The 61628-nt window shown below is 35.7% G+C and overlaps 7 protein-coding genes across 7 annotated transcripts in view; 1 reads left to right on the top strand and 6 right to left on the bottom strand.

The window, feature by feature from the left end:
• The window catches only part of LOC128238378 (uncharacterized), a 15531-nt gene extending 545 nt beyond the window's left edge, over window positions 1–14986 (top strand). Inside the window, exons 2-4 of the mRNA XM_052954241.1 lie at window positions 2101–2269; window positions 5433–5562; window positions 13645–14986. Coding sequence (XP_052810201.1) covers window positions 2101–2269; window positions 5433–5562; window positions 13645–13810 — 465 coding nt within the window. The 3' untranslated portion in view covers window positions 13811–14986. The remainder of the gene's footprint in view (window positions 1–2100; window positions 2270–5432; window positions 5563–13644) is intronic.
• A 19405-nt stretch (window positions 14987–34391) lies between these two features.
• On the bottom strand, window positions 34392–36202 carry LOC128237066 (histone H1-like). The gene is given in 5 exon segments (XM_052952254.1): window positions 34392–34799; window positions 35459–35905; window positions 35907–35948; window positions 35950–35980; window positions 36148–36202. Coding segments are annotated over 5 exon segments (978 nt in total). The 3' UTR covers window positions 34392–34396.
• A 578-nt stretch (window positions 36203–36780) lies between these two features.
• Window positions 36781–37182, bottom strand: LOC128237477 (histone H2A-like). The gene has a single exon (XM_052953051.1). It carries the CDS (start codon window positions 37162–37164, stop codon window positions 36784–36786), a length of 381 nt encoding a protein of 126 aa, XP_052809011.1. The 5' UTR covers window positions 37165–37182; the 3' UTR covers window positions 36781–36783.
• Window positions 37183–37992: 810 nt separating this feature from the next.
• Window positions 37993–38385, bottom strand: LOC128237480 (histone H2B). The gene has a single exon (XM_052953053.1). It carries the CDS (start codon window positions 38365–38367, stop codon window positions 37993–37995), a length of 375 nt encoding a protein of 124 aa, XP_052809013.1. The 5' UTR covers window positions 38368–38385.
• A 633-nt stretch (window positions 38386–39018) lies between these two features.
• On the bottom strand, window positions 39019–39352 carry LOC128237479 (histone H4). Its single transcript, XM_052953052.1, has one exon. The coding sequence runs from the start codon at window positions 39337–39339 to the stop codon at window positions 39028–39030; it is 312 nt and encodes a 103-aa protein (XP_052809012.1). The 5' UTR covers window positions 39340–39352; the 3' UTR covers window positions 39019–39027.
• Window positions 39353–56565: 17213 nt separating this feature from the next.
• Window positions 56566–57030, bottom strand: LOC128238428 (histone H2B). Its single transcript, XM_052954343.1, has one exon. The coding sequence runs from the start codon at window positions 57010–57012 to the stop codon at window positions 56638–56640; it is 375 nt and encodes a 124-aa protein (XP_052810303.1). The 5' UTR covers window positions 57013–57030; the 3' UTR covers window positions 56566–56637.
• A 633-nt stretch (window positions 57031–57663) lies between these two features.
• On the bottom strand, window positions 57664–57997 carry LOC128238427 (histone H4). Its single transcript, XM_052954342.1, has one exon. It carries the CDS (start codon window positions 57982–57984, stop codon window positions 57673–57675), a length of 312 nt encoding a protein of 103 aa, XP_052810302.1. The 5' UTR covers window positions 57985–57997; the 3' UTR covers window positions 57664–57672.
• Window positions 57998–61628: the final 3631 nt, after the last annotated feature.

The following is a 61628-nucleotide window of genomic DNA, read 5'->3' as shown; positions in this document are numbered from 1 at the left end:
TGGAAAAAGAATAAAAGAAAAAAACAATCAAATATAATATAATATTCAGTATGAAATAAGGGCATAAACGACGTCTAAAAACCTGCATTCAGTGCCTAAATATTCGTATTTTTTTCAAAGAACAAACTAAACATTATTAAGTCAATACAAATATTTAATTGCTACTTAAATGAACATCATGTATTACCTGTATATAAATTTTATACTTCACTGAAGTATTTGTATGTGTATTTTCGGCGTATCCAAACTACTAATTTGTCCGAATTTGCATAATTTTGAAAGTGCGAATCTGCTTCTTTTTTGCTTCATTTTCATATCAAATGCTGCATAGCACAAAACAATGACATCGTCAATTTATTTACTTTTTATGTAATTGGCATTGTATTTCGTGATTGACGATAAGTCATAAACATCGTATAGTAGGTCTAGTGTTTAAAGATAACCCTGTCGAACCTCAATATAAAAGCTCGCGCTGTGTGACGTCATCCCCCACGTGACTTAATATTGACATTTAGGAAAGCGAAAGTTTAGAGTTATTTATTTATTGAAATTAATCTTTTATCGGTCAAAATTTAAGTGTCCTGATGGAATACCGGACTTCAAAGTTCAGGTGTCCCTTCCGAAAAATCGGTGTCCTCGGGATCCCCAGACCACGATAGTGTCGAACGCTGGTGATCCATGGATGTTTTGCAATCCTTATACCATACATGTGATAATTTCTTGGGTCGATTCCGGGACACTCGTCGTAATGTCAACGCACACTAGGGGGGTCCGGGGGCATGCCCACCCGGATTTTTTTTTAAATGGGGAACGTCTGTGGTGCATTCTATAGCATATCTGGGGCTATTTTAGTTGTTTTTAACGTCGGGAAAATGTACCTATTTTGACTGCCAAGACGTATTTTTTACTTGACATGGTTGTTTTTTTCTGCATTTTCTTGAAAAAATAAAACCACCAGATATTTTCCCAGACTTTAAATGAAGTGCTAACCAGGAGGATATGCAGTCTACTTTCGGTTTCATCAAAACAGGAAATAAACAACTAAACGGGCACCTGTTTACCCGCGCTTTTGAGAACATGCGTTACAAAATATTTATTTTTTCATCACATTTAAAACGTTTGCAATTTATGACACACAATATTTTCCAGACGATAAAGAAGATTTTCCAGTCGATGAGCTTTTTTCCGTTTGGAGATGCATATAATTTTGATAGAGACGTGTCAACAATCGGCTGTATAAAGCGATCACGTGACTTACCATGGTGGACTTACAAATTTGAAAGGAATATGGGATGTTTTCCGTGTTTTAATTTTGTTTTTTTACTCATTTTGTCACTTTCTTTGAACTTACTTTCATGCTCGTTTGTTGGTAAAATGTGTGAAAAATATCAATTCATCAATTAAAAGCTATCATTCATAAGACCAAACAAATCCATATGAAAACAATGAATTTGTATACAAGAACCCTCCCCCACTCGTAAAGCACAACAATAGGCCGATAGATCAATTATCGGGTGATTGACGATGACCTCGACGACACACGTACCAATTAACGGATTAGTGTCAACATGTCCTGTGTTTTACGACCAGTGTCCCGGACAGGCAAAATAGCTGACTTACATTGGTAAAATTAAGATAATCGATTACGATTCCGAGATTATTTTTTTTTGTTTTTTTTATGACTTTCCGGGACAAACATGCACCCTCCGTGACTCCGTGACAGAGATACGATTTCCGGGACAATCCCGGACGTCCGGGACGTTATCACATGACTCAAAAGGAGCAGATATTCCTGCGTGCTGTCTCTGACTGCTCTTGTTTTAGACAAATGCCATTAAATGTTCTTACTGCTAAGAGATCAAAATGTAGCAAATGGGGGAATGACATCACAGGGAGTGTGCGCATCTTTGAGGCGTCTCTGTTATGCTGACCTATATTTAAGATAAGTTATTGATAAATAGAAATCACGCTTAACATTTGGGAATCTAGTGTTTAGAAAAACAGCATATATAACTTACCAATCAAGTTCCTATCTTTATTAATCCTTTTTGATGATGAGGGTTCTGAATGTATTTGTCCATGTTTGTTTGTGTTTTTCAGTCTTCTGGTATAAGTCCAAATTCTGATTGTTCGGCGAAATGGGATGAATTGATGCAAAAAAGGCTTCACAGCTATATTGTTTACAAAATAAGCGATGACGCAAAGCAAATAGAAGTCGATAGATGTGGAGAGAAAAAATCGGTGAAAGGGAAGGGAGGTGACGATGAAGGTAAGTTATGTACTTCTTAAGCTTAAAGCTCCATTTGGAAGTATAAGCCCTGCTTCCTCCTTTGGTCATCTAACCTATTAGAGATGTTGTCCTGACCTGCAGATGATTGTAATGAAAATTGGACCTCAAATTTTCAAATCATACTGCTAATGTAAAAGGGTACACAGTCATGTACATTTAAACACTGTTAATCCGAAATCGTGGGGACCCTGATAAAATTTTCGAAATAACAATATTTCAGAATTGAAATAATATGTTGTTTATATAATATTTTGTGCAAAGTTTGATAAATTAAAGTGTAATAAAATTTAATTTTCATCAAATTTGACATGTTTTTCTGTTTGTTTATGAATATAATGTGGAAATAATTCAGATAACGAAATAAAATTTATATGACTGGATTGGAAATTTAATTCTCTAAAAGCTTTACATTGATGACTTATTGATTAAACCAAAAGAAATGCTAAGAAAATAGGTTTGTAATACATGAGGGTCAAAATTCCACTAATAACCAATAATCTCCTATGAAGTAGGGGTACTGATATGAACTGATAAGCCATACACTGGCAGCCTGATATGGCTTGGTTTAACATTAAGTAAAGGGTTAACTCACTTTTGTTCACATTTTATTCACTTATTAACTTAACAATTATATTTTAAACAGTACTAGGATAACATCCAGTGAAAGAATGATAACACGTACTAAAAGATAATTCTACACAAATATTGGTTTTGAGATCAAGCAAATGTATTTCTTAAAACTATTTAATAAATGAAAGAACTCAAAACCACAGTTTTCCAGTTTTTAAAACTTTTTGAAAAGCTTTTATCAAAATACTAAAGGCTAAGTTAAAGCCTGGACACAAGCGCCAATGGTCACAGCCACCTGCCTGCCCAATGGTATATCCAAATCTATTAACTAGGTTTTTTCCTTTTCCTTTGCAAAACTTGGGTCAGAAATTAATTCTCTATTAAAATACATTGTCATATCTCATGCCATGGAAATGACTAGACAATGTGACTTGAAAAATAACTCGCAAAATGAATATAGGCATTAGCTATCAAATATAATCTACAGCTATTACTCTTGCAATGACTACACGATTGACCTTTGTTGCCATCTAAGTCCTGGAAGAGAATTTACAAAAACCTACTTCGTATTGTAAACCATTTCAGCACCAAAAATGTCACAGAAAATTCCTGCCTGGGCGAACAAGATTTATTTTTAGGCTTTCTCAGAAATTACATTTTTTTAACTTGCAGATTTTCCTTTTTTTTTTGAGATATCTTGTTCAAATTTAGACAAGTAATAGAAAAACATAAACATTTAAACAAAAGACTCTTTTACTTCTTTTGTACTGCAGATACTGATTGTGTCAACTTTTCATATACAGCAAAAAAAAAAGATTTCAAGAAAATACAAAAATATGCAATATATCTTTCAGAAACAAAAACCATTTAGCATAAATATTAAACATTTGAATGATTTCCATATATAGTTTAGATATACACATGAACATCTAAAAAATCTACAAACATTTATTCACAAAACAAAGTGTGATTAATATCTTTTTCCAATTACACAGTCTGACACATTTTTTTTTCCTCTTTGACTAATATTTACAAAATATACACCATCCGGCTTGATTGATGTTTTTGTGTGAATAGTAAAAATCATGGGATTGTATGAAGCCCATAGGAATGTCATTCAGGTTAATTTTTAGCGTCATCCTACTGTCCATGAACATTGGCTCATCGGCATCCAAAGCCTCCACCACGAGCATGCCCTTGTTGCCTCATGGGGACAGGAATTTCATGATCCGCTGCGTCGGAGGAATCTGAAATTTAAATAAGCAATATTAATAGGCCTTTATTATTTGACTTAGAAATTCTGGTTAAGGTTTTGCATGCAAGCACACATAGGATAATATCTCAGCAACAACTTGATGTACTGTGAAATCATTAATGGTCGTGGGGCATAAATGTTCAAGATCCCACGAAATAAAGACCCTTTATTCACTTTTTCAATTGCCATGTTATGTACATACTCTTGTTTATTCGTACCAGAGGCTGCAGTATACAGCATAATTATCCGTCACACTGTATATCTTACTATAATTGTTTTGTTAATATATTATATCTGCCTTTAACAAATTATAAACCAAATCATTAAAATGTGTTTTTATGAACCAAATGACAGAAGCACGTGGCTAAACGTGTGTTGTTCATAAAAATCTCCAGGTTTACAAGATGTGAGTAATGAGTGTTTGGTTTTCAATTTTTTTTCTTTTTTGAAATAATTAATCGATTACATTGGAGGCTACTGAGCACCCAACGTGACAATGTACAAAACAATGTGTTCATAATACTTATTAAACAAAAACGTGTAAATAAATATTGAAATGATTTGATATGAAATAAGATGATAGTCAAAAGTGATTGAATTTGTAAACATCAGCTATCTTTTGGGATTGCTTACTCAAATATACGGACCTTCTCGGTGTTTTCACAGTTTGCAAAATTCTTAGTTGGCATTCAATGGCTTCCCATATTTATGATCAGGGTACATCTTCTTTTATGACCTTAATTTCCAAATAAATGACATGGGTATATGGACTAATTGGCATGTCGTACCACTTGAGCGAGGTCATAAAACGAGTGACGTAGAGGACGAAAAATCACTGGCCAGCACATGGAGATAATGCAGATGTTTCGATTTATTTTTCAAAATGAAAAACCACGAGTTCAAGAAATTGGCAAATTTTCGGCAAACCACGAAATTTCAAGCCAACAAATATAAATGATTTCACAGTATTGCATTGAGACTTTATACAATGGTATTCAACTACCCAACATAATTGAATAACCAAGTCAGATAACTGTATTTTGCAAATATTGGCCCTTTATTATTAGACTTAAAAATTCTGGTTAAAATTGTCCATGTAACCACATTTATGTTAATATCTCAGCACATCATGTCTTGCATTGAAATCTAATCTAACAGTGATCCATACATGTTTCGACAAAACTTTTTAATCCTTACACTGAAAAGCGGCGGAATAGTCCAGCGCCCTGTCTCTGTGACAGCTCAAGTGGCGCTTGGTTAACAACATTTTCAGTTGTAATAAGATCTTTCTAAATTCAATATTGATTTATTTTGCAGCTACTGATTTTCAAGACTACGACGATATGATTGAGTACATTAAATCCCTTGGAGAGAAGGAGTGCCGTTATATTGTCTTCGACTGCGACTTTTCCAATACCAAGCTGAACAAGGTTCTTTTTATTTTATGGTAAGTTTTTAGCACAAGTGAGTTCATTTTGTAAATATGTTATTATGATTGCCCTTTGTATGTTGTCCATGTTTTTTGTGTAGAAATTCTCCAACTGCTTTCAAATTTTCGCCCAAACTTCACAAGAGTAATCCGAGTGTTCAGTCTTACATGCTGCTTGGGGAGGCAGTTTGCTTAAAACAGATGGTGTGGTTTATATACTCCCAGTTTAATGCCCCAATTTAAAAGCTCACATGAGCTCATGGGCGAGCTCAGCTTCGACACTATCGGTAGTCTGACTGTCAAGACAACCAAATATGTGGTCAGGACAAGTAAATGCCATATATGCTTTGACAATTAATATGTAAAATTTAGTAAATAAATGTTAGGCCACTGTTTTTTTTTATTTTGTTTGTTTAACAAACCCGCCGCTCAATAAAATGCAATTTTAGAAGAAGAAAAAAATTAAATTCTCCAACTTTTATTTCCGGTAACTCTGCTCCGAATTTAACCCGTCAATTAAAATAAAATGTCTGGGAAAGAAAGACACCTCCTTCCATAAAAACTTTTCATCATTTCTATAGCCAGTTGTCTACAAGTCATCCAATTGTAAGTGATCATTTTTGTATTCAGACGTTTAATTAGACAACAAAGCTTGAACAAACATGGCGGACTAGTTAAGCAATTTCTGCGACAGCAACACAGTAAATTCATTTGTTAAAATAGATGAAAATGATACTGTCTCTAATATTATTAACACAAGCATTCCCTTTATGCTGCACATGATAAGTTAAAAATAGTTTTTCCTTTCTTTTGCTGTGTATAAACCTTGGAAGAAAAGTGTGCCCTGGTTTGGGATTTGAACCCACAACAACCGGAGGACTAGCATGGCCATTTAATAACAGGATTCATACTCATGGTTTGGTCTGAAATGGTGTTTGAAAGTCATTTTGGGACCAAATTGAGCTAACTTGTGTTAAGAATGTGAACAGTGTTATGATTGCTAAGAGTATCTAGTTAGTATTACCAGTCATGTGATAATTCAAATGAAACTTAAATGTTTATTATAAAACTTATGTTAAGATTGTGAACAGTACCTAGTCAGTATTAGCTATCATGTGATAATTTAATTGAAACTTATAGTGATCAATATCAAACTGCTGTTAAGATTTAATGATGTGAACACAGTAATTGTTCAGTGATTGGAAGAAAACTATTGTTATACCCCCGACAAACGAAGATTATTGGAGTCACTCTGTGGTAGGTCGGTTTGTCGGTCGGTCCGTTCAGAGTTCGATTTTAGACTCGCCTACTCGCAAAATGCGAGCGACATTTACAAATTGCGAGTGACTTTTATTCACGCTCGCAAAATTCTGCGAGTGGCTTTTTCTAGACCACAAAATGTTAAAAGGAAAGTAGAATAAACATTAACTTAACTCCGCTACGTAGTCGAGTGTAAACAGCCTATAAGTGGCATGTTTACACTACCAGTATAAAGAAGACAGTACGGAGTCATGCTCTAGTAAGTTTTCAAAAATAGAACAAATACGGAAAAGGAGTTTTATCTCGAATCTTTCCGGGATGCTCCGAGGCGTGCATTATACAAAGTGAATACGAATGACGTAATCACCTAGCTCAATCATTGGCTAAATTTAGCGCTTCTGCACACTATATGTAAACCCCATCATCCTTTGAATATATTTTAACTGTCAAAATGAATAGACTACGTTGATCGATATATTTCATGGTCCAAAGTATCCACGCTACATTTACTGTTGCTTTTTTTATTTCAAATTTATTTATTTTAATACTTACAGACTTAATGAAATCTGTAGTGTGCTTGTCGAATGGGTATTAAATTACCCGATGTCGAGGGTAAATATACAAAGTGAACAATGTCAAATTATTGAACAGCTTTGTTATCAAAAAGCTGCCAGCATCAGATGAGTCTTTCCGTACCCCCCAAATAGAATAAGCCATCAACAAGTTCTAGTAGTTGAGTCACTCAAGATTGATACTTTTTAATATTCATAATATGTCTAAGGTGTAAATACTTTTTTAATATTCATAATATGTCTTAGGTGTAAATTTCTACTTTATTTAGACAATATTATAAGGAAATAAAGCAAATAATAAAATTGCAAGTTTAATTTTCATTTTGCGAGTGCTCCTCAAAGTTAAATTCGAACCTTGGGTCCGTTGCAATTTACCATGTCCGGAGCATAACTTAAAAACTACTGGATGGAATTGGATTAAATTTCATACAATGGTAGAGCATAATGAGAGGATGTGCAGTGTACAATTACCATAACTCTATTCTTACTTATTACTGAGTTATTGCCCTTTGTTACTTTTTTTGTCCGGAGTGTAACTTGAAAAGTACTTCATACAATGGTACAGCACAATGAGAGGAAGTGCAGTGTTCAAGAACCATAACTCTACTTTAGCTAATTACTTAGTTATTGCCCTTTATTTATTTTTTTGTTGTCAATTTTTTTTCCAGACATTAACTTGCAAACTAATTGATGGAATTTATTAAAACTTCATTCAATGGTAAAGCACAATGAGAGGAAGTGCAGTGCACAAGAACCTTAACTCTTTCAGCTAATTACAGAGTTACTGCCTCTTGTTACTTTTTTTTTGTCCTGAGCATAACTTGAAAACTATTGGATGGAATTTAATAAAACTTCATACAGTGATAGATCATATTGAGAGGGAGTGCAGTGACAGGAACCGCAATTCTATTTTAGCCAATTACAGAGTTACTGCCCTTTGTTACTTTTTCTTGTCCGGAGCATAACTTGAAAACTATTGGATGGAATTTAATAAAACTTGATACAGTGATAGATCATAATGAGAGGGAGTGCAGTGTACAGGAACCACAATTCTATTTCAGCAAATATCAGAGTTACTGCCCTTTGTTACTTTTTCTTGTCCAAGCATAACTTGAAAACTATTGGATGGAATTTTATAAAACTTCATACAGTGATAGATCATAATTAGAGGGAGTGCAGTGTACAGGAACCACAATTCTATTTCAGCTAGTTACAGAGTTATTGCCCTTTGTTATTTTTTCTTGTCCGGAGCATAACTTGAAAACTATTGGATGGAATTTAATAAAACTTTATACAGTGATAGATCATAATTAGAGGGAGTGCAGTGTACAGGAACCACAATTCTATTTCAGCTAGTTACAGAGTTATTGCCCTTTGTTATTTTTTCTTGTCCGGAGCATAACTTGAAAACTATTGGATGGAATTTAATAAAACTTTATACAGTGATAGATCATAATGAGAGGAAGTGCAGTGTACAGGAACCACAATTCTATTCAGCAAATTACAGAGTTACTGCGCTTTTTTTTTTCTTGTCCGGAGCATAACTTGAAAACTATTGGATGGAATTTAATAAAACTTCATACAGTGATAGATCATAATTAGAGGGAGTGCAGTGTACAGGAACGGCAATTCTATTTCAGCCAAATACAAAGTTACTGCCCTTTGTTACTTTTTTCTTGTCCGGAGCATAACTTAAAAACTACTGGATGGAATTTAATAAAACTTCATACAGTGATAGATCATAATGAGAGGAAGTGCAGTGTACAGGAACCACAATTCTATTCAGCAAATTACAGAGTTACTGCGCTTTTTTTTTCTTGTCCGGAGCATAACTTGAAAACTATTGGATGGAATTTAATAAAACTTTATACAGTGATAGATCATAATGAGAGGAAGTGCAGTGTACAGGAACTGCAATTCTATTTCAGCCAATTACAAAGTTACTGCCCTTTGTTACTTTTTTCTTGTCCGGAGCATAACTTAAAAACTACTGGATGGAATTTAATAAAACTTTATACAATGGTACAGCACAATGAGAAGGAGTTCAGTGAACATGAATCATTACACTATTTTAGCAAATTACAGAGTTATTGCCTTTTTCTGTGTTTTCTTTTGTCAAACTTTTGTCCGGACAGTAACTTGAAAACTACTAGATGGAATTTCATAAAACTTCATACAATGATAAATCATAATGAGAGGCGACGTTCGGGGGTATTAATCACCTTCAGTGATAGCTCTAGTTTTATATAGCAGTGCTGGAAAGATTTAACGCTGTTTGCATGGTGTTTAAATTTTATAATTTCAATAAGTAGCTTAAAGTTTCATTTCCTACCAAAAAAAGAGACAAGATTTTGAAATTTTTATTTACTTTCCTCCTCCTACAAACATATTCAATCATGACGGTTTGTTAAACAAACAATAAAAAATAAAAGGCCTTAGTGATTGTGTTATTTTTTACATGAATAACTGTTTTTAGAAATCATTTATACCTGATATTTGTGATAAAAAAAATAAAAGGTCAGGACAAGTATTGTTTCGTTCAACTTACCCAACTGGAAAAGTGGATTCAAAAGTGAATGGCGAGACCTTGGGTCATATTCATAAAGTGTCTCTGTGTAAAATTTCAACTTGTGGTAAATTGCCTTTTTGCTAAGTTGATTTTGAAGAAAACTAACAATGTTTTAATACCATAAATATGAAAATAGCCAAAATATCAGTCCTAATAATAATTGCATATTAATAAAGTTGCTGAAAAAAGAGGTAGTTTAAAATATTTGTGGTTAAAAATTTGATGTTGAAAATCTCACCAAGAAGCTTTTATGACTACAGCCCCTGGGAGTTGTTGTTATAAGGGACTGTCCTCATCAATTCTTTGCTTCATATAACAGCTCCTCCTAAACCACTAAACCAATTGCAACCAAATTTCACAGGAATATTCCTTGGATGGTTCTCCCTCTAGATTTCTTAAAATAAAAATAAAAATCCATGTAGAACTGTGTGTAGGGCAAACCAAAATAAAATCTTCTCCTAATTAAGAAAACATTGGCCAAATTTCAAAATGATTTCACAGAATTAAATGGTGGTCCTTTATCAAATTCCTTCAATTTGGTTTATAAAAAAAAATTGGCCCACAGGGGGCGGGCTATTACTTTACCATAAGACTTTATTGGTCTTGTTGGTTGGGAAAAAACTTGGCTGACAGGGGGCGGGCTATTTTTCACTTTTTGACTATATGACAAAACTTTGAAAATCATCTTTTCAGAAACTGCTGGCCATGTTTCAAAATGAGTTCACGGCCATGCCCCTCAGGAGATCATTTATCAAATTCCTTCAAGCCATGTTGATTGGGAAAAAACTTAGTGATCAGGGAGCGGGGCTAGCTTTATTCACTATTATGTAATGACTACATGGAAAACTTGAAAATCTTCTACAAAAACCGCTGGCCAGATCTCAAAAGACCACCAATGTCTTTCTTAGCAAATCATTGTTCTCCTTAGCAACTAAATAAATCCATACTAACCAATGAATCTCTTAGCAACTATTGACCTCCATAGCAACTGTCATCTTCCATTGCCATCACAACAATTTGTCCCTGGGAACAAACAGCTTACAATGTAATGAATTCTGTAGAAATACTTTTGATATAACCTTTATAAGGACCAACCTCCTTATTCACAATCCAATTACTTGTCAACTTCTTTAAGCAACATGCTTAAAACCACTGACTTGTTGGGTCATTTTTAATCAGGTGAGCAATATTGATGGCCCTCTTGTTTTGTTTTCTTCCCCCCCCCCCCCCCCCCCCCCAAGGTGGGCATATAAATAAAGCACCATGCATTCGTCCGCCTGTCCCTCAGTGACTCCATGCTGTAATTTTTTCATTCAGATAAGGATTTTAAAATTACTAGGCATAATTTTGTATAAATGAGTGCAGAAATATGACCAGTCCTGTCAAATGCAAGACCCATGACCCTAACTCTAATTTTAAGGTTACACTGGGAGTTTAATTACTCTGTAATGCTGCATATATGCATACTTATAGAGGATTGTAGGTTGTGTCTGGGCTGTAACTTAACCATGCAAAGAGGGATTTTAAAATTACTTGGCTCATGTGTTTGGTACAAGAAGACGACGTGTCGCATGCAAAAGTATTGAAATTTGGTTTGAAGGGAGCTTATGTAAAGGGCTATCTTGGTATTGCTTTTTAGTGGGTGGCACTTCAAATAGAAAATTGGTTTCCGACCACTAACTGAAGTTATGATTGATAGGTAGTAAATAAAATTGTTGTGTAGGTAGCTTTTGTAAAGAGCTAGCTTGAAATTGAACTTGATGGGGTGGGGTCAAGGAAACAAAAATGGAAAAATGGTTTCTGACCATTAACTAAGGTTAGGATTGATAGAAAGTGATAAAACTTGTGTGAAGGTAGAGCATGTGAAGAGTTAGCTTGGGATTTGTTTTGACAGGTTTGGGTTCAAGGGCAAGGCCACAAAAAATAGAAAAATGGTCTGGCCATTAACTTAAGCTAGGATCGATAAATAGTAATGATACTTGATGTGTATCGGCCCTGATATCTGTGATAGTGTGTATAAATGTAGCATTGAATATGTTATATAAAAGTGTTTATAATCAGATTTATTTTTCTGCCTCAAAACTTACCGGTAGTATTAATGTTGCTGCGAAATTAAACAAATAAGATACTGACTTCAGTTATGTCTCTTACAAAAAGTAAAGAGAATTTAGGCTGCTGCTTTTTTTCTAACTCATTCAATAAAAATACAATCATATGCAAAATCCAGTTTTGTCGCATTGCGGCATTTCTAGTTTTCATTATCCTCTGCTGACAATGCTACATCTTCATTCTGGCGTTGAAAGAATGAAGATTTATTGTTGTCTATCCTTTGATCCAGAGCCATTTCTATGTAACTTCTGGACAGTATTTTATGAAACTTCTCTCAAGTTTTTCAACCATTTTGTGCTAGTGCATACTCAAAATTCATTTGAAACCGTTCATTACTAAGTCTTGCCCTTTAAAAAGCTTGAATTAATCAATAGTATTGTTGATATTGCCCTGACTGTAAAATTGATATGCTGGGAGGGATTTTGAGTTTGCAATATCTTTGTTACATGAACGCAATGTGTCCAATTGACTTGATCCCTTTTTGAAAGGTCAAGGTCACACTTATATTTTGATCACCTTGGGTTGAAACATGTAAGAGAAAAGGTGTTAATTTGTGGGCTAAAATGTTTACATGCAAAGGTTATTATGTCCTGAAGCTGTGCATATTTTTAAACATGGCATATTTTAATGTGCTGTTTGTTGTTGATACATTTTTTCAGTTTATAAAGTTGGCATGTGCAGGACTCATCTGGAAGATCATACATACTTTTTATTGCATGTGTTGTTTTGCAAGACACCGGTCCCAAGCTCTTACATCACTCCCCCACACTTGGTTAGCCATAATGGGGTCTGGCACACCCACACTTGGTTAGCCATAATGGGGTCTGGCATACCCACACTTGGTTAGCCATAATGGGGTCTGGCACACCCACACTTGGTTAGCCATAATGGGGTCTGGCACACCCACACCTGGTTAGCCATAATGGGGTCTGGCACACCCACACTTGGTTAGCCATAATGGGGTCTGGCACACCCACACTTGGTTAGCCATAATGGGGTCTGGCACACCCACACTTGGTTAGCCATAATGGGGTCTGGCACACCCACACCTGGTTAGCCATAATGGGGTCTGGCATATACTTAATAGTTTATTAGTCTTTTTCTTTAATGTAAAATTACATGTAGAAATATGTAGGTGTATTGCAAAGTCAGTTGAAGTAGATTGCACTTGTTTAAAGCGCCTAGTTTAAGGAATGTTTGGCATGATAAACCTTTCTATACATCTTCTGCTAATTACACTGGTGTCACAGTAGGGGCCAATTTCCTGTATATTGGCTTATTGGCTTGGGGCCATTTAGGGTCCAATATTATATTAAAACCTCACCAAACTGCACAGCAGGATACTCAAATGGGAGATATGATAAGACGGCACCAGGCAATTAGATTAAGATCAATACAGAGGTTGTGTACTATACACCGATTTGGGGGTTGGGGTCACTTATAGAAGGCTTTAACTAGGCCTTTATAAGGTCATTCTTCACTTACTATGTCACAGCTCTTGTCAGACGTAGCATACATGTACATGTATAAAATAGTGATATTTCACTGTTTAAAACAGGATACTTCTAACTATTTCCGTTTCCATGCTAGGTGTCCAGACACTGCCAATATCAAGAACAAGATGGTGTACACTGCAAGCCAAAAAGGCCTTTGTGAGAAGTTAACTGGCGCAAAAACCATGGTGCAGTGCAATGATTTTTCTGATCTTGCATGGAAAGACCTCTCCGAAAAGGCTACACGATTCTCTACCAAGTAGGCCAACAACATGCTGAGATGTTCAACTTGATTATGCATTGGCATAGTGGACATGTAATCCTATAATCAATGTAAACAAAACATACACCTTGCGGTTTTGTTGAGAAATAAAGCTACTATTACTCCTTTTTGCTGTGTTTTATTTAGGTTTAACAACAAGGATATATACAAAAATCTGTGTTAATATTATAACTTTGTACTGTTGTTTGAAATACTCTGAATCTTGATAGAAGAGATGGTATTATTATATTAGTATTGAAACTGATATTCACTGCTGGTCAGGTTTGGTTAAGGGGACCATTTCTGTGTTTTTATATCTATTAACTGGATGTAAAAACTTCTGCTATTATTTTCAACATCCTTGTTGTATATTTTTTAAGGTCTAGCAAGTTCTTGTTTGAATCATTGCTGTTATGGACTAGGCTCAATATCTCATGTCATAAAGTAATGCTTGGTTGGCTGCTAGAAAGAACACTTTAAATGTAAAAAATGAATTTAATTATTCTAAAATTCTTATTCTCTTTCAAAAAAAAAGAAAGATCATATTATAAAACGTGCTTAAAGATGCTTTAGCTGAAATTAACTTTAATTATGAATATCACCATTTCCAATTAAGAAAGAAACATATTTTTTCCCAATCTTTTTTTACAGTTCATTATCTCACCATTTCAATTTGACTCTTGTTGACAAATATTTTTCTGAGTTTAAAGGGACTATTTCATACTGTATAAAGTCAAACATTTGTTTTTAGCTCTTGGGAAAATGCTGATGAAAATCTGTTCAAATAAGACCTTTAGTTTTAGTTATTTCTTAAAAATTTAAGAGAAAAGGCTCTATTTTGCTGAAAGCATTAGTAACGCTAATCATATTCGGTCTGGTTTTCCAAGAAAATGTTCAGTTGATATTCTGCCAGTAACTTTACCGTATTTGTTCTTGAAAATACTTAAAATATCTAATTTTTAAGAATGATATAAAAATTGTCACCAACATCATATTTGTGAGCGAGTCCCTTTAAAATGAATTTGTAATGTGTATAGTAGGCTTTCTTAAGGTGCACATACACCCACTTCACTGAACTTAATTTCTTAGCTTCATGCTGTTATCGATGTCTATATTCCAAATAATTTACAAGCTTTCTGTATCATTTTGTGTAGTAAATAAATATTCTGTAAAATTGCTTAGTTTTTAGCTTGACTATTCGAAGAATAAGGAGAGCTATCCTAGTCACCCGAGCGTCGGTGTCGGTGTAACCACTTGTGTTAAAGTTTGCGTACAACTTCAAATATTTTCAAAGTCCATTGACATATGGCTTTGAAACTTTGCACACTTGTTCACCATCATGCCCCTAACCTGTACACAGGAGGAGGTAACTCTATCAAGCATTTTGACAAAATTATGCCCCTTTTCTACTTAGAATTTACTTAAAGTTTGTGTACCACCAAGTATTTTCAAAGTCCATTGACATCTGGCTTTGAAAGTTTGCACGCTTGTTCACCATCATGCCTCTCCAACCTGTACACAGGAGGAGGTAACTATAACAAGCATTTTGACAAAATATTGCCCCTATTATGCCCCCTGAAGGTGGGCATATTAAAATTGCACCGTCCGTCCGTCCGGCTGGCCGGCTCTGTAACTCCCTTGTATGTACAAATTTTAAAATAACTTGCCACATGTGTTCCACATACCAAGACGACGTGTGGCGTGCAAGACTCGTGTCCCTACCTCAAAGGTCAAGGTCACACTTAGTGTTTATTCACAATGGAGTGCTGCATATAAGGACATAGAGTATAGGTTGTCGTGTCCGGGCTGTAACTTTCCCTTGTATGGACAGATTTTAAAATAACTTGCCACATGTGTTCCACATACCAAGACGACGTGTCGCGTGCAAGACCCGTGTCCCTGCCTCAAAGGTCAAGGTCACACATAGTGTTTATTCACAATGGAGTGCTGCATATAAGGACATAGAGTATAGGTTGTCGTGTCCGGGCTGTAACTTTCCCTTGTATGGACAGATATTAAAATAACTTGCCACATGTGTTCCACATACCAAGACGACGTGTCGCGTGCAAGACCCGTGTCCCTACCTTAAAGGTCAAGGTCACACTTAGTGTTTATTCACAATGGAGTGCAGCATATATATTTACATAGAGTATAGTTTGTCGTGTCCCGGCTGTAACTTTCTATTGTATGGACAGATTTTAAAATAACTTGCCACATGTGTTCCACATACCAAGACGACGTGTCGCATGCAAGACCCGTGTCCCTGCCTCAAAGGTCAAGGTCACACATAGTGTTTATTCACAATGGAGTGCTGCATATAAGGACATAGAGTATAGGTTGTCGTGTCCGGGCTGTAACTTTCCCTGGTATAGACAGATTTTAAAATAACTTGCCACATGTGTTCCACATACCAAGACGACGTGTCGCGTGCAAGACCCGTGTCCCTACCTTAAAGGTCAAGGTCACACTTAGTGTTTATTCACAATGGAGTGATGCATATAAGGACATAGAGTATAGGTTTTCGTGTCAGGGCTGTTACTTTCCCTTGTATGGATAGATTTTAAAATCACTTGCTACTTGTAGCTTACGAAGACGACGTGTCGTGTGCAAGACCCATGTCCCTACCTCTAAGGTGAAAGATACACTAAGTGTTTATTCGCAAGGGAATTCTGAATATAAGGACATAACAGTGTAGGTTGTCAAGTATGGGTGGTATTTTTTTATGTTCAGAGGCAATTTAAAATAACTTGCCATATGTATTTGACACGTAAAGGCAAGATCAACTTTTCACGTACTGACCTTGTTCGTAGGTCAATGTCATATTCGGGGGAATTCGTCACATACTGTGACAGCTCTTGTTCTACTTAAAATTTACGTAAAAGTTTGTGTACCACCTCAAATATCTTCAAAGTCCATTGACATATGGCTTTGAAACTTTGCACACTTATTCACCATTATGCCCCTAACCTGTACACAGGAGGAGGTCACTGCATGAAGCATATTGACAGAATTATGCCCCTTTTCTACTTAGAATTTACTTAAAGTTTGTGTACCACCAAGTATTTTCAAAGTCCATTGACATCTGGCTTTGAAAGTTTGCACGCTTGTTCACCATCATGCCTCTCCAACCTGTACACAGGAGGAGGTAACTATAACAAGCATTTTGACAAAATATTGCCCCTTTTTCGACTTAGAATTTACGTTAAAGTTTGCGTACCATCTCAAATATTTTCAAAGTCCATTGACATATGGCTTTGAAACTTTGCACACTTGTTCACCATCATGCCCCCCAACATGTACACAGGAGGAGGTCACTGTATGAAGCATTTTGACAGAATTATGCCTCTTTTTCTACTTAGAATTTACTTAAAGTTTGCGTACCACCTCAAATATTTTCCAATTCAATTTATGTAAATATCTCAGCACATCATGTATTGCATTGAAATCTAATCTAACAGTGATCCATGCATGTTTCGCCAAAACTTTTCAATCCATACACCAAAAAGTGTCGGAATAGTCGAGCGCGCTGTCTCTGTGACAGCTCTTGTTCCTTGCCCATACAGTGTCCCACTTGGCCATTTAATTTCAAGTATATTCTTGTTTGCATGCAAAGCAAGGCAGACATAAGGTACACCTCATCCATTGGCGTTGTTAGTCAGACTTATGTTTCTTATAGATAGCCGAATGATTTGTATAATCTTCACACTACTACAGCACATTGACCTTTGTCAGAAGATGACCCATATAGGTTTTGGTGTCCGTAAGTTAAAGGTCTATGTTGTGGTGACTAACGTTTTCAAAGTCTTGATGGCCTTTACTAGATAAAAATAGATAAAGTAGTTTCAACTTGATCCAAGACAATTGGTCCTACGGTCCTCAAACTCGATAAAACTATTTATGACCAGTAGCTTATCCTGGCCTTAGAAACACCAGATGCACGTCATTTATACACGTAAATATAGTCGGTTTATTGCTTCTACAAACACTTACTTAGATGATTTTACGATCAATGCACTGTTTGACAGTGTTTATGCTCATATTCAGACAGTCATTGTCCCATAATTGACATACTTTTTAAAAGTCCCTGTCTTCGGATAAGCATAAATATATGTTAGAAATGGCCAATTAAGTACTTTAAGGTCTTCTTAATTACTAAAAATAGCAATAGTAATATAGATATTTTAAATTTCTCAAGGGTTAGTCAGAAAAGCGAAGATGACAATAAAAAACCGCTGTCGCATGTCTAATGGAAATTAATTTTATGAAAAAAGCACCATTCCAATTTCATTTATAAATTTATTAATGTATTGGTATAAATTAAGCATTTGTACATGATCAGAAAATTGCAGCATATTTTTGAGTAAGAGAGCATTAATATTTACTTATTTCATTAACTGCCGCCAAAATGCGACTATGGCACCTAAACGATTGTAAACTGACATGCAGTTACTTTAAGGGGAGTCATATTCTATCAAATTCGTGCTCCTTATGCTGCCCAAACCCTATTTTGTTGAGTAAGTTGCTGAATATAATTTTTAAGGAAATACAATTGATCAAAAACATCTTAATTTGAATGATTAAAATTGTCGCCTTTAAAATGGCATGTTTCCGTTTAGGGCAAATAAGCTCTAATGTACTTTATATAAAGATCACATAAAGATTTAAAAATAAAGCTTTATGTTACTCGGAATAAAAGAGCAGTTATTTCATTATGTTTCTGAAGGACTTTTTTACGTTACAAAAAGTATCCGAATTCCATCTGTATGCGGTGCAAATGATATATAGGAGTCACCTTGTGGTCGGTCGGTTTGTCGTACCGTTGTATTATTTCTTGTCCGAGGCATAACTTGAAAACTACTGGATGAAATTTAATTAAGTTACATATTCAAATTATTGTAAGTCACACTGATAGGAAGTGCAGTATAAAAGAACATTCATGTTAGAAGGCTACATGTAGTAAGTTTGTAAACACTGGAGAAAACTTATTCAATCTTCAAAAGGTTTCTCACAATTCAGGCCCGTTGAATTGAAAAGAAATATAAGATACCTTTTTTTCTAAGAACATGTCCCATTCATCTCACATTTGATTTGTTCCATAAAATAAATGAGTTGAATCACTTTTAATCGATTACATAATAAACTGTTATTTCAGAAATTCAGCTCTTTTAAGTCTCATTATGTTTTAGTGATGTAAACATGATTATTTCTATGCATATTAAAATGACTTTTCTTAACCTTTTTGACCCTTTTTAACCCCTTAAATGATAAAAAATGCATTTATCACAATAACAAAATGAAACGGAACCGAAGGTAAATATAAATTTAGCGCACCCAATTAACGTCATTACGAACATTGCATATCACGTGACATTCTGAATGCCAATGACGCAGCAGGGGAATGGTTTTGATATGCCTTAGATAAGCCAAAACCATTTTTTTTGTAAAAAAGAGCTATCAGTTATTCTATATTTCTTTCGGATGTTAACCGAATAGAATGGCTAAGCCTGGCCTGCCCAGGCAAATGTTATTAACTAACCCCGCAATATGACAGAACTATTGTTGAAAGCCTTCAACGCAACGTTAACCATCATTCAAACAAACAAATTAACAAATTGCTATTTGTGGCTCAAAACACCTGTGATTGATGGGCTTTATATGCTCTGTTTGTAGTAGAGTGTTAAATGTGCTCTTTTTATTCAGTTCAAATTCAAACTGAAGATTTTTTTATATTTTTTATTTTTATTTTTTCATCGACTGGCCAATTTCAGAGACCCCAAGGTCTGGAAAAAAATCCTGTAAATCAATTAATAAAAATCGCGTCATGGTTCTTTCGTGTCCCCATCTGATCTAAAATGTTTCCAAATGTTGTTGCAAAATGTTTTTTTTTTGGTAACCAGTTATGTTCAGTTAAAATTAAAATGAACATCTGTGCGAATATCTCAGATTTCTTGAAATATTTATTAAAAATATTTTGTCAATTCTATGTGTCAAACATTTTTAGGAATCATAAACAGTGCTACTCCAATTTGGACGTACTGATCATACAATGACTATCACATTGTTCTTTAAATACTTAAAATTAGGTATACTCTGCGTACTCCAATACTTGAACCAATGTAATATGTTTGCATTAGTTTTGGCTTTCCTTTATCATGTAAATTATACATAGTTCGATATAAAATTGAAATTATTTTATCTAGTTTACAATCCACTACCTTCCAAAAACTAATTTACTAGAATGATTTTCATTTCCGATGCATTATTTAACTATACAATACATGTATAGTTCAACGAGATATCAAACAACGTGAACAAAAAAACAAGCCACATATGTGATTCAAAAGGAATACAAACTATATTTGTATTTTATTTCCCCGCTATTGTATTTATTAAATAAACTTCCTAAGTGTATATGTCTCGGTAGTTTTCATGGTAGTTCAACTGCAGTGGGGAATGCAGATAACACACTTAAAATTAAAGTGGTACTGATAAAATTGTAAGAGGCCTAGTGAACTTTGATTTTAACAAGGATTAAAATATTTGAACTTTGGACTTTTATTCATATCAAGGTATATGCATGTGATAACAACAGGTTCAGGTTCAAGCAATAATGAAACTGTCAATGTCAACACATGAAAAACTATTTGAGATCATAACAACACACCTATATCTACATACAACTTCAAGTATACTTTTATTTTTACAGTTCATAAGATTTTTAGGTTTGAAAAAATAGAATAGTTGTAATAGTATTTTAGTGTATTAAAAGTTTTTTCCTTTCTTTAATTAAATGATCACACACACACACACTTATTATCAATACTATTTTTACAACAGAGAGTACAGAGTCTATGATTACGTGCAATGTGGCGTCCCTTTTCTATATGCATGAAATGATTCATAAATCTAAATAAACAGAACAAGTTCCTTAAATTAATAGGCAATATATCTAAGGAATATTCCAAACAATTTTCCGTTTTATATACACGATACACAAGATATTTTGGGGAACTATCTATAGTGCCCCATTGTGGGCAATCATTATTTTTGTGAATAACAGATTTAATATGATTAATTTTATCCACACTTTGGTTTATAGAATATTCAGACATATCTATAACCTTTGTTGGCCCGCCTCACTTACATGTATATATTGAAACTTATAAGGGGAAAAGTCACATATATATTTATTGTCCAATCAATGCGTACATCAATACACGGTATACGCTGTACACTTCATATAACTGAATAACGGAGTAATCTAACAATCTAATAGTCAAATATTCGTAGTCATAGTCGAATAGTCGACACACTGAAAATGTACAATATATAATAATAAATAAATGAGACCTATAATACTTGGCATAACTTAAGTTATGACTTCTCTTGTTTCAGCACCTCCAGTGTTCCTGAACATGTGTAATATCTCTTGGTACTTCTTCACGGACATTTTTTTTCTCCAATGTTATTTCTATCTCTTTGTGAATCTTTTTAAGGCGGTTCTACTCCACCTTTTACTTCTTCCGGCCTGACTTCAATCTCATCTTCAGCTGTAATAACTTTGTGCCTCTTCCGCATCTTTCACAAGTATCTGGGTGTTCCATGGCTAACTCATATATAGCGAGTTTATGATTTAAAGCATTTAAGTAGCTGGCTTTCGGGGAAGATACCAAGGAAAAGTCTATAAGTTGATACACAGCCTGATTCAAGTGCCCTGGAACTACGACGGGTTGACTGTCCATTTTATGCGAAATTTCTCGATATACGAGTGAGAGAAGATCGGGTAAGTGATTGCATATGCCAGATATGTTTTCTGGTCGTAAAAGAATGTTGAATGACATGCTGGCCAAGACCAAACAGCGAACAAGAGTCATTACTGTGGCATTTTTCCAGGTTTGCTTTTTAATGATATGTACAACAGCAGCATTATCAGTATGAAGTGTTATACACTGCTTGGTCAGTTTTGGACTCCAAATTTCGCGAAACAAAACTATTGGGAGTAGTTCTTTGAAAGTTATGTCGCAGGGCTGCCAATGAGTGGACCAAGTACCATTAAACCAATAAGACTGGAAAAAATGCCCCGTCGCCGAGGGATCCAGATGCATCGGTTCACAGATAGTTGCCAAGCAAGGGATCTTAACGCAGGGTGACAGCTAGGGTGATCCTATGAAGAGGCTTGGAAACGTTCTTGGTGAGATCAGACAGGCAGTCAGAAACAACGGCCTGGAAATAGACATTCAGCAAAACAGTAGCGATTGCAACTCTGAGAGTTATTTTGTGAAAAATAGAAGCCGAGGAAGGAAAGTAGCTGTATTAACTTTTGTCATGATATATATCAATGCAACCAAGCCTTCTTTAGCATATAATTAGCATATTATTTAGTTCTAAACCAATAAAAGTCATGATGTTAGTGACTTTTCCTTTTTGTTTTGTTTTATTAGAACCTCAATGAGCGTGAACAAAATTGTAAGTATTTATTTTAGTTCGTTTGGCGTAAGGGGAATAAGAGATATGATGCCATTTTAGCTCACCTGAGCACGAAGTGCTCAAGGTGAGCTATTGTGATCGCCCTGTGTCCGTCGTCAACAATTTGACTGTTAACACTCTAGAGGTCACAATTTGGGAACTATCTTAATGAAACTTGGTCAGAATGTTACCCTCAATAAAATCTTGGATGAGTTCGATATTGGGCCATCTGGGGTTAAAAACTAGGTCACCAGGTCAAATTAAAGGAAAAGCTTTTTAACACTATAGAGGTCACACTTATGACTGTTTCTTCAGGAAATTTGGTCAGAATGTTAATATTAATACTCTCTAGGTCAAGTTCGATTCTGGGTCATGTGCAGTCAAAAACTTGGTCACCAGGTCAAATTGAAGGAAAATCTTGTTAACACTCTAGAGGTCTCATTTATGACTGTATCTTCATGAAAGTTGGTCAGAATGTTTATATTTATAATCTTTAAATCAATCTTAAATCTGGGTCATGTGCGGTCAAAAACTAGGTCGCCAGGTCAAATCATAGGAAAAGCTTGTTAGCACTCTAGAGCTCACATTTATGACTGTATGTTCATGAAACTTAGTCAGAATGTTTATATTAATAAGCTGTAGGCCAAGTTCGAATCTGGGTCATGTGCGGTCAAAAACTAGGTGACTAGGTCAAATTAAAGGAAACGCTTGTTAACACTATAGAGGTCACATTTATAAAGGTTTCTTCATGAAAGTTGGTCAGAATGTTAACAGTAATTATCTCTAAGTCAAGTTTAAAACTGGCTCATGTGCGGTCAAAAACTAGGTCATAAGGTCAAATAATTGGAAAAGCTTGTTAGCACTCTAGAGGTCACATTTACGACTGTATCATCGGGAATCTTGGTCATACTGTTTATTTTGATTATCTTTAGGCCAAGTTCGAATCTGGGTTATGTGCAGCCAAAAACTAGGTCACCAGGTCAAATTTAAGAAAAAGCTTGATAACACTCTAGAGGACACATTTATAACTGTATCTTAATGACATATGTTCAGAATGTTTATATTAGTAATCTTTAAGTCAAGTTTAAATCTAGGTCAATTGTGGTCAAAAACTAGGTCATTAGGTCAAATCATAGGAAAAGCTTGTTAGCACTCTAGAGGTGACATTTATGACTGTATGTTCATGAAACTTAGTCAAAATGTTTATATTGATTTGCTCTAGGCCAAGTTCGAATCTGGATCATATGCGGTCAAAAACTAGGTCATCAGGTCAAATTTTAGGAAAAGCTTGTTAACACTCTAGAGGTCACATCTATAAATGTTTCTTTATGAAAGTTGGTCAGAATCAATGTTTATATTAATAATCTCTAAGTCAAGTTTAAATCTGGGTCATGTGCGGTCAAAATCTAGGTCATTAGGTCAAATCATAAGAAAAGCTTGTAGATGTCACATTTATGACTGTATGTCCATGAGTCAGAATGTTTATATTGATTAGCTCTAGGCCAAGTTTGGGTCATGTGCGGTCAAAAACTAGGTCACCAGGTAAAATAATAGGAAAAGTATTTTAACACTCTAGAGGCCACATTTATGACCATATGTTCATGGAACTTGATCAGAATGTTATTGTTGATGATCTTTATTGGATCAGGTGAGCGATTCAGGGCCTTCAGGGCCCTCTTGTTTAAACAAATCATCGAGAGTATGAATCTTGAGGCGAATATGGAGCACAGTGTTAGCAATGTGGTGGAGAGCAGAACGATATAGTTCTAAAATTGCGCATAATGATGACAAATGCATGGGGAGGCCTGTATCAAAGTTGTATTTGTCGTTACATTTTAGTCCAAAAAGATGTTGATCAGTAGTATGAATAAGGTGAAAAGCGAAATCAATGTCCGTCTTACTGAAAAGTGTACCTTGACCCAGTTCCAGTAAATGAGAACTACTTCATGTAAAGAACTGTAACTGTCGATTCACAAATCTGTATCAATAAAGTCGTTAACTTAACCATTGTTTGAGTACCACAAATGATGAACCAACCTGAATTGACATGGAGTCTTTTGGGGAACCGAACCAATGGGGCTAATGCGCACATTTTGAAAAGAAGGGGAGACAAAGGGTCTCTTGACACGACCAGTATCTTTCTCCTTTTGTAATTTGTTTTTGACATTGTCTTTATGGCCAAATCAAGATTTCAGGCTGGGAAATGACGTTGGCAGAAGAGGACCATGGTATACAAGTTTCAAAACATGCAGAAACCCCTTGATTATAAAGTATAAAGTAAATAAAAAATAAAAACCTAATAGGAATGTGCGAGAGCATAAATTTTGATGGGAGTGTCAGGGGAGCAAATTTTTGTTTTGTTTTTGAATGGAAGGAGGGGACTTATCTGCAGGAGTTTTGCTGTTGCTTGTTCTTACAAAAACGCAGGTGTGAGGGATGTTGCAGCTGGAGTTGTGGCACTGGTAATGTTTGTGGGAACCGTCTTGACTTAACTTAATAGAGGAATCGGAAAGGTTGATGCGGGGTGGGGCTCGAAAGAATTGGGCATGGCTAGTTTAAAAGAAGTGCATGTCATTAACCAAAGCTCCGTATGTAGACGATCAAACGGAACGAGGACAGATTGTCGGAGCATGCGATAGTGTGAATTGTGATACATGACGGCTGCGTGAAGACCCAGCCGACGGGAGGCAATGTCGCACACAATTTCCGCCTATTTTATGATTTGGGCGGTTTCAAATGGAAATTAGGCTGTGTAAACGGCAGAAAACGGAGGAATGCGGAAGGTAATGTTTGAGGTTTTGTCTAGTTGCAATGTGTATTTAGGGGATGATTACAAAGGAAAGGAAGGCAAAAGCGAGGCAAAATCGAGAAAGCGATTTTCCCAAATGTCTTTACTAGCAGGTTTTGGAATTATGTTCAACTATGCCATGTGCGAGCATAAACAGGCTTGGATACGTTACCATGCGAAACAGGTTAAAGCAGCACATGGAAAGTAATATTTATGCGAAAAGCTACAGAAACAAGCTCAGTAGCAAAAAGTCTAAACATAAACCCGGTTTAATGGCACTGGGTAAACACCAAAGACATATAACATAAAATCACAAGCAAGAAACATGGAAGAACAGCACAAAACTCCACAAACAGCACAGTGCATGTACATACTATATATAAAAAACTAGGTATGTTTATCAAGGATTGTTAGGTACCGCCTTGGACGGTCGGTAAAATATAAATTTACTAGGGGTTTAAACCAGTTTATGTGTACAAACCTCACTCTTAACCCAACAATTCTTTATACAGATAAAACGCAAAAGGTAAATCTTATTAAACTATGCATTAACTTGAGGAAACAATAAAACAAATAATAATTAACTTATAGGTAAACCCCAAGTACTTCAGATAGAGTTGGCTATCTGGAGACGGAGGAATACAATTCAGAGCATCTAATGCAAAAACTTTTCAAAGATACGATTCAGTTATTGTTTGAAACTATAAACACCACACACAGTCTGCCTTATAAAATAAAAGGTTTAAAACTGTGTGATCATAGAGTTTCATAATAAAAGGCATCATTGTACTAAAACTGGGAACAAATAAGGAAAACATTATTAAAAATAAAAGCGACATGTATTAGCGAATTGTCCTACCAAATGATTTGAAAATGTAAAATATTTGAAGAAAATGAAGTAACATGCCAAAACACTCTGAGTTAGCCAAAAACGTGTTCGCCAAAAAAGGTTTTAAAGATAACATGAATTAGCAAAATCTTCATAAAATCAAAGGACTGAAAGCTTAGTTATGTAATATGCAAGAATGAATTGGAAAAACATGTTGATCCAAAGGTGCAGTCAATATAGAACATTCATTGCTTCAAAATCTAAAGCATTATTTGATTAGTGATTGCGAAGTTGTCAGGCTGTCAAAGGAGGAAAGTCAAGACATATCTCATTCTAGGAAGAAGCCAACTCTAATCAATCTGTGGACATTTTGTCCAGTGCCGCTAACTTAGCGGGCATCGATATTGATGAGCCTTTGGAAAGCGTCATCCCAAAATATGTTGGGAGATGTGAGTATCCCATCCCCATCAATTTCTTTATCCATCCGTCAGGGCCTTTTCTCAGCCACTGCACTTCGATCACCCCATTCATCCCCACTCACGGACACCAGATTGTGCAACCTGGTTCCATAAAAGAAGATGCCCACTCCCCCTCCTCCCCCCTCTACATCTCCTTCATCGTCGTCATCGTCAAGTCCATCTTTTTCAAGCGACTCATCTTCAGTCGTTTCCGATGTCCCTGCCAAGATTCCATCTAATGATGTCTGCCATACCTGTGCAGCAGTGAAAGAGGGCATGGAAATGCTTCAAAATGATATCAAGACCATGGGTCTAGCTCTAGAGGCTGTTCTTGAAAAACTAAAAACTTTGAAAAACATTATCGAAAACAAGAAAAGCAATAACAACCACCAAAATAACTTTCACAGGAATAATGCCAGGAAATTTAACAACAGTAACTACAAGCCCTACAACCCCCAACTACCAGAGATACAACAAACACTACATGTTTTAAAACCATATATATATAGTTATTTAGTTTAATCAGTATATTTGTGCTTTCGTCCATCATACTTGATGTTAAATAGTTGTTTTTGTTAAGGTATTTGTTATATTTTATCTGATATTCTTTTGTGAGGACACAAAATTTATAAGGCGGGGGGTAATGTGAGTAAAGACTTTTTCTGAATCAGAATGTTTACGGTAATACCATTTTACTAATTATTATAATTATTTGTGATTTTATATACAGACCGCTATTACTATATGTTTAACTGACCTCCGTGATGTTATTATATAAATCCATTGTTAACTGTCTTTAAGTAATTGTTCCATTATAGTTGTAAATTCTGACAAAGTTTTCGTATTGTTTCATAATATCCGCCATCTTTATCTCGTGCTATTTGCTGTTGCACCACCACTTCATGTCTTGACGTATTGTTTGTTTACTTCAGACGATACATGTATAGATGATATTATTTTAGCTGTCAACTTACTATTTGATGAGTTTTTTTTATATTTTCATCTTGTGAAGATATGCCTTTAAACAGGTAATTGATGTATAAATGTCTTGTTAATTGATTGCAGGCCAAAAATCCATGCATGTTTTACTTAATTTAGCAAATTCTGCCAGATAGTTCTGCCGTGACTTGCGGAATTCCGCTATTAAATTCCTCCATTTTTCGCAGCCTCACGTTCTTTCATTCTAAAATCTTGCAGTTTCACGCTAATTTCCGCCAATTTACGTTAATTTTAGCGGAACTCGATTTGATGTATAAAACATTGTGTTTTTCTTACATCAGGAGTTCAGGCAAGGAATTTTATTGAGTCAAGGTGCATATTTATTATTTAGGTTTACTAAATAAGCGGAACTCCTAAGCTGTATGCATAGTAATGTAATGGGATTACATTGTATTTTTGGCTTGACTTTGATATTTAATGTTTATTTCTGAGAATGAAATAATTGATGAAATGATATTCATATTTGAATAATATAAATTACTGGAAGTAATATTTAATGAGTAATATGCAAATAAATTACATAAATGAACTGTTATTCCAGACGTTGTACTAATATCTATGTGATTAGAGTCAAATGTAATACGTCATGCTACCACATAATCGAATAACGAATTTTCTTTAAAACATCACCATAAAAATCGGGATGAGCAATACTATTAGCAATCAGCGATTTAAGGCTACTATTGTACTTTGATATGAGATTATATTGACCATTAACAAATTTGAGAAAGTTTTCCTTCATTTAATATATCTAAAACCCTGTTTTTCTGTCATAAGTTTACTACGAGAGCTGATTTGTTTTATATCTGTACATATTGTAGCAAATCTTATCAACTGTGCAATAAAAACACCATATGATGGCGAACTAGGAACATCTCCATCTAAAGAAGGGTAATTAATTATTTTAAAATTAAAATCATCATAAGCCATACATGAGCCTACCATGGCCAGTAAAAGAAAAGAGCCAGACTAAGCACGAAAACTGACCATATGCGATTATGACAGGCACAGGTTGTTATAACAAGCAGAACTGTATATCAATTTTATAATCATATAAAAGTATTTATGTCTTTTTTGCTATTAATAAGATGTATATTTAGACCAATGACGTCAGAGCCAATTGTCTTATCGTCTTAAATCATATGACCAAAACTTTAAACCACGTGTCTTATATCAGCCAATCAAGGCACTCTTATTCCATTACTCGTCGTTGAGATTAAAGCGGAGCCACGCTAACAAATTTGGAAAACCACCTCCTCCTCCTCCTCCTCCTCCTCCTCCTCCTCTCCTCCCCTCCTTTCCTACAACGTAAGACATTGGCTCACCTCACTTTTTGATTAAATATATATATTTTTTATATTTGTTCTTACGTTGTTTTCATGGCGGTTTATTAGCTGTCCAGATATGGAAAAATAACTTAAAAACGGCATTCTAGAATAAATGCCCTTATTTCAATTCAAACATGTGTTGTTATTATTTCCATACATAGTGAAACCAGGTTGTCCATTACTCCGGAAACAATAGAATATAAAACTGTAACGTGCCGGGGCTTACTTTCAAATGGATATATATAAGATTTTCCTCTTTGGCTACTTTGCCAAATAATTTGCACTAATGATTATTTAAAATGATTGGATAGTGTAACATACAATGTATCGCTCGGCCCAAATTTGCTACAAAACTATAAAGTAGCGCACGAAAAAGAAGTCATATGCAAACATTTAAATGGTAGGGTTGAAGCGAAACTGTAAGTGATTAGTTAGTATGTGAAGAAACTTAAGCCTTACAAAATTGTCAAATATAATCAGTAAATGACGGGTAGAAACCCCTTGTCTTTAGTTACTGGCCCATTAAATTGATTAACATCATAAAGTCATCAGTAAACTGTAACTGCTTGAGGAAATGATCTTATCAGTAAAATTAAATCAATATAGTAAGGCTTATCTGAGTGGACCAGGAAAATCAATAATGACTTATCTAATAGACTATAGACTACATTAGTTTATCCATAGTGCACAAATTGTTCACTACGAGTGCACTCCTAGTGAACAAGAGTGTAAAGTTTGGTCTTAACAGTACTGTATGTAGCAGAATCCAGGTAGCAATTGGAACGGTGACTGAGCTAAAACCGGTTGAGACAAATTATGATTATCATTTGACAAAATGTAAGCAAGGTAATTGTAAAATAATGCATGGTTCGTATCCCGCATTCAATTACAAATAGACTTCCTGAGGGCGGTGACCTCTGATATTACTAACAAAGCGTAGCTGGCCGGCATCTGACAAGTGAAAACCGTCCGGAGCAAAAGTCTGCTGCTAGCATTCAAGTGACCGGAAGCCTTTCATCCGCCGGTGGCTGGTCTTGCAGTGTTTTTCAAGCAGCAGCATACTGAGTTCGTCAACTCTCGCATTTGACCAATGAATGTCAACCGGGTATCTGGTGTTCACTGAACATAATTGTCTGTAAAGTGTCTGCGACACTCTCACTTTAGGGATATTTCAAACAAACAATCACGTGTTCACTAAGTCAGTTATGCTAGCTGAATCACACTGGATCAGCGAGAGCGTGCGGGAGCGCAGCTGTGATGAAGAACCGTGAAATATGTTCACCTTTGCACACGAAATAACACCCGTCAATAAGGTTGCCGCCCCGAAAACACTAGTCTATATCACATATGAAGTACAGATGTAAGAAAGTAATAAAGGAATAACTTTGAAATCCTCGAAATACTGTACGAATTAATAAAAACTTTGAACTTTGGCTTGGGAATCGCCCACGCCAAATTATTTCTGAGAATGGCTACACAAATATCATTTGTTTAAACGTGGCTTGTGATGAAATGCAGTGGAATGATTGCTTTAAATAATTGACAAATGAGATGCCCTAACGGCGAATGAGGTAAAACCCAATTGATATTAAGATTGGCAAGGTATTACATTGTTAAGAAACCCATTATCATGGAATGATTTCAGCCGTTTGTAAGCGGTTGTAGTAAATGTGTATCTTAGAGCAAAACCACCTTTATCCTAAGAAAATGAAATAATCATGAGACATTGACTCACTCGAGTAGTAATAAGCCATTTCATCCGAATCGGAAGCTGAATATAAGTGTTTAAATGTTTACTAGGATGAAAGCCTCCCCAATCATAACAACGGCAATGACCGACCCAGTGCGTGTAAATAAAGATGCACATAATGTCACTCAAAAGATTTTTGGTAAATGGAATTAAAAATATGATGGACTATAGAAATATAATATAACACGTTGTCAGGTATGATCTAACACATTGTCATAAGGAATATTGTAGTAATTCGACTGCACAATAGTTTCCAGTAAACACATTACATAATGTGACAACGTTGTAGGAACGCTACTACTGACGTTGTCATAAGTTTTTTTAAAGTTGTGACTACGTTACTTTGGCTTGGCAACCAATTTACATTTTCATACAACGTTACCCCCCTTCGGAGATAATAATATTCCTATGTGTGTTATTTAATATGAAAGAGTTGACAATTAGTATTAATTTGAATAAATAAAAATAAATTAAATTTCTTATAAAATGTTGGTTACAAAAGGATTATGTCAACCGTAGAGACGTGAAGTTGTTGTTAGGAAAACTAAAATTCGTCTGAGCGTCGAATTACCAAATTCAATACAAAATGATCTGCGACAAAACCTCCTTATTTACGCACGAATAATCACATCAGTTATAATCGATACAATTAATACATTTATTTATAAAATCATACATGGTTGACCATGACTTTCGGTTGATTTGATAATTGCCGAAGTTGAAAGAATAATTTCCCGAGGACTTTAGCACTGAAACAGGGATGGAATGACGGCAAAACTAATTTCACAGACACAAACTATACTGAAGGGAGATTTCATTATTGATCAGAATTAGTGTTCTGTGACCTAAATGCGTGGAGGAGCGTTAGTCTCGCAGCGGGGATCCCAAAATATTTAATATTATTATTTACCTTGAAGTTAAAGTAGATTTGGATATGCGTAAAGGTTTTCTGGATAGGTATTATTTTCTTTTTGATATATTTAAGTTTTTAAGAAATTCGCATCTAAAGGCCAGGTTGAAGTCAACTAGTTGTTGTAATTGTCAGAAGTAGTAATCTCCCCGGATGCCATGGTTGGGAGTGAAACGAGCTTAAAGGGTTGCAATAAAAGCTAAAGCAAATGCCTAAAATACAGGATTTATAAGCGGAACTTTGAATTATATTATATTTTAGTATGTAATATAACCTCTGAATGTTACTGTAGTATTTACTATTTTAGAAAAACGGAACATGACCAAATGCATGCACATGAAACAAAATACCTCATGAACTTTTTATTCAATACCTAACATATATAAATATAAGACACATTTTGGTTCTGTCATGAAAAAAACAACATTCTTACACGGAAATGTTATTTGAAGATACAATGCAATATCAAATTTACAGAACAGAACAGATAATTTATTAAGACTTGTACAAAGTACATCATCTTCTTAACCATATACATATAATGATTGAACACATGGTGAGAACACAGGTAATACAATAATGAGTAAATTAGAATACAGATGTATGGACATATTCAAATTAGGTGAGGATGAACAAAAGTCAAAAATATAACAAAAAATGAATCATTGTTATAATTCAATATTAAGAGTTGTTCGTCTTATACATAACGCTTCTTTGACAAATAAAGATAGTTTTATAAGTTCTTGTCTATTTGTTGAATTTAACAGTTCAATAAATTTTAGTACAGACGGACGTATATAATAATTACGTTTGATGTATTTCTTTCTAATAAGATTAAAACATGGACAAATAAAAATAAAATGGAACTCGTCTTCTATATCTCTTCTATTACAACATAAACAACATCTTTCATCACGTTGAATTCGATTACGGTTATATCTACCCGTTTGAATTCTTAAAGGGTGAACAGAAAGTCTAAGTCTACAAAAGAATAGGCGTAAGCTTTTAGGTAAAATGTCTAAATAATGTTCATAACCAAAAGTGGTTTTAAAGTATTTATACAAAAACAAGACTGGGCTATCAAGAGAGCGATACCACTCTTGCCTAAAACAATCAATTATTCTAGTTTTTAACTCACACAAAAAAATACTTTTCATTTGGTACACTGGCATTATCAAATACATATCCAAAGCCAAACTCGCTCAAAAGCTTTCTAACATTTGATACCCAATTATTCTTTCCTATTACACAGTCTGATAATGCATACCTATATACAGTGCGCATTATGATATTATCACTTCTTACAACCTTAAGCCAATATTGTATAATTCTAACAAATTTATGTACATAAAGAGGATATCCGTCAAGCTCACCGTAAACACTTGCTGTACATGTATTGTTTCTAACATTTAATAGACGTTTACAAAATTTTAAATGAATTCTTTCAATTTCTTTAGACTTGGTATAACCCCATATTTCCGAAGCATAATTTAGAACAGGAGCTACAAAAGCATCAAATAGTTGACATAGAATCTTTGGTTTCAGGTCATATTCCCTACATTTACATAATAATACATTTAGTGCTTTTAAAGCTTTACCAGTTAAATGTTCTTGGTTTAAAGCATAATTACCAGTATAGTTGAAAACAGTTACTAAGTAATTAAAATCATTCACAACTTCTATAGACTGGCCATTGTAGGTCCAATGTTCTGATGGCAATAGCACTCCCCTTTTACGAAAAACCATAAGTTTTGTTTTAAGTATATTTACAGATAATATGTTTAAATCCAAATAAATCATCTTTCTATTCTGTTCTGTTCTGTAAATACACGTTATGCGCTTCAATACATTCAGCGTCAAACAAATCGATATTTTTAATACATGTGTCCACATGGAAATATGCTTTATTATTGACATTATGACATTTTGAGAATAAAGGGTCAGCAACAGAACGTATAACATTCGTAAATTCATTAACAGCGTCATTTACAGATTGTCTAGTGTTATCAATATTATTAACAATGTTATTGAATCGTGGCAAACAGCCAATAATGCCCGTGCGAAACTGTTCTCTATAATCATTACTCCATATATGGATCTGATCTTTCTTGATCATCATGAGTGACATAATTACATAATAGCTTAAATTGCAAGGGAGAGTGGTCACTCCATTGATTGAATGCACAAATATTGAAGTCACTAATCATTGAAAAATGTCGCTCATGCATCAATAAATAATCTATAACGGAACATCCATTGTAGGAAAAATATGTATAATTATTTGACTGGCCTACTCTACCATTAACAATGCGCATAGATGAGGATTTACACAAATCTAATAATTTAACACCGTGGCTATTATGTACAGTGTCTACAGAGGCCCGCACGGGGGTACTGTCAGATTCATAATAATTACAACTGATGTTAAGACTAGAAAAATGAAACCATATCCAATAGTCAGAGCTATGGGACCACTGTAGATGTCATTCATCGCAGTTTTCGCGGCACTTTGGGTACAAAATTACTCCTTTGACGAATATCCCGTCAACCGATGGGAATCAAACTTCCCCTTTGGCTTCGAAATTCTGTTTAAGACACACTTGGGGATGTGACGGGGTCAAGCCATAATGCATCCATTATAGAGCGCGGGCAGACCTTTATAAGCTCAACAACAACAACAATGGTTCTGTCACATTTCCTCATAATGAAACCTCAATCGCCAACAACTTTTAAAAATATACTCACTGATGACAATGGTTTTCTCACAGCTGTTTTCAAGCTGTAATGATATTGTGTTGAAATGTAGCAGCAGATAAGTTGTTTTAATAGATTTAGTTGTTGTAGGGTATTCTGAGTGTGAAACACAGAAATGTGGGGTGCTTTACTACGAAATGATAAACTTTATTTACACCACTGACCAAAATGCTCTTTCCAAAAACTGGCTTTGGGTGGTGGGGGCTAATTTAAGTATTTGGTGGACACTTGGCAAGAAATTTCTATCTGAATGTTTTCTGTGGCCCTAAAGAGGGCCGTTCGTAGCTGTAGCAGAAGCCTGGTGCCTAGGCACGTTCCCCACGGATGCGGCGAGCGAGCTGGATGTCCTTTGGCATGATCGTGACACGCTTGGCGTGGATGGCGCATAGGTTTGTGTCCTCGAAAAGACCAACGAGGTAAGCTTCGCTAGCCTCCTGAAGAGCAAGTACGGCAGAGCTCTGGAATCGCAGATCGGTCTTGAAGTCCTGAGCAATTTCACGGACCAGGCGCTGGAATGGCAGTTTCCTGATGAGAAGCTCGGTGCTCTTCTGGTACCGTCTGATCTCACGGAGTGCGACGGTTCCGGGCCTGTATCTGTGAGGTTTCTTCACTCCACCAGTGGCTGGTGCACTCTTGCGAGCGGCCTTGGTAGCCAGCTGCTTGCGAGGAGCCTTTCCTCCGGTTGATTTACGGGCGGTCTGCTTTGTTCTAGCCATTTTGAGAGTAGTAAGATACTATGAATCGAGGCACAAATATCCACATTCATATACATGCTGTATCAGCGTTTTCATTGGTGGAGAATAAGGTGTCAAGCTTGAAGCCGAAAACGGATAGCTTTTGCACCAATGAAAATCCTTATTACAAACAGCTACTGACCAATCAGCTAGCAGCTAACGGAAGGCAGTAAGGCTAGCCCATTTTTGTGAGTTGATATACATGGCCAATAAAATGTGTTTTCCGTTAGTAAATCGAGGTACTTTTTAGTCAATTTTGTTTCCTGTAGATATATTGATTTTTTTTATGTACGTTGTGATCTTGTTTTAATAATAGAGTGTGTAAAAGCCATGCTAAGTTTGTTTTCTGTATGCAACCGGTGTAACTGCATTGCACAACACTGCCAACACCCCTGGACAAGGATCATTGTTATACTATGTTTACATGTTCATATAGTTATTTAACCACTGCTTTATTTTAAAGGTATCTGTGTGTGAATTTACTATTTCTGTGTGGATCTATGTGAGTTTTTAGATCAGGGACAGGTTCTCACTGGATTTTGACAATTTTATAAGAACAGTTCATTCATAAGGATATGAATGGTCCTGAAAAGGACCTTTTTGTTTGAGAAAGACAGGTGCCTAGATGTTTACTTCTTGGCAGCCTTTTTTGGTGTCTTAGCCTTCTTTGGCTTGGATGCTTTCACCTTCTTTGGTGACTTGGTTGCAGCCTTTTTGGGCTTGTCAGCAGCCTTCTTGGGGGTCTTCACCTTCTTAGCAGCTGGTTTCTTGGCGGCCTTCTTGGCTACGGGCTTCTTTGCAGCAGCTGACTTCTTAGCTGGCTTGGCTTTCTTGGGGGTCTTGGCCTTCTTTGGTTTGGCGGCTTTAGGCTTAACTGCCTTTTTGGCAACCTTTTTGACCTCCCCAAGCTTGAAAGAGCCCGAAGCCCCGGTTCCCTTGGACTGCTTGATGCTTCCATTCTTCACTCCAGCCTTCAGCGCAAGCTTAAGGTGGGCATTGAAGATGTACATTGTCTCCGACTTTGTAGTTGGCTCTGATGTATTCAGGATGGCCTGTCTGGATGATCCAGATCTCTCCTTAGGCACCCACAGCAGCACAGATCATCTCATTGTACTTAGGTGTGTGGTTGGCTCTTTGGCTTGGCAGTCTTCTTCCCTTCGGGTAGCAACAGCAGGAGCAGCAGCGGTTTCAGTCATTGTGTAGCGATATTAGTAGTAGAATGAGCCCAAACGCTTATTCCGTCTTTATATATAAAGTGGTCAGCAGTCTTTTTTCCTGCGCGCGACGTGAAAGAGAGCACCACAGGTGCGCGCGAGTTTTACCAATTTCTGTGTTTTCTATATGTGTTATTTTTCTGAATATCTCGACGAGTAACATAGATATCTGAACATTTTTTGTTTTATTTGGCGTAGTATATGTTTTACTTTCGTAAAATTAAGGAATCGGAGTTCTATTTCATAGCCTGTATGAGTATTTTTAGTAAAAGTCAGCAAAAGAGGGTAAGAACACACCCCTTATTGTAAAATTTCGACGAAAAATCATTAATAATTAAAATACTTCGAGGGTGGACCCCAATTTTTTTTACTTTTAACAAATACAATATGTTAGCTATAATTTCAGGCGAGAATCATCCTACACGTTGTTCAAGCTTATTATTTTATCATCTATACAAAACCTAATTATATTTTCAATCTAAATATTTCAGCAATGAGCACTTACCGACAAGAGAAAATGTGTCTTAGGTAGTGTAAGTTGGGTCGGGGTTAGGGTCCGCTTATGTGCTGTACTGCATGCGTAGGCCAGAATTGACTGGGGAAAGAACAATAATGTTGCGTAGAATGGGTGTTAACGTGCCTTGAAATCTGGAATGCGACAAGTTGAGAAGTTAATGTTCTTTCATAAGCATATGAGTGGCCCTAAAAAGGGCCGTTTGTTTAGTGAAGTAACCCAAGAGGCGCTTATTTGGCGCTGGATTGCTTGGTCTTCTTGGGCAGAAGAACAGCCTGGATGTTGGGAAGAACACCACCCTGGGCAATGGTTACGCCAGAGAGCAGTTTGTTCAATTCCTCGTCGTTGCGGATGGCCAGCTGCAAGTGTCGGGGGATGATCCTGGACTTTTTGTTGTCTCTGGCAGCGTTTCCTGCCAATTCCAGAACCTCAGCGGCCAGGTACTCGAGGACGGCACCCAAGTACACGGGTGCACCGGCTCCGACTCGTTCGGCGTAGTTGCCCTTGCGCAGAAGACGGTGGATACGGCCAACAGGGAACTGAAGACCGGCACGGCTGGATCGGCTCTTTGCCTTTCCCTTGGATTTTCCTCCTTTACCACGTCCAGACATGATGAGCAGTTCAGTCGTGTGTTCAACAGATACTGAAATGCATACACGCACACTAACCTTTGGATTTATACTCGAAAATAGGATTGACCTACTTCAGAAAAATTACACTGAGAAATACCGCCCAATGACAGCCTAGCTCTGAAAAAGATATTGACCAATGAGAACACCGCTAACGGAAATTCGTAGGCTCGACTTTTTTCCGTTCTTACTGAATGATTATGCGTTTTAAAATTGCAATTTATAATACAAATAGGCTAAATTTAAAATTTATTTCTTTACAGATGCTGATTTATAATCATTGTAACAATAATATGATCAAAGCTTAAAATTTTGGTAATTGCTTCGTTCAAAACATAGGCTCAAAGTTGATGTTTCGTTCGGGTTATGCAAACAGAAAAGTAGGGCTTTATCCTTTTCAATGCCATGCAGGCCTTGTATACCTCGAAAAAGTAGATAGATAGGCTATCCGGCTGTAAGAGAACTTAACACATGTATATTTCGTAGGACTGGACTAATGTCATGTGTAAATTAATGATATTTCAAACATGGCATTTCTGCATTGTCAAAACATAGCATTTCTGCATTGTTAGAACACAAGTAATCTGCTATTGTGAAAATTATGAAATAGATAGCCTTTCCATAGGGAGTGTGAGTTCTAAAACCATATTTTCGACCAGGTAAGGTAAATGCTGGAAACGTTTCTTAAGGGGGTGGGGAATACTCGAAATTACATGCAAGAATAGGGATGACAAGTAAGTTAAATTCTTTCAAAAGAGTGTAGGTGGCCCTAAAAAGGGCCGTTTGAAGAGTAAGTCCTTGGCGAGGAGTTTACTTGCTGCTGGTGTACTTGGTCACAGCCTTGGTGCCCTCAGACACGGCGTGCTTGGCAAGTTCACCGGGCAACAGAAGCCGCACGGCAGTCTGGATTTCTCTGGACGTGATCGTGGACCTTTTGTTGTAATGGGCCAGTCTTGAAGCCTCGGCAGCGATTCTCTCAAAGATGTCGTTGACAAAGCTGTTCATGATGGACATGGCCTTGCTGGAAACACCAGTGTCGGGGTGCACCTGCTTCAGTACTTTGTAGATGTAGATAGCGTACGACTCCCTCCTCCTCCTCTTGCGTTTCTTGTCAGTAGACCGGGCGGTCTTTGCCTTGGTGGCGGCCTTCTTGGATCCCTTAGATGCAATACCTTTAGTCGGCATGATTGTTTCTGTGACGAGCAAAGAATAGTGGTAAACTGAAAAGTTTTCTATTTATATTGCGACGACCGGATTGACCTACTTTTTATCGTTTTCTAAAGATTTTTTTTCATTGGCTGTCGCTTATGCGCATGCGCGAGAATAAAAACGAAGAAGTGACAATATTTTCTGAACGAGAATCGGTGTTTGCTGTCTAATAACTTTTTATTCGTTATGAATGATTAAATAGTTGTTCATTTTTTTGAAAGAAAAATGCTCAATGTATTGGTATTATAAATTTGAATCGTATAGCATGTTCCCTCACAATAGAAAGTAGTACGCAAGTTGGCCATCTATGCAGGAACTCTGGTTTTGAAAATACTATGTACACTATGCAGACCAATGTTTCACTGTGCTCTATTCGTACTGGAAAAAAAACAACATTTCCTTAAAAAAGAATTACTGAATTAAGGCTTTTTTTAAGTGGACTAGTTGGTAATGACTTTGTCTATACGCATTTGTGTACATTATTATGATATGTCCTGAATATATGGGACAAAAATAGTTTAATTAGAGTGCGGGATGAATAGTGTTTTGGGAAAAAGATGACAATTGTAAGTAATATCTTTCATGAAAAATTGTGTGGCCCTAAAAAGGGCCGTTTGTGTACTTGAAACCAAGTGTTTAACCGCCGAATCCGTACAGAGTCCTGCCCTGTCTCTTCAGAGCGTAGACGACGTCCATGGCAGTGACGGTCTTCCTCTTGGCGTGCTCTGTGTATGTCACGGCATCGCGGATCACGTTCTCAAGGAAAACCTTAAGGACGCCACGGGTCTCCTCGTAGATGAGTCCGGAGATTCTCTTCACACCACCACGACGAGCGAGACGACGGATAGCGGGCTTGGTAATACCCTGGATGTTGTCACGCAAAACTTTGCGATGACGCTTCGCGCCTCCCTTTCCGAGTCCCTTTCCTCCTTTGCCACGTCCAGACATAGTTATGTTTCTATCAGAGTGATACTGAAGAATGTTTCGGAAATCTAAATATCTCTTATTTATAACAAAGAAATAGCAAAATGTGTCCCACTGACCTACTTTAGCAAGAATTTTTTTGATTGGTCCATGCTCGATTCTGATTGGCTGTTAAAATCGGTCTGTTTTGGCGTAATATGTGATTTGTCTGAATTTCTATCAACAATATTATATGATTTTGGAAAATAAAAAAGTTGTTTATTTCACTTCATTACCTGTAGAACAGTAATGGGTTTACATGTGCATAACTGTTTTAGTTTTATCTGAGTTATTCATTGAATTAGAACGCTGCAAAGATGGCACAACGTTCGAATCGAAACCGACTCTACTCGACGGCGTACGTACTTCGTCGGACACTGGTGAAAAGCACAGAGCATAATCAGCACAAAATCAATTCCAATACCAGTTTCAGTTTCAGTTTTATTTACTCTCATCACATATATTACAAGTATGTGTTTTGAGGTGACATGTATAATACAATACAATGTATGTATCTAAACATGTGTTGTATAACAAAACAGTTTCTATAAGTAACCAGGCTGTATGGTTAGAAGTTAAACTAACAAAACAGGTGTACTAAGTACAAATAAACATAGACTACATGTACATAGACAACAAAACAGCATAAGTACAGTATTAATCATTATGACTAGTAAGCTATTCAATATTAGATATTATTGCCAGGTGGGTTTTTGAAAGTTTTACAAACAATTTTTAGGTATCTGCTAAGGTTATCTATCTTATGAGGATCATTTTCACACATAATATTCTTGAATGTAAGTATATTCACATTTTGCATATTTATAGTAGGCAAGTACATTTTTCTAGCATTCATAAAATAAGGACAACGAAGAAGATAATGGAATTCATCGCCAATTTCATTACAAGTGCATAAATTACATTTTCTATCATTTCTATCAATGCCAAGCCATCTACCCTTTTCAATTGGCAGGTGGTTGTTACATAGTCTGAAATCTACAAGAGGTTGCATGAGGTTATCATGTACATTAATATAACAATTTTCAAGCCTAAATTCAGACTTATATATTCTATAATTAATACATTTGGATGAACTAACAATATCACTGTTCCAGTTCTGTCTGTACTGGTCTTTTAATGAAGTTTCAACTAAGTTTAACAAAGCATATTTAGATCCTGGAAAGTATTGACTTTGCCATATATAACTCAGACCACAAGCATCAAGTATCGATTTAACATTGCTAAACCATCCATACTGATGGCCATTAACAGAGAAATCTTTGTACAAGTATTTATACAAAACAGATGACAAATTGTAATTGTAATGAGTTAGTTTATACCAAAAACCTATTATGCGTTTTTTTAACATAATGCTTAATGGGTATCGACCAAGATCACCGTATAACATAATATGTGGTGTACTTTTTTTAACATTCAAAATATGCTTCAAAAAGTCTGTATGGACTTTTTCTATAAGGTTAAGATCACCGTAGCCCCACACTTCACATGAATAAAGTAATATTGGTACAACAGTATTGTCAAATAGTTTAAGTTGACAGTCTATAGGCAAACATAAATTTCTTATCTTAACATACAAACAGTATAAGGCTTTTCTAGCTTGTTCTACAACATGCTTTTTACAATTAACTAAATGTCTATTTTTAGAGAATGTAACACCCAGGTATTTAAATGTATCTACGACCTCAAACTGCTTATTATTTACAATAATATTTCTATTTCGTCTTGGTTTATCTCCAAACACCATTACTTTTGTTTTTTGAACATTAATATCTAGTTTCCATATATTACAATAGTCATCAAAATTCTTTAATGTACATATCAACTCTTGCTCAGATTTTGCAAATATTACAGTATCATCAGCATACAATAGAACTATTAATTTCAGGTATATATCTAAGTCAACATCAGTAATGTCAATACATGGTGTGCTTTTGTTCAACATATAGTTTTCTAGGTCATTTAAAAACAAGGAAAATAGTATCGGTGATAGATTTTCACCCTGTCTAACACCGTTACAGCATTGGAAATATTTTGTGGTAGTATTATTTAATAACAAGCATGATTTTATGTTGCTATACATATTTTTTATTACATTAAACATTTTCCCATTAATATTATACTTTAACAACTTTGCCCAGAGGCCAGCTCTCCATACAGAGTCGAAAGCTTTTCTAAAATCGACAAAGGCACAGAACAATTTTGATTTCTTATGTTTACAATATTCTGATAACAAGTGCAATATAAATATATTATCAATAGTGCTATGATTTTTTCGAAATCCAGCTTGGTTTTTTAACAGTAATTCATTTTCTTCCAGGAAATTTGTCAGTCTATTATTCAGTATAGCAGTAAACACTTTGCCAAGACAACTCAAAATTGTAATCGGTCTATAATTTTCCGGAGACTGCATGTCCCCTTTATTTTTATAGATTGGTAATATAACACCAACAAGCCAGGATTCTGGTAAGATACCAGTTTGTAAAACAACATTGAACAAATTAACATAGATATCAAGAAAAATGTCACATGATGATTTAATATATTCATTAGCTATCTGGTCTAAACCACAAGCTTTATCATTTTTAAGGTTCTTGACAGCTTTTGCAACTTCAGCTCTAGTAATGTCATTGTCAAGACTATGTAAAACAGTAACATCTGGGAAATCTGCAATAGGGTCTTCCATAACATCATCGTTTGCAGAGTTCAAATTTTCAAAAAAGTTAAGAAATATTTCTTCATTAACACATGAGCTTTTAGACTTGTCATTCAAACTATTCACATATTTCCAATAATCTTTAGGTGATTTACTATACATATTTCTAATGTCTTTTTTGAATTTACGTTTATAATTAACAACAGCAGTTCTAATAGTTTTCTTATATAATTTACTTGAATTCAATAGACTTTGCTTATTAGCATCTGTTTTACAAGACTTAAACATCCTTTTACATCTATGGAATTCTCTACGAGCATTACAGCAATTATTATCAAACCATTTCTTCTTTGTGTACTTCTTGGGTGTCTTTTTAGAGGTCATCTTTTTAACACCAAAAGTAGTTTTGGCAGATACAGTAAGAACAGAACCAATTTTTGAAACAATATTGTTTATCTTTTCTTTGTCAAATGTAGTGTCAGTTGAGTTCAATATATTTCTAATTTCATCTAATTCCTGGATATCTAAATTAGCTATAAAATCATTACATTTTTCATTTTGCCAACGTCTTACTCTCTCAGTATCATTTTCCTCAATTACTACTTCAACATTAGCTGATTTACATTGAAAAACAACAGCACAGTGAACGTCTGAAAGCAACGGACAGAATTCAGAAATTTCAAATGAATCAAACAGTTTTAAACAGTGCTTTGAGACAACTACGTAATCTACTACAGATGCATTTTTGCAGGTATATCTACCGACATCTTTGTCAGAAAAAGCTCTTCCATTCAATATTAGAAAATCATTATTTTTGCAAAATTCCACTAGGTTAGACCCTAATCTATTAACAACCAAGTCTTTCGAAGAGCGGCTTACAGACATATTGGAAGCAATTAGTAACTGTGAAATATTATCATCAAATACTTCATTAGGATTAATGTCAACTTGCTCAAAAATGAAATTATCAACAGTAGTAATATCGGATTGTAACCCTGTTCGTGCATTGAAATCTCCAAGTAATACAACATTATTATATGTGGTACTGTAAGTTTCAATTTCTTGATAAAAATCTTCATATATTTCTCTAGAGAAATATTTTGAATTATCTGGAGGTACATAGACTATGCCAAAGTAAACATCTTCATCAGTATTAAGTGCAGAGCATTCTATCTTAAACCACTGTATGTATTCACAATTATTATCAATAGACTTGAATTTCGGCAGAATACTATCTTTAATAAAAACACCGATTCCTCCAGATTTCTTATGTACTTTCTGAGTTCTATTTTTGGCAAAAAATGTAAAGTTATCTACCTTGATTTTATCAAAATTATCTAGTTTCGTTTCAGTGCAGGCAAAAATATCAAAATTTGACAAATATGAACACAATTCAGGAATTTCTAGTTTAGGCTTGAGCCCACAGACATTTAAACATGAAAATGATAGTCTTTGTTGATTCGAGGGGTCGTCACCATGGCAATCCTACAGGCGGGTACTGTGTTGTTCCTGGCGCGGGAGTTCTGGTACAGGCAGCTGGTCGGGTCGGACTGGGACTCCGTTCACAAAGATGCGGTCCTTTACAAGGGTGGCCTTCTGGTGGTTCTGCTTCAACTGTCGCAGGACGGGGTACAGTTGTCTCCTTTTCTCCTCGACCTCTTCTGGAAACTGTTCCCTTATACCAAACTGTTTCCCTTTCAACTTGTACGAAGATTTCCTTACAAGTTCACGCTCTTTGAAGAGACTAAATTTGGCAACAATTGGTCTTGGTCCATTATGTCCTTTCTTTTGCGGTGCCAGTCTGTGCACTCTTTCAAACTGAATATCTCTTATCCCCAGATGTTCTGAAAGGAACCCGTTCAATTCGTGTTCAGTGTTTTCAAACTTGCGACCGTCTGCAGTGCGCTTAACATTTTCAGGAATGTTTGTAAAGATGAGATTATCACGCATGCTTCTGCATTTCAAGTCAATCAAGTCCTCCTTGAGGGATTTATTTATAATGCTCATGTCACTTAGTGTATGGCGAAGTTCTTCATTTATTTCCTTCATTCGCTGTAAATCAGTTTCTGTTTTCGATATTCTGGCAGAATCTACGTTGTTGTTTTGGATAACTTGGTCATATTTGTCACTGAGAAATGATACAGATTTTGTAAGTTCAACTGTAGTACCTTCAGATTTCTTCAGTCGTTCATCGATGTCAATTACTTTGGCTGACAGTGTAGACATTTGCGATTCAATCTTGTCAAGTTTTTCTAGCTTGTCTAGCTTAGCAAGTCCTTTTTCCATGGCAGTGAGTTTGCCCATCATAGCGTCATAGGCCTCAGTGGGTAACATCACAAAGTCTTTGTTTCTTGACGATTGAACTTTCCCAGTGTCAAGATCCAGATATGAGAGCTCTCCATCAACGGAGGAGTCCGACCCCATCGCTGCCCGAGGACGCTTGGGTAATCTTGAAGTCCCTAGGGTGCTGGTGAGAGTAGCTGTACTCGTGGTGGTTTCTTCCGGATCCATATCTGAAAAAGACTGCACAAGCAAAGAAACCGAGCAAAACAACAATGATAAAGTAAATGAATAAATGGCTAATTATAGAGATGCAGTCACATATATAATTTTAGCTAATTTAGGTAGTATGTGAATTATTTGGCTCGAGAATCCTAGTACTTGTTGGCAGCTTCAGCAAGACGAGCTTTGTCACTGACTGAACTCAAACGTAAGCTTAATAACTAACATTCAAACAGGATGTAGGCGGGTTGTTTGAGCTTAATCAGTTAAATAATAGCAAATATAAGTAACTTATCTGATAATAATTTGTCCGAATACACGTTGTTTTGAAATTAACTCCAAAGAAAAACTAGCAACAAGAAAATAGAAACTATGGCGCCAAAGAAAATCTAGCCGAAAGAAAATTTCTGTCTGCTCAAGCGAGATGCGCGATTTTGGTAAATGACGGGGTGTGTTCAGTCACCCGTAACTAAGTGTACCGTGATGTATTATAATGTGTATTATCTAATTTTAGTACATGAAACCAATAATGGCGAACACAAACTGGTCCAAATGCCAATATAGATGAACAATGGGTTGAACTTCTTTTTGGAATTTTGTCTTGAATAATTACCAGAATGTCAAACAAATGTCAGCAAATTAACCGACGAATACTGTTAGTAATTTTGAAACAAAAATTTAAAGCCGAAATAGTCTTATAAATGTAGAATTTAGGAAAAATATAAGAGCCAAATAAACACAACTAACCTCTACAGCCTGGTTTTCCCGCCTCCAATACCAAAGAGAGTATGAGTCGAAGAAGTTACAAGGACGTACATGCATATATTGTCGTATCGTATACTTTGAAACAAATACCACATGATATTATTGCAAAATCAATTGCTTTTCAGGCTGTGTATAACATGAACAAGGTACGGGCCGGCCGGCAAGAGTGTGAAACACAGAAATGTGGGGTGCTTTACTACGAAATGATAAACTTTATTTACACCACTGAACAAAATGCTCTTTCCAAAAACTGGCTTTGGGTGGTGGGGGCTAATTTAAGTATTTGGTGGACACTTGGCAAGAAATTTCTTTCTGAATGTTTTCTGTGGCCCTAAAAAGGGCCGTTCGTAGCTGTAGCAGAAGCCTGATGCCTAGGCACGTTCCCCACGGATGCGGCGAGCGAGCTGGATGTCCTTTGACACGCTTGGCGTGGATGGCGCATAGGTTTGTGTCCTCGAAAAGACCATTTTTACTGAAAATGGGTCACTTTTCTGAAGGCTAATGACCGGAGTCGTGATTTTATAGGGGTCAAAATACTTCCTTAACCTTATCCGGCATAATTATGCGTGTAGTTTATGACAACTCATACAGAAGGAAGGCATATTGGTAATAGCATACCGGTAATCTATTAAACTTTATGGCAATTAGGGACCGGGTATTCATATAATAAAGTTTTAAATGGGATTGTAAACATTTATTATACATACAGTTAGGCGAGGTAAACTTGGAATCATTGTCATTTCGATACTATAAAATAAAGATTACTTTCGTTGGTATGCTCCCATTGCCCCTTTTGTACGATGAACTTTTGGCTTTTCACATCAAATGGATTTTATTGATAGGCCGGTTTAAACCCTGTCACACTAGGGAGGCTTTCCCACGGAGTTGAAGAAACATCTAAAACGCCGACATGCGCGCAGTGGAATCGCAAGCACCGCCGCGGCAACGCAGTTGCATCGCCTGTGAACGCGGTGTTGTCACAAAGAACGCCGAGCGACTGAACGTACTTTGAGCATGTCCAAAACAAATGTTGTCGTTCGACGTTCTGATAAGAGCGCAGTGGGATTGCCGCGAGGTAGCCTTAGCAGGGCAGTAAGGTCTCATATAACTCCGCAGGATCGCTGCGTATGGACGGGTTTTGAAGCAAAAATTAAATCTTGCGTTCTGACTTGTACATTTTGCTTTCAGAAATTTACATCTTGCTTTACTTGTACATCTTGCCTTATTGTCTCCTTAATTCGTCATCTGAGCAACTTTAGGATATAAAATTATATTGGCCATATTGCTTGATGCTAAATTCTATTTAGTTATTTTTTAAAGTTAATACCAGATTTTTGATATCTGTTAAGAAACATAGCATTTTCCTAATGACTGAAGAGCACATTTACGCAAGCACTTTGAAACATGCCACAAAGCAGAATGTAAAACAGCGCCGTCTTTTGACACTTGAGGGCGCAAGTCCGGAAAGTTATACGGAATAACACGGAAACTCTCGGACTCTCCCGTATTTAAAGCTACACTCTCACAGATTGAACGTTTTAACATTTTTTAACGAGCCAATTTTGGCGAAAATCCATTGAAACCAGTTCAAAAATTGATGTTTTATGCATTTTTCTTAAACCGTTAGTAACGGTTTAAACCATAAAATATTAATTTTCGGACGAAATTATGAAAATCTGCAATATGATCTTTTGTCAGCAATCCTTTACTATTGGTTTGCAGATATTTGCTCTTTCCATGATACAAAATAAAAAAAGTTGTACTTATAATATTTCTTCCTAAAATTTGATTGTTTACAAAGTACCTGATTGTTATATGATATGCCACTCTCGTGACAAATAGAATTTAAATATTTTGCTTAACGCTTGTTTGTCCATCCTCTATGTCAATTTTAACACTATTTAGTACATATCTAATGTGCAAAATACTGATTATTAATAGTGATCATATTATATCTGTCGTGTCTCACATTCAAACCTATTGTGTTGTCATTGTGTATATATATATATATATAATTGAATTATATTTTGATCATGTAATGAGGAATACGATTGTGTTCAAATTACTTAATAAATGTGTTGAATCTTGAATCTTATTAATTAAAGTTGTTGATTATTTTTGATTGATTAATGATAAAATCATTTGGTTTATTGCATGCTATTACTGTGTAACCGAACCTCAACGAGTGGTAGTAAGCAGCACGGGCGGTTACAAGAACCCTCAGGTTCGACACAGGGCAAAGGCAGGGAGGTTGGGCGTGAAAAGCAACTGAGATGTTTTCATTTTTTATACAATCTATTCAAGAATTTAAGTTCATTAATTATATTCAAATGGAAATAACACAGTAAAACAAAAACAGCTATGAAACTAACAAATGTCCAAGCTACACCTAGCTGCTCAGGCAAGCCATAATGCAACTTTATGTTGTAAGGTTAAAACAATTCTGTCAAGTGTCAAATATTGAGAAACACAGTTTAAAAAGCTAAACTCCAAGTAATTTATTTTTAACTATCAAAAATCAGAGAACTTTCACATCTCAGTTACATTAATCAAGTTTTAAATTGAAAAACATATATGAAAAATGTGAGTGGCCCACAGGGAAACCACACACTACCTTAACAGAATCCAAGAATGTAAATATGGTGAAGGTATCGTTAGAGGACAGATAACTTCCTGAAACTAATTCAGTCGGTCTTTAAGTAGAAAGAAAAACCAATCCAAGTATGATTTATAAAATGTGAATATTAATACAAGTAGCACAGTTTAATTTGATTATAAAATCAACCAAAGGACAAAGCTAAACAACTTTATAAAAAGCCTATAGGTTGCTAATTATAGAACATTTTAATGATAAATTTATTCCAAACAAGCTACTTAAAGAAATCTATTTCATATTTAATTTAATAATAAACACACTTCCCAATGAATCATTTACGAACGAAATGGAACTAACCAGATTTGCATATACAGTTATTAATAGACAGCAGACAGTAAACTCTGAATATAAAATCATATGACAAAGTATGACTTAAACTTTAAATGAAATTGAAAGAAGTATACATTGTAAATCATACTTATTATAATCCAAATAAAAGTACTGAACTTCTTTAGCACGGGAAAATGTAGTTACATGTACACAATAGTCTACACTATAGACTTCCGTCATAGTGAATTGGTAGAACCCGTTACAACTGTTACAATGAACAAGTCAAAATCGACATTGTTTTTTGTTGAAACTAACATTTAAATTTTAATACTAAAACATTTTATATCTGATAAGGAAGGATTAGAAGTTAATTTCAACTACAAATAAATTTGGGTGCCAGTCTAATGGTGAAAATACAGGTAAGTTGGAGGTGCGAGGACAAAATTGGTAGTTACTTTAATTGGAGGCAATTAACAGTTGGCAAAGTGGGAACAAACCAGCTAAACATTAATGGCAATCTTGTATCAGATAATAATCTAGTTCTAGCTCATGCAAAATCATTTTACATTACAAAAAAATAATAAGACAAATAGCACGGCGGTCGATGTACCGTTAGAATCCTTTGTTAACCATTTTAAGAATATGTCAGCTACACCAAATGCAAGTAATTTTAACAATGAAGAATTTAACAATAGTGATAGTTGATAGCCTTGATTGTGCTTTTACGTTAGATGAGATAGTTAATACAATTAGTTCTATGTCCAGACACAAAAGCAGTGATATTAGTGGCAATGTTGCTGATTTTTTCATAGATGCAAAAATGTTTATTGCTCCGTATTTAGTAAATATTTTTAACAAGATATTTGGTAATGGAATTTATCCAGAAGCCTGGACTAAAGGTGTTATTGTGCCTATCCATAAAAAGGGTGATAAAACTAACCCATCTAATTATAGAGGGATTACACTCGTTAATGTGATTGCCAAATCATTTTCGTTATTGTTGAGAAATCGGATAAATAAGTGGTGTGAAACTGAAAATAAATTCAATGGTGCGCAGTTTCGTTTTCGTGACAACAGAATCACTGTTGATTGTATTTTTATACTTCATACTATTATTCAAAAGGTTTTAGCGCAAAAACAGAATTATACTGTGCTTTTATTGATTATGAAAAGGCCTTTGATACTGTTATACACGATGCTTTGTGGATTGAATTAGTTCAGTCTGGTATAAGTAGTAAAATGATAACCATGCTTACGTCCATATATACAAATGTTAAGGCATGTGTTAAAGATATGAATACTATGTCACATTCAGAACTGATCGATATATCTCTTGGAGTGAAACAAGGGGAACCTCTTTTATTTATTTTGTTTATTAATGACATTCGGGAGTATTTAGATTTTGAACATCTAACACAGAATGATATAACTAAGCTGTCTCTATACATGTTACTGTTTGCTGACGACATTGCTCTGTTCACAACTGACCCTAATAGTCTTCAAGCTCAACTTGATGCAATACATAGATATTCATGCAAGTGGGGTCTTAAAATTAATGTTGCTAAAACTAAAATATGTATTTTTGAAAAACAAAAAACATTGAATCGTTCTGTTTGGTCCATTAATAATAATGTTGTCGAAACAGTGGATAGCTTCTGTTATTTGGGTATAAAATTCAATTACAATGGAAGTTTTGTAAATGCAGTTAAAGCGCTGAAAGACCAAGCTTTGAAAGCATATAATCACCTTGTAACAATTTTTGGTAGGGTTAAACGCGACATTAAGACCAAACTGTTATTGTTCGACTCTATGATTGCTCCTATTCTTATGTATGGTTGTGAGGTTTGGGGTATATATGACATGAAAGAGGTGGATAAACTCCACCTTAAATATTGTAAACACATTCTTGGAGTTCGCTCTCAAACTTCTAATGCTGCTGTTCTTGGAAAGCTAGGACGATTTCCTTTAACATTGTTATGTAAAATCAGAGCACCTAAATTTTGGTGCAAAATCAAATCTTCCCCAACCTCGCTTATGAATAGTATATATTGTGAACAAGTTAATGATGCTAGTTTTGTTTACTGCAATGCTAAGGATAACTGGTCTAAATCTGTAAAGACTGTGTTAGACACCCTCGGTTTTAGTTATGTTTGGTCTTCTGATCATATAAACAATTCTTGTTTTATATCATTAAGACAATATGTATCAATATGTACAGCAGTGGACTGATACCATTCATTCACAACCAAAGTTAAATTATTATAAACAATTCAAGGTAAATTTTGAATTTGAAAAGTATCTCGAGTTAAATATTAATGATAAATATAGAATTGCATTATCGAGATTCTGACTATGTTCTCACTCTCTTGAAATAGAAGTTGGAAGGTTTAATAATGTTGCACGTCTAGAACGAAAATGTCAACTATGCAATACTAATATGGTTGAGTCTGAATTTCATTTTTTGCTTGCTTGTCCCTTTTTATTATGATTTACGTCAACAATTCAATATTTCCAATTCATGGAATACCTTGAATAAATTTAGGGTTTTAATGTCTTCAAAACACACAAACAATATAAGAATTGTATATAAATATATTTACGATGCTTTTCAACGACGTTATTGTAACTAAGAAGCAGCATTGATGCAATTGCTTCTTAGTTACAATAAAGTAAATTATGATTGTGTTCTTTATATTATGTACGTGTGTGTGTGTGTTGTTGTTGTTTTTTTAGTTTATTTTGTATTTGTCATCTTTTCAATTTGTGTACATCTCATCCTATGTGTATGTTAATGGGCAAAGGCTTATGTATTGCCGATATTGCCAATAAACTTGAAACTATCATTTTATGAATCACTTTATAAGAAGGATGACTATATAGAATATCCAGAAAATACCCCCTTCTCTCAAAATGAGAATAACTGTCTTTCAAATGAAGATCATAGGCTGGAAGATCATACTGAATATGAATGTTTTAACGCTTTAAACGCAATGAAAAATAACAAAATTCCCGGGTCGGATGGTCTGACAGCGGAATTTTATAAAACTTTCTGGAACGAAATAAAAAAAATTACTTTGTTAAGTCTTTAAATTATTCATTAGAAATTGGAAGTTTGACAGAATTGGAAAAACAAAGTATTATCACGCTCCTTCCGAAAAAAGATAAAGATATAACTCAAATAAACAATTGGAGACCAATTTCGCTTCTTAATATAGATTATAAAATAGCTTCAAAGTCAATTGCCAATAGAGTAAAATCATTCTTACAGAAGAGTAGAAGTTGCGATCAGACAGGTTTTATCAAGGGGAGATATATTGGGGAAAATGTCAGAATTCTTAAAAAAGCAATTGATTTTACAAATGAAAATAATAAAGTAGGTTTGGTAATCTTTTCTGATTTTAATAAAGCCTTTGATAGCCTCGATCACAATATCCTAACAAAATGCCTTAAAAAGTTCAATTTCGGCAACGATAAAATAAAATGGGTTCAACTATTTTATTCAGATGCCAAAGGTTGTGTTACGGATAACGGTTTTTATCCGAGTTCTTTAATATACGTAAAGGTGTGAGACAAGGATGCCCTCTTTCCCCGTATTTATTCATTTGTTGCATCGAACTATTGAAATCAGTAAAAATGAGAATATCAAAGGTATAAAGGTAAACAATATTGACATAAAACAAACTCTATTTGAGGACGATAGATAGATCTTTTATTTCCTCCATACATGGAGAGCATAACATATATACAGCAGGTTTAGTTGATACCAATGTACAATACAAATGTCAAATAATGCATGGTGTTATATACACAACATTGGACAAGATATAAACATACAAAATAAATGAACTGGTGTTTTTTTTTTAAATTTGAAGGATGATTACACCTATATGTGCAAGGTCAGTGAAGATAACTACTCAATTATCACAACCAAGATATAACTGAGTAATTGCCCGAGGTGTTTGGTTGATTTGTTTAAAATTGCAGGTTTTTGGCGAAATTCTAAATTCCATACTGCATAAGGAGAATCAAATGTAAACGATTTAATTTATATGGAAATACAAATGTGAGAAGCTTTTTTTTGTGGCAGACTAAGACTAAATGTTCAGATGAGTAGTCAATAAAAAATAGCAGTTATTACAGTCATTGAGCATTTAAAGAAGTAACTACAACAACAGCAACACGAAATGCAATATAAGGATGAATATTTCATTCTTAGCAAACGAGCCTTCATATCTATGCACTGCCTTTATGTGTAAGTCCAGGTTATATTACGCAAATTCAAACATGTTTTTTAAGCACCTTTGCTAAATCCCAAATTGACAATTTCATATCTGACATTTCTGCAGAAATGTTCAATATATTGAGGCACTGTTCTCTCCCACTTAGAGTCATAAACTTTCTAAAATAAACCACACCTTTAAGGTCAATGACATGTTCCCACAGTGTTTGCCTCACATGATCGATCTTATAACAGTAGCACATGATATGTTCTGGCAGGCTTTCGCACATAAAATGACCCATTTCACAGTTGCGAGAGTATTGTCTCGTCATAAATGAGGCACTTAAGTTCATTAGAAATGAGCACATCGCCAATAGTTTTGGAGAGGCCTTTGCAGCTATCCATAAATTTGGATATTTCCCCGGTGTGATTGTGTTTGGGGTGAGCCACCTTGAATTAAGTTGGAGCACAAAGTCGAACCCTTTTTGCCTTTCCATTTTCAGCACCTTATTTTGGAGAATACTTTTCCAAGCGTAGGAAGAGGGGAACGTACGGTAGTCCACGTAAGACACTATGTATTTGTATAATGAATGGGTTAGGGTGACAACCACTGTCACGCAACTCCGTTATAAGTCCGTCAATAAAGACAAAGTACATTATAGGTGACGTCTTTCGGCCTTGAGGATTTCCTTGTAGGACGTCGATGTTTTCTGACGATAAACCCTTATATCTTACATGGCTTTGTACTGCTGTATACATCTCTTTTACTGAAATAAGTGTTGTATGATCAATGGTGGTTTGCAGAAGTTTGTAGAAAAGCCCATCGTGCCAGACGCGGTCAAAAGCTTGTCCCCCATCCAGAAAACAAAGATATACAGTTGAGGAATGTTCCCGGGCGAATAATAAGCTTTCACGTAGAGCAAAAGATGACATCAAACACCCTAACTGTTTTTGAAAACCACCCTGTTGGTTGTCAATGTTTGTAAGTAGTTGGTCCTTGCATCGTTGCAAAATAACTATTTCAAAAACTTTTAAAATGACCGATGACAGAGTGATGGCTCGATAGTTATTTTGGTCGTCTTTTCTCTTATTACCTCCCTTATGCATAGTATTTATCGTACCTATCTCCATAAACACCGGAATATGGGACAGTCTTAACGTACAAGTAAACATATCAGCCAATACTGGAGCTATGATTGACCTTCAGGTGTTCATATAAAATCCCGTCACTTCCACCTGCCTTGCACTTAGGTAACGTTTGAATCGCACTGTCAACTATTTTTTTCTGACACAAAAGCATCTGGGTCAGGTTTAATATTGTCAAATGCATTCTGGACTGTTCGTGATACATGTTCCTTCCAGTCATCGTCAAAATCATGAAAATGTGATGGGAAATAAAGATCTTGGAAATATAAGCCCCATTCCCTAACTAGATCGTTCCTGTCCCGGTACATTGTTCCATTAAAGTTTATTCCTGCCCCGCTATTTGAAATTGATAACTTTTTCCTAGAATTGACCGTTTTCCAAAATCTGCCTGGATCAGTCTTTGCTATATGTTCTAGGGTGTTGTCTATGGTGGCTAGATATTCCTCGATACACCGTCTCTGTGCAAGACGGAATTTACGTTTGGCGCTCTTGTATGCAACGAACATTAATTACATCGGTCGGCACTCTTGGTCTACCCGCACGGCGCCACAGTTCGCAAGCGTCCCACATTGACATGGGTTCTATCGTCTCTGACCAGTACGGTTTAAGAAACCGTTTAAAACGCCTCTTTGGGAAATATTTGCGGACGATGCTAGTTTCATTTTAGATGGATCAAAAAAATCCTTCGACACTCTTATTAAAACTTAAGATAATTATCGAAGTATATCAGGATTAACTCTTAACAAATCAAAGTGCTCAATTTTAAGGCTAGGGTCACTGAAAGATAACAAAACAAGTATCTGCGACAGCAATTTCGAATGTAACATGAACACAGCGCAGGCACTATGAATTATATTCAGTAACAATTCAAAAGTCATAAATGAATTGAATTTCAAAGATAAAATGCTGGAATTCGAAGCCTGTTTAGAAACATGGAATAAATGGAATCTTTCGCTTTTAGGAAAAATAGGGAATAGGAAAACATTTAAATATTTATGGGACAATAAACCTGATAAAGTTTCAAGAAATCAAATTATACAAAGTTATGAAAATGGAGGTTTAAAAATGCTAGACATATTAAAATTCGAATGTGCAATAAATTCAAGTTAAACGAATGTTGTTTCAAAAAGATTCAAAATGGGTAAAAATATATGAAAATATGATGGTTAGATTTGGAAGAGATTTTATTTTCAAATGTAATATAGACCCAAATAAAATTGATAGGCTTGAAATAAAATCGAAATATCTTCGTGATATTATTAAATCATGGGCAAGTGTAACATTTAGAAAAGAAGTTACAGGGGCGGATCCAGGATTTGGGGTTAGGGGGGGGGCGTAACTTTTAATCACTCTAAAGGTTGCACTAGCAGATCCAGGGGCATACCTTTAGTTCTAATATCATAACGAGGTTTCTATTAGGACGACTAAGTGGCTTATATAATTTGTATATTTTCGTTAAGCGGGAAAAACGAGGGAAGATACATGTATAATTGTATTTATCTCTCTGATTCGAGGCAAATATCCACGGCGCTTGAAGAAATCCGTGATATTTAAACGACAAACATATGCTCCAATTGCATCATATCTACATGCATGGTGGAACAGTGAACAAGTCATATTTGCCTAAATCAACCAATTTAAAATTGCTTACCTTCTTTCTTTTTCTTTGTTGCTAAAGAAACTGTGCAAACTCTTCTGTTTCTTGGGGCGTTTGGGACTTGACGGCGCAGCCATATTTGTTGTCGTATAAATGTACCCAAAGGAAATTAATTGACTGATGTGTTTGTTTGTATGGGTTTTACGGCGCATCAACATGATCCTGTTATATAGTGCCGAATTATTACAGTAAGGGAAGGCGGGAACGTTTAAATTGCGTGCACTCTGTGTTGTGTACGAGTACATCTCAAAAGGCAATGTTGTATAAAGATACGCGAGCGAAGCGAGCGAAGAAAAAATAGGAAAATATAGTATATTTTATTGTTTCCATACCAAAGAACATGTAAGCTCCGGGAATTTTAGGGGGGGGGGGGCGTGCGCCGGGTGCGCCCCCCCTGGATCCGCTAGTGCACCCAAGTACACGGGTGCACCGGCTCCGACTCGTTCGGCGTAGTTGCCCTTGCGCAGAAGACGGTGGATACGGCCAACAGGGAACTGAAGACCGGCACGGCTGGATCGGCTCTTTGCCTTTCCCTTGGATTTTCCTCCTTTACCACGTCCAGACATGATGAGCAGTTCAGTCGTGTGTTCAACAGATACTGAAATGCATACACGCACACTAACCTTTGGATTTATACTCGAAAATAGGATTGACCTACTTCAGAAAAATTACACTGAGAAATACCGCCCAATGACAGCCTAGCTCTGAAAAAGATATTGACCAATGAGAACACCGCTAACGGAAATTCGTAGGCTCGACTTTTTTCCGTTCTTACTGAATGATTATGCGTTTTAAAATTGCAATTTATAATACAAATAGGCTAAATTTAAAATTTATTTCTTTACAGATGCTGATTTATAATCATTGTAACAATAATATGATCAAAGCTTAAAATTTTGGTAATTGCTTCGTTCAAAACATAGGCTCAAAGTTGATGTTTCGTTCGGGTTATGCAAACAGAAAAGTAGGGCTTTATCCTTTTCAATGCCATGCAGGCCTTGTATACCTCGAAAAAGTAGATAGATAGGCTATCCGGCTGTAAGAGAACTTAACACATGTATATTTCGTAGGACTGGACTAATGTCATGTGTAAATTAATGATATTTCAAACATGGCATTTCTGCATTGTCAAAACATAGCATTTCTGCATTGTTAGAACACAAGTAATCTGCTATTGTGAAAATTATGAAATAGATAGCCTTTCCATAGGGAGTGTGAGTTCTAAAACCATATTTTCGACCAGGTAAGGTAAATGCTGGAAACGTTTCTTAAGGGGGTGGGGAATACTCGAAATTACATGCAAGAATAGGGATGACAAGTAAGTTAAATTCTTTCAAAAGAGTGTAGGTGGCCCTAAAAAGGGCCGTTTGAAGAGTAAGTCCTTGGCGAGGAGTTTACTTGCTGCTGGTGTACTTGGTCACAGCCTTGGTGCCCTCAGACACGGCGTGCTTGGCAAGTTCACCGGGCAACAGAAGTCGCACGGCAGTCTGGATTTCTCTGGACGTGATCGTGGACCTTTTGTTGTAGTGGGCCAGTCTTGAAGCCTCGGCAGCGATTCTCTCAAAGATGTCGTTGACAAAGCTGTTCATGATGGACATGGCCTTGCTGGAAACACCAGTGTCGGGGTGCACCTGCTTCAGTACTTTGTAGATGTAGATAGCGTACGACTCCCTCCTCCTCCTCTTGCGTTTCTTGTCAGTAGACCGGGCGGTCTTTGCCTTGGTGGCGGCCTTCTTGGATCCCTTAGATGCAATACCTTTAGTCGGCATGATTGTTTCTGTGACGAGCAAAGAATAGTGGTAAACTGAAAAGTTTTCTATTTATATTGCGACGACCGGATTGACCTACTTTTTATCGTTTTCTAAAGATTTTTTTTCATTGGCTGTCGCTTATGCGCATGCGCGAGAATAAAAACGAAGAAGTGACAATATTTTCTGAACGAGAATCGGTGTTTGCTGTCTAATAACTTTTTATTCGTTATGAATGATTAAATAGTTGTTCATTTTTTTGAAAGAAAAATGCTCAATGTATTGGTATTATAAATTTGAATCGTATAGCATGTTCCCTCACAATAGAAAGTAGTACGCAAGTTGGCCATCTATGCAGGAACTCTGGTTTTGAAAATACTATGTACACTATGCAGACCAATGTTTCACTGTGCTCTATTCGTACTGGAAAAAAAACAACATTTCCTTAAAAAAGAATTACTGAATTAAGGCTTTTTTTAAGTGGACTAGTTGGTAATGACTTTGTCTATACGCATTTGTGTACATTATTATGATATGTCCTGAATATATGGGACAAAAATAGTTTAATTAGAGTGCGGGATGAATAGTGTTTTGGGAAAAAGATGACAATTGTAAGTAATATCTTTCATGAAAAATTGTGTGGCCCTAAAAAGGGCCGTTTGTGTACTTGAAACCAAGTGTTTAACCGCCGAATCCGTACAGAGTCCTGCCCTGTCTCTTCAGAGCGTAGACGACGTCCATGGCAGTGACGGTCTTCCTCTTGGCGTGCTCTGTGTATGTCACGGCATCGCGGATCACGTTCTCAAGGAAAACCTTAAGGACGCCACGGGTCTCCTCGTAGATGAGTCCGGAGATTCTCTTCACACCACCACGACGAGCGAGACGACGGATAGCGGGCTTGGTAATACCCTGGATGTTGTCACGCAAAACTTTGCGATGACGCTTCGCGCCTCCCTTTCCCAGTCCCTTTCCTCCTTTGCCACGTCCAGACATATTTATGTTTCTATCAGAGTGATACTGAAGAATGTTTCGGAAATCTAAATATCTCTTATTTATAACAAAGAAATAGCAAAATGTGTCCCACTGACCTACTTTAGCAAGAATTTTTTTGATTGGTCCATGCTCGATTCTGATTGGCTGTTAAAATCGGTCTGTTTTGGCGTAATATGTGATTTGTCTGAATTTCTATCAACAATATTATATGATTTTGGAAAATAAAAAAGTTGTTTATTTCACTTCATTACCTGTAGAACAGTAATGGGTTTACATGTGCATAACTGTTTTAGTTTTATCTGAGTTATTTATTGAATTAGAACGCTGCAAAGATGGCACAACGTTCGAATCGAAACCGACTCTACTCGACGGCGTACGTACTTCGTCGGACACTGGTGAAAAGCACAGAGCATAATCAGCACAAAATCAATTCCAATACCAAAGAGAGTATGAGTCGAAGAAGTTACAAGGACGTACATGCATATATTGTCGTATCGTATACTTTGAAACAAATACCACATGATATTATTGCAAAATCAATTGCTTTTCAGGCTGTGTATAACATGAACAAGGTACGGGCCGGCCGGCAAGAGTGTGAAACACAGAAATGTGGGGTGCTTTACTACGAAATGATAAACTTTATTTACACCACTGACCAAAATGCTCTTTCCAAAAACTGGCTTTGGGTGGTGGGGGCTAATTTAAGTATTTGGTGGACACTTGGCAAGAAATTTCTATCTGAATGTTTTCTGTGGCCCTAAAGAGGGCCGTTCGTAGCTGTAGCAGAAGCCTGGTGCCTAGGCACGTTCCCCACGGATGCGGCGAGCGAGCTGGATGTCCTTTGACACGCTTGGCGTGGATGGCGCATAGGTTTGTGTCCTCGAAAAGACCATTTTTACTGAAAATGGGTCACTTTTCTGAAGGCTAATGACCGGAGTCGTGATTTTATAGGGGTCAAAATACTTCCTTAACCTTATCCGGCATAATTATGCGTGTAGTTTATGACAACTCATACAGAAGGAAGGCATATTGGTAATAGCATACCGGTAATCTATTAAACTTTATGGCAATTAGGGACCGGGTATTCATATAATAAAGTTTTAAATGGGATTGTAAACATTTATTATACATACAGTTAGGCGAGGTAAACTTGGAATCATTGTCATTTCGATACTATAAAATAAAGATTACTTTCGTTGGTATGCTCCCATTGCCCCTTTTGTACGATGAACTTTTGGCTTTTCACATCAAATGGATTTTATTGATAGGCCGGTTTAAACCCTGTCACACTAGGGAGGCTTTCCCACGGAGTTGAAGAAACATCTAAAACGCCGACATGCGCGCAGTGGAATCGCAAGCACCGCCGCGGCAACGCAGTTGCATCGCCTGTGAACGCGGTGTTGTCACAAAGAACGCCGAGCGACTGAACGTACTTTGAGCATGTCCAAAACAAATGTTGTCGTTCGACGTTCTGATAAGAGCGCAGTGGGATTGCCGCGAGGTAGCCTTAGCAGGGCAGTAAGGTCTCATATAACTCCGCAGGATCGCTGCGTATGGACGGGTTTTGAAGCAAAAATTAAATCTTGCGTTCTGACTTGTACATTTTGCTTTCAGAAATTTACATCTTGCTTTACTTGTACATCTTGCCTTATTGTCTCCTTAATTCGTCATCTGAGCAACTTTAGGATATAAAATTATATTGGCCATATTGCTTGATGCTAAATTCTATTTAGTTATTTTTTAAAGTTAATACCAGATTTTTGATATCTGTTAAGAAACATAGCATTTTCCTAATGACTGAAGAGCACATTTACGCAAGCACTTTGAAACATGCCACAAAGCAGAATGTAAAACAGCGCCGTCTTTTGACACTTGAGGGCGCAAGTCCGGAAAGTTATACGGAATAACACGGAAACTCTCGGACTCTCCCGTATTTAAAGCTACACTCTCACAGATTGAACGTTTTAACATTTTTTTAACGAGCCAATTTTGGCGAAAATCCATTGAAACCAGTTCAAAAATTGATGCTTTATGCATTTTTCTTAAACCGTTAGTAACGGTTTAAACCATAAAAAATTAATTTTCGGACGAAATTATGAAAATCTGCAATATGATCTTTTGTCAGCAATCCTTTACTATTGGTTTGCAGATATTTGCTCTTTCCATGATACAAAATAAAAAAAAGTTGTAAAATGGTATATCTGTGAGAGTGCAGCTTTAAAATCTATTTTTAGTAAATTATGGAAATAACTTTTCTTAAGTGGAGATAGCATAAATAGCAAAGGGGTTGGCATTTTTTTTAAATTCTAATTTATCCCATAGTTACATATATTATAAAGAAATAATAACAGGTCGTTTACAAATGTTATCACTGAAGATAGGCAGCCTAGATATCGTTATAGTTAATATATATGCGCCAAATACTGATGATACAGATTTTTTGTATGATGTAGAAAAACTGCTGGAAGAAAATTCAGATAAAACAGTATTAATAGGTGGTGATTTTAATACAATTCTCTATTTTAAATATGATAAACTAAATGGTTGTCAGAACACACATATCAAATGTTCACATAAATTAAAACAAATAATGAACGCATACGATTTAGAAGATATTTGGCGTGTCTTAAACCCCTACAAGAAAATGTTTACATAGCATTCAAATACAAAGCCACCGATATTCTATAGATTAGACTATTTCTTGTCATCATCAGAGCTAACAAACATCACTTCAACTTGCGAAATAAAACCTGGTTTTAAATCGGATCATTCAATTGTAACATTAGCCTTAAATGAAGTTCAAGATAACCGCGGACCAGGCTATTTCAAAATCAACAATTCTTTATTAACAGATGAAATTTATATAAGTAAAATTCGGCAATCAATTATTGAAATTGTAGAATGTAACGGAAATTAGAGCCCTCATACACTCTGGGAGGTTATTAAAGGAAGAATCAGGGACGATTCTATAAAATATTCAGTCTTTAAAAGAAATAATGATTTAAAAGAAGAAAACAAAATATTGCAGAATATACGAGATATGGAAACCGACCTTCATAGTTCACAAACAAATGAAAATCTAGATAAATTAAACAAAGAAAAAGAAAAATTAAACAAACTTAACGAAGAAAATATAAAAGGGATATTAATTAGATCAAAAGCCGAATGGATCGAAGGGTTTGAAAAAAATACTAAATATTTTGCAAATTTAGAGAAAAAACGATCACAACAAAAACAATCAACCTGCTGGACTCAGCTGGTTTTTCAAATGTTTGGATTAATCCCAGCTGTGTCGATATGAAATCTTTTTATTTAGTTTATAGGAAACGACTTATTGATCAGTTTAAACAATCTTGGTACAACGCTATTAGTAACAGGCCCGTTTTGTGTACTTATAAACATTTTAAAATATCTTTCGAACGTGCTGAGTATCTCGATAGATTTGCTTCTAAATATCGAATTCCTTTTACTAGATTGCGACTTTCGTCTCATTAGTTACGTATTGAAACTGGGCGTTATGGCAACAATAAATTTCCTCATAATCAACGCTATTGCACCATATGTAATAGCGGCGATATTGAAGATGAGTTTCACTTTGTTTGTGTTTGTAATGTATTTACTGATTTACGTCGACTACATTTAAA

Source organism: Mya arenaria, chromosome 6 (genome assembly GCF_026914265.1).
Source record: "Mya arenaria isolate MELC-2E11 chromosome 6, ASM2691426v1".
Taxonomy (NCBI): Eukaryota; Metazoa; Mollusca; class Bivalvia; order Myida; family Myidae; genus Mya; species Mya arenaria.
Note: the sequence above shows the minus strand (reverse complement) of the source record. Positions and strands in the feature narration are given on the sequence as shown.

What these genes read in the sequence shown, in the direction of transcription:
- LOC128237477 (XM_052953051.1), bottom strand. Translation starts at nt 37,164, where the DNA reads ATGTCTGGACGTGGTAAAGGAGGAAAATCCAAGGGAAAGGCAAAGAGC.
- LOC128237480 (XM_052953053.1), bottom strand. Translation starts at nt 38,367, where the DNA reads ATGCCGACTAAAGGTATTGCATCTAAGGGATCCAAGAAGGCCGCCACC.
- LOC128237479 (XM_052953052.1), bottom strand. Translation starts at nt 39,339, where the DNA reads ATGTCTGGACGTGGCAAAGGAGGAAAGGGACTCGGAAAGGGAGGCGCG.
- LOC128238428 (XM_052954343.1), bottom strand. Translation starts at nt 57,012, where the DNA reads ATGCCGACTAAAGGTATTGCATCTAAGGGATCCAAGAAGGCCGCCACC.
- LOC128238427 (XM_052954342.1), bottom strand. Translation starts at nt 57,984, where the DNA reads ATGTCTGGACGTGGCAAAGGAGGAAAGGGACTGGGAAAGGGAGGCGCG.